This window comes from Diabrotica virgifera, chromosome 5, assembly GCF_917563875.1.
Source record: "Diabrotica virgifera virgifera chromosome 5, PGI_DIABVI_V3a".
Taxonomy (NCBI): Eukaryota; Metazoa; Arthropoda; class Insecta; order Coleoptera; family Chrysomelidae; genus Diabrotica; species Diabrotica virgifera.
This window is the reverse complement of record NC_065447.1, coordinates 198,673,626-198,745,714: the sequence shown is the minus strand read 5'-3', so window position 1 is coordinate 198,745,714 and position 72,089 is coordinate 198,673,626.

The following is a 72,089-nucleotide window of genomic DNA, read 5'->3' as shown; positions in this document are numbered from 1 at the left end:
AATTTTCAAGCAAATCGATCCATTCTGTAAAAATTGCGGAGTGAAAGGTTTCAGTTCCTGGATTAATAATTATACATTTGGAGCTCTATAACTTTTGAACGGCTTAACTTATTTTGATCAATAAACATGAGTTTGAAACGTACTGATAAGTAATATCTGATACGTCCAAGATTAAGTATGATAACTGAACGTATTACAGGAATTATTGAGCTTGAAAAACCGTTTTTCCCATAAGAAATAGATTAAATCATATTTATGAAGCCTATAACTTAAAAATTCGAATTTTCCCAAATATGAGGTATACACCGTTAGATGCATCTGGAGACCTTCTACAAATTCTCAGTTATTCGCACAATTAGTAGGTTGAAATTTTGAGTAATTTTTGAAAAACCAAAATTCTCAAAGTTTAATTTTTTAGTTTTTCGGCTATGGTAAGCAGTGTATATGTCTCAGCTTGATAGCTTTGGCACTGTTTGAAAGTTTAACCCAACCCTATTGATATGGTGTATTTGCGGTTTTCCTCTCTCTCCTTGAACCTAAGGTATATGCGCCCAAAATATGCTATTTTGTATATACCTAGCCCTCCAGCTGGCTTGCGGGTAGTCAGAAGTCAAAAATTACACCGGTTCTAAATCGGCCCTCACACCCTCTTGAAACACAGAAAAAAAAATTCAAATCTGTGTAACTTTTCCACACACATACAAACATACATACATACAAACATATCCACAAACATTTTCCCCTTTTTAAATAAAAATTGAGTCATATTTCTGAGCTCGGTTACTTTTGAATGGTATAACCGATTTTTAAAATTAGACATCCGTTAAAAAGATAATGATCAGTACTATCAGATGCTGTAAAGGTCGAACTTAAATTTTTGAAATTTTTGGGAGTTTTGGGTACGAGAACGAAAAACAGACCCTAAATGGGAAGAGCCGTAAAATCCACACCCTTGGACCAAAATGGAGAGTTGACATATGGATGGGTGAGTTTTTTTCTAAACTTTAAGATGGGATTTGGTCCAATTTTCAATTCAGTCAGATTTGGAAAATCGAAAATTTCGTGTATATATAGTGTCGCTTGTAGGTGTATTGTTGTTGGGGTTGTGCGCCACTGACGAGAACTGCCGTTCTCTGGTAATATCCATGTATTATTGATATTATTTATAATTTAAACAAAATTATAGTAAAGTCAGAATTTGGTATTAATTTTGAGAGTAAATTAAATGTAAGACCAAATACTTACGATGTCGGGATAATATCACGAGGTTTTTCCTGGTTTTCCCTTGTGATTTACTATGAGATCTCTAACGCGAGAATTTTAATGTCACCGTTACATGTAGTTGCCTTTTTAGAGACAGATCACATGCTATGACTTTTTTGTGATGGATATTCTCGAGTTGGGGTTGATTTCATGTAATCGAATGAATTATCTTTCTGTAAAGTCGTCCCAGGAACGCAACTCATAAATATTGGCAATATCATTTTAAAGTCTTCTACTTTAAAATGTATCATATGTATCTGAATTGCCGATATAAATGAGTCAAATTAAATAAATTATTAGAAGAATTTTTTACTAAGCAACAACATTTTTGTTTATGTTAGTAGTATTTTGTATTTTGAAAACGGCACCCGATTTGGGCGTCGAAACATTAATAAAAATCATCTTTTAATAATATTGTGGCTTATTTCCCATTATATATAGTTAAAATTGTAAGATATGTGAAAAGTCAAAGACTGTCATGGCTGGGACATGTTCAGCGACAAGAAGATACGAAAACAACAAAGAAGATATTACAGTGGAAGCCGGTAGGAAGGCGAAAAAAAGGAAGGCCCAGGACGAGATGGTTGTATCACGTGGAAGACGACGTCAAAACCAGGAATATAAGACAATGGAGAAGAAGGGCACAAGAGAGATCTGAATGGAAGGACATAGCCAGACAGGCAAAGACCTATCCAGAGTTACGATGCCAAAAGAAGAAGAAGAAGAATAATAATACGTTTCCGAACTTCTGCTTACAGTTATCATCGTCGGTTATACTAGACCCGAGATAGACAAAGGTGTTTACTATCTGGTATTCCTGTAACCTGTTAGTCAGTTGAATAGTCTCGAATCTGTCGACCACCATTATTTTTGTCTTAGCTCTATTGATTTTCAGACCAACTTCATTGCTTTACTCTTCGCAGGAGATCAAACATTTCTTGCTCATTTGCTGCTCTATATGTAGTGTCATTAGCAAATCTTAAAGTGGAGATTCTCCTACCAGCTACTGTTACTCTACCGGCCCATCTTTCTAAAGATATCGTCATAACGTGCTCACCATAAATGTTGAATAAGTCAGGTACGGGTATAGTTGAAATGAATAAGATATTTTTTTGAAAAATTAGGAGCTATACAAAACAATTGTTATTGTTTAAACAATTAATAAACAATTAGCGGCCAAATCCGCGAGTAGAACTTTTTACTTTAACATGTATATAAACTAACAAGAGTTTTAGAAAAATATAAGCTTGTTTGAATGTTTCCGAAACAATGCATATTTTCGTTCTAATTGCACTCCCCTATAAATGCTTATAAACTACAAAATTTCAAAAATTTAGCATTAGGATTTTTGACTATATTAATTATTTTTTTATCTTTTTTATTACGCTTTGATACTATCACTCTTCTACTTTCATTTGGCATACCTACGCAGAATTGCCCTGTACACATTATTTTCTGTCTTATGGTAATAGAAAACAAAGGTCTCTGGAATAAACAAATAGAATAACTTTTAAACTAATTAATAGATCGGTCACAAATTTTGAGGGTTTGTTAAGTACCAAACTCCCAACTTTGAGTGAAACCCTAAAATTCTAAGTTAAATTTAGTAAAAGTTATTAACAAATATGGATTTTCATCTATTTTGCATTTGCGAAGCAACAAATTGACTTTGAACGTTTAAACATCGCTATTTTGAAGCTTTTTCAATGTTCTAAAAAAACAAATTTTGTAATTTTATGTCAACTATTTAGCTTTTTAATGGGGTGCAAAAAACCGAAAAAATCGCGTTTTTTGCATCAAATTATTAATATTTAAAAAACGGACGCGAACTCTAGGCAGGAAACAGGTAGGTTTTCTTCCTATAGGTCTACAATAACTAAAAAAGGAGTCAGCTACCTGGATATTTGAGTGTCCTGAGAAAATCCTTATTTTTCTGGACTATAATAATAATTGTAAAAAACGGGTTTGGCAGTTGAAATATGGAATATGTAGTAAAACTCCTCTATTGCATCGTTCGGGTCAACGGCAGTCAGTGAGGGAAAGACACTTTCAGCATGAGTTAGGAATAATTTTTTTTCCACAGCCGTACGTTTGGAAAAATTACACAACAAATAGAGTTGTATCAATTTTTGTTAACGAGTAAATACAACATACAAGAGTACGTAATACAAAAATGTATGCAAATTTAATCATTTGGAAAAACAAGAATATCTTTACTTAAAGCTTGGTAATATTAAATGTAAACCAGCAATTCGTGTCATTTTGTAAATGTATCACTGATGCAAGCTGAGGCTTGAATTGTTCCATGCGTTCTCTGACAAAATTGTCAAAACCAAATTTACAATAAAATAAAATTGGTTTGACGACGATTTAAAACAGCCATTGTTATTATCTACTGATTTGACTTTAAAATATTAAGTAAGGCAAAATAATTCTATTTCAAAGAATAATTATCAGTAGTAATTACACGAGAGCTCTAAAATTATCGATTTGTATCCCTAGTGACACAATGACAGTTTTAATTTCACGACCCGAAGAGGAGTGAAATTATGTCAAAGTGTCACGAGGGCCAAACAAATTGATAATTTTTAAGAGCTCTAGAGTGATTCGGTAAGATTATTATTTCATGAATAAAATTGTCTTTTTAAATCATTTTAACTAATATTTTATTGATATCTTCGCCTGAATATTTGCTAAACCGGTTTCTTGGTGTTCTCTGTGACAAGTTGTAAAACATTAATTGTCATTAATTTCACTGAATGTATTTTTGCGTAGCAACGACGGGATCTGACGTAATACTCGACGACGGGAAATTATCAGTAGTAATTGCACAAGACCTCTAAAATTCTATATTAATTTTAGAGATCGAGTGCAATTTGTTGGGATTATTTCATGAATAAAACTGTTCAAAACCAAAATTTTATTGTAATTTATTTATGTAAGTACAAATTAGTACAATTAAACACACAGTTGTTATAAATATTTGACGGTTGAAAGTCATCACTTTTATAATTTGTAAAACAATAATTGTCATTAATGTCACTGAATGTATTTTTTTATAGCAACGAAGGGCACTTGACGTAATATACTTGACGACGGGAAATTATCAAAAATTATTGGGTGTAATATCACAAGAGAGTGAGAATAAATTGAAAATAATGCGACAGTTTTTCGAAAATTTGTTGTCTGGCAATAGACACGAGAGCCCACAGGGCTCGAGTGGTTATTGCCCAATGACAACAAATTTGAGTAAAAATGAAGCATTATTTTCTTATTTATTCTTACTGTCGTGTGATATTCGTAAGATTATTTTTTAATACGTATATTATGGATATTTTCTTAAATGTGACAGTTGTCAAAACTAGGAGACTGGTTACCATTAAACAGAAACAATCTACTTAAAAAAATTATATCGGTAATTTTCTACAGTTGATAATTAGGTTATTGATTATGTACTATAGAAAGGAACTACAACGTTAACGGGGTTTTATTATTTCATATGGTTAATGAATCTCTATATATGAAAAAACCGCGGAGTGCTACAATTTAAAGGGGTGCGTTTTTGAGAAATGGGTGAATTAGTCCCTGGGCACAGGTTACATTAGGGTAAGTTCTATGCACTTTTGGTACAAACACTTCTACATAAAAATTTTTCCTGGTTAAATTTCCTATCTAAATATAACTTTTTAAAGTCAAAGATACTTTTTTTTACAAAAATATATTCAAAAGAAAAAGCACAAAGAAACCCCAAAGAAAGAAATTTTGTTTTTTGTCCCATAACTTTTGTCCACGGGGATATAGGTATAGACATTGCTTCACGGAAAAAAAACTTTCATATTTTATTTTTAGAATGATGTTTGATAGAGGTCATTAGGATTTACAGTTTTCGAAATATGATTTTTCAAAGTTCGCCACTCACAGTAATTTTGGGCAATTTTCCTTGTTATTTCGCAAATATTGTTCTGTAACTTTTTTCTACGTAACTTTAGACATATGCAATGGTACATGTAAGAGGAATAGAAATCAATTATCTTTAAAATGTTCTACTGTATAATGTTGTACGACTTCTTTTAAAGATGTTATCTTTTTCAAGGCTTTATACTTTTAACGAGTTTTTATATTTTTTACGATTATTTTTAAAACTTCCCATTATTACTTTTTTTTACATATAGGTATATATTATATAATAAAACAGAAAGCTTATTCTGTTTACTTTAAAATGGTGTATTATAAAAAATTCTAGAATTATTTTTGAATAAGATATGCTTTTTCAAAATGTAATAAGTACTATCAACGATTTTTGATTTTAGGATTATTTTTTAAATTCCTCATTATAACTTTTTTATGTGATTGTGTGTTATGATTGAATTTTTTTTATAGGTAATACTTTGGATCAACTTGATTCGGCCGGGCAAACTTCAAAATATGGATTAATTCCAATATTTACTGTCAAAGCTCCTGCACCACAAGCTTTGCTTGAAAAAAATAGCATGTAAGTGTACCACAGGATGTACAAAAAACTGCGGTTGTAGGAAGATAGGAATTAGTTGTTCAATATTCTGCAAAAGGTGCATGTGCATGGGTACTAATTGTGGGAACTCTAAGATAACTGAGGCACACTGAGGTGTCAGAGGAAGATATTGAGGCTAATGCTAACGAAGAGATGGACTTTGATTTTGAAAATTTTTTAAATGTCAACGCTTAAATAATTTTAACTAAAGTGATGTTTTCTAAGACTAATGTTTATGTAATTTTTGTAAAAGAAATAATTTTAAATAATACAGGTAAAAAAATATCAAAGAATCACTCGGTTTCCATTACATATTTAAATATAGATGATACACCATTTTAAAGAACAGAAAGTAATCTCTCTTTATTGAGCAATATATAGTATATTCATGTACAAGAAAAAAAAGTTATAATGAGAAATTTCAAAAATAATCGTAAAAAATGTAAAAAATAATATTTTTTTTATATTAGGTATTATATAATATATAATATATAATATATAATATATAATATATAATATATAATATATAATATATAATATATAATATATAATATATAATATATAATATATAATATATAATATATAATACATAATATAATATTATATTATATATAATATATTATATAATATTCTTTTATTTTTGTTATATTATAAAGAATCGTTAAAAGTATTAAACCTTGAAAAACCATAATCTCTTTAAAAAAAGTCGTACAACGTTATACAGTAGACCATTTTAAAGCAATTGATTTCTATTCCTATTACGTGTACCATTGCATATACCTAAAGTTACGTACAAAAAAGTTACAGAACAATATTTGCGAAATAACAAGGAAAATTGCCCATAATTGCTGTGAGTGGCGAACTTTGAAAAATCATATTTCGAAAACTATAAATCCTAATTACCTCTACTAAACAACATTTTAAAGAAGAAATATATAGGCTTTTTTCTGTAAAGCAATGTCTAAACCTATATCCTCGTGGACAAAAGTTATGGGACAAAAAACAAAATTTCTTTTTTTTGGGTTTCTTTGTGCTTTTTCTTTTGGATATATTTTTGTAAAAAAAAGTATCACTGACTTTAAAAAGTGATATTTAGATAGTAAATTTAACCAGGAACAATTTTTATGTAGATATGTTTGTACCAAAAGTTCATAGAACTCGCCCTAATTTAACCTGTGCCCAGGGACTAATTCACCCATTTCTCAAAAACGCACCACTTTAAATGGTAGCACTCCTCGGTTTTTTCATATATAGATGTTCATTGACCATATGAAATAATAAAACCCCGTTAACGTTGTAGTTCCTTTTAGCTATCTTATTTTGAATATAATCTTCTTCTTCTTGACTGGCTTTACAACTCGGGGTGAGTCTTCGCCGCATCCACTATGGCCCTCCATCGTCTGCGATCTTGCGCTTCGATTTGCCATTGTTGTGCCCCAATCCTAGATAGATCGGTTTCAACATCATCCTTCCATCTTTTTCTGGGACGGCCCACTGATCTTCTACCGTCTGGTCTCTCGAAGAACACTGTCTTTAGCACTCTGTCTTCCTCCGATCTTACTACATGACCTGCCCATCTTATCCGATTAGCTTTTATATGTCTGACGATGTTTTCAGTACCATATAGAGTCACGAATTCAGCATTGCGACTCCTTCTCCACTCTCCTGTCAACTCATCTCTTTGAGGACCAAATATCATTCTGAGGACTTTCCTTTCAAATATCAGCAAATTTATTTATTTCTCGCTGATGTAGAGTCCATGTTTCACTCCCATATGTAACAACTTGGCGAATAATTGACATGTACAGTCTTAATTTAGATTGTCTTTTCAGCAGCTTAGATCTTAATAATGATGATAGGGAGTATAATGCTCTATTTCCCGCAGCTATTCTTGCTGAGACCTCTTTTTCTATGTGATTGTCTTCTGTGATTACTGCTCCCAGATATTTAAACTCGTTTACTACTTCAAAGTTGTGGTCATTAATAGTTACGTTCTGCCTAACTCTTGTTCTTGGATTTTTGGTCACCAGCATATATTTCGTCTTCTCTTCATTCATTCGAAGGCTCAGGTTATATGTTTCCTCCTCGAGCTGTGAAAACACCTCTCTTACATCTCTTGTAGAATGAGCGACTGCATCTAGATCATCGGCAAAGGCCAACAATAGTTTTGATCCTCGATTTGCGAATCCCCCTGTTAGTTCAGACGATATTTTACTTATTGCGTATTCTAAAGCCAAATTGAATAGCGATGGTGATAAAGGGTCTCCTTGTCTAAGCCCTGATGTTATACTAAATGGCATCGATGTTCTGTTTCCTATCTTTACCTGTGCATATGAGTCTGCCACGCACATTTGAGTGAGCTGCACTAATTTTCTGGGTATTCCCATTTCTAGCATTGCTAGCCATAGTCTGCTTCTTTTTATCGAGTCATATGCTTGCTGGAAATCTACGAAGATTTGGTGTACATCTCGGTTGAATTCCCAGTTTTTTTCTAATATAATCAATATTTGAATCAATAATCAATTTTTGAATATAATCAACAGCCTAAATTCTCAGTATAATTTAAATCTGATTGGACAGAATTAAACACGTGATCAAATATCTTACTATATGATTGGAAGTTAAAATCACTAAAAAATAATAAGTTTAATTTTTATTTCTATAGCTTTCTATTGGCCAGAATCTCCTATAAATGAAATAATCGAAAAAAATTATCGGCATTAATATCACAAGAGAGTGAGAATAAATTGACAATAATGCGACAATTTTTCGAAAATTTGTTATCTGGGAGATAGGCTATTGCCCAACGACAACAAGTTTGAGAAAAAGGAGAGCATTACTTTCTAATTTATTCTTACTGTCGTGTGACATTCGTAAGGTTATTTTTTAATACTTACATATAAAATTCAAGTCTTTGTATAAAAACATTCAGTGACATTGATCCCAATTAATGTGACACACATTTTTCAACTTGTCAAAGTGAACAGCACAGTTTAGCAAATATTTAGACAAATATGTTAATAAAATGTAAGTTAAAATTATTTATAAATACAGTTTTATTCATGAAATAATCTTACCGAAGTAAACTCGATCGCTTAAAATTGCCGATTTGTGATCTCCTCGTGCCAATTGAGCACAACCGTCGGAAAATAACTAGTTTTATATCAGTTCCAGATAAAATATTATATTTTTGTGAATTATTTGTACCATATTGTAAATTATGAAATTCTGACACAAAAAATTATATTACCATATTTTAAGGGAAAAGTTTATGATGCTCAATGTAAGTTTTTACTAATCAAAATAAATTTCGACAACATCGTTTATTTTCCTTTTAAACGACTCGCAAATATGTAACAAATTAGTTAGACCCAACGTTAAACCCGTCAGAAACATTTGATAAATTGCCTAATTTTTGAATCATGCTTGTGTGCCCATTTTTACAAAAATGACACATTTCACAACGCCACCAAAAGTGATTTAGTGTTATTAGATTTCACGGAAACAGAACACCGGAATTAGTGTAAACTACAATTTATTTATTCTTTCTTGTTTACGGGACATGAAAATCGGATTTCCTACATTTTTAAATCCATTCTCTGCACGAGAACCTCTAAATGAATTATAAATGTTTGATTAGTATAACTGTACAATTTTAAGCAATAATAACACTTTTTTTCGAAAAGTGTATATTGTTATAATCCAGCCGTACTTCATTGACTTATTTTACATCTTTCATTCATGTAACTTTCTGTCTTATTTTTTAATCTTATAGGTCTGGATCACGCCCGGAAGTCCGATGTAAAATTTCTCATCTTAAATACCATTCTTGGGTTATAATCGTTCATTCGACACCTCATTTGCCATTCTATCTGTATTAATAACGGAGGAGTTGTATTGTCATGGAACCGAAAGTATATATTTGTTCTCGTCTTGCGAAGGTGCGTCGAATAATATATCACTTGTACTATTCAGGTGACTCTAAAACAGTTCCGGTTCTAGAAATACAACTGGAAGTCATTGGACAAATTTTTCACCTTTAGTACCATCCTTGGATTAAGAGCTTTCATTTGACACCTCATTTGATATTCTATCTGGTATAATGGAGTAGTAGTTGAGTTTACGGGCAGAGAGACAGACGGACGTGGATAATTCAACGTTTTCAAATGTTTTCAAAATTGGTGGAAACAAAAATTTCTTTATCTATATTTTAGACATGAATCCATGAAACACAATACTAATATTTGCGGTCTATGTTTGATTAGCCTTATTTCAATTCTAGCCGTAAACAGCCACCTTAGTCCTGTCGCCAGGGGGGGTACAACGGCCTCGTTAATTCAGATGGACTTACCCAAGTTTTTTTTATGTATTTTGACCCGTAGAAAACGAATTTTTTGGGTAACAGTTGATCCGGATGTCGATAAGATTGTTACAGACCAAGAACTTGAGGAATCAAATAACAGCGATTTTTGGCAAAACAAAACAATATTTTGTATTTTTTGGGTCATTTTAAGCAAAAAATATTTCTACAAGTTTTTTAGTAGGATGCAGAGTTTTCGAGATAAACGCGGTTGAACTTTCAAAAAATCGAAAAACTGCAATTTTTAAACCCGAATAACTTTTGATTAAAAAATAAAATAGCAATTCTGCTAAGCGCCTTTGAAAGTTCAAGTAAAATTATGTCGGTTTTGATTATTTGCATTGCTAAAAATTTATTGTGTTATTGTTAAACAAAGCTACAAACAACTAGTGCGTGAGTGATGTTTCTATGATTTCTCATTTAAAATCGAACGAGTAGGTAGAATAGGTACTAGTGCAATCAAGACTATTTCTACGTTACATGCGTTAAAACGCATGTAAAAGCACGGGAAACCCTACGTGTTTATAGCTTTGTTAAACAATAAAAAAATAAATTTTTACCAATGCAAATAATCAAAACCGATATAATTTGACTTAAACTTTCAAATGCGGTAAGCAGACTTGCTATTTTATTTTTTAATCAAAAGTTATTCGGGTTCAAAAATTGCAGTTTTTCGATTTTTTTAAAGTTCAACCGCGTTTATCTCGAAAACTGTGCATCCTACGAAAAAACTTGTAGAAATATTTTTTACTTAAAATGGCCCAAAAAATACAAAATATTGTTTTGTTTTGCCAAAAATCGCTGTTATTTGATTCCTCAAGTTCTTGGTCTATAACAATCTTATCGACATCCGGATCAACTGTTACCCAAAAAATTCGTGTTCTACGGGTCAAAATACATAAAAAAACCTTGAGTAAGTCCATCTGAATTAACGAGGCCGTTGTACCCCCCCTGGCGACAGGACTACCTGTAATAAACTCATATATTAGGATATAATGTAGAATGCATGTCCAAATTAATTGTTTATAGTTTCACATTATTCTATGAGGCAAACCATCTGATTTTAGTTATTTTGGATTTATAATTAATGCCATTATTAATATGCCATGAGGGTGTGTAATCCATTTAGCCGAAAATTAAACTAAAATACTGCTGTCCGCTATAATATAGAGAAGTGGTGGTTATTAGTGTATAAATAATAATTTTGCAGCTACTAAAAATATACATAACCCATAAACTAAACATTGGCTCATAATTGGAGTTATTAGCAAAATTATTTCGTTAATCAATACAAACAACTCAAAAGTTTTAACAGTAATTGGATTCATTACAAAATAAACGTTAGTAAAATCCATACGCTGTTGTTATGTTTTTTTTTACCTACATAACTAGTATGGTATAACTAGATCCAAACCCAGACATCCAAAGTTAAAGTTGTCCTCCAACACCAAATTATTATATATGGTCCACATAATGTTCAGAAAAAGTCACACCATTTTGAGCGCCAAGTTTGGGGGGGAGAGGGGGGAGAAATCTGGAAATTCGTAGTTTTTCGTCAATATTTCTAAAACTATGCGGCTAAGCATGAGCAACCTTCTTTACAAAAATGTTCTACAGTAAATTTGAAACAAAAAAGGCCCTATGCTTAATCCTTCTAAAATGAATGGTTCCAAAGTTACGGAGGTAGTATAGTATAATTGGTCCAAAAAAGGCGTAACCCAGACATTAAAAGTAAAAGATTTCCTCCAACACCAAATAATTGTTCTATATGATCCAGATATTGTTCAGTAAAAAGTTACACCATTTTGAGCGACCGGTTTGGGGGGGATATGGGGGAGAAATCGGGGTAGTAGTTTTTTAGGTTTTTCGTCAATATTTCTAAAACGATGATTTAGCGCAGACAATGTTCTATACAAAAATGTTCTACATCAAATTTAAAACAAAAAAGGTGCTATACATAATTGTTATAAAATCAACAATTCCAGAGTTACGGAGGGTGAAAAGTGGAGGTTTTCGATACTTTTTATATTTTTTGGGCAATTTATAATATTTTTACTGATTGAAAGAAATTTTCTTTAACAGGATTTGCTATTTCAGTAGCCGATGGTATGTTAGTGATAATCCCTTGAAGAAACGTCAACCTAACCACCCAAAATCATCATCAATTACCCAAAAAATATAAAAAGTATCGAAAACCTCCACATTTCACCCTCCGTAACTCTGGAACCGTTGATTTTGTAACAATTATGGATAGGACCATTTTTGTTTTAAATTTTATGTAGAAGGTTTTTGTATGGAACATTATTTACGCTTAACCATAGTTTTAGAAATATTGACGAAAAATGTAAAGAAACTACTAATTTACCGACTTCCCGCATCTCCCCCCCCCCCCCCCCAAACCGGACGCTCAAAATGGTGTAACTTTTTACTGAACAATATGTGGACCATATAGAACAATTTGGTGTTGGACGATAACTTTCACTTTGGATGTCTGGGTTATGTCATTTTTTGAATCAATGCTATCATACTAAACATATACCACGAAATTATGCCACTTTTATTCAAATGATTATATCAATACGACGAAGAATACTGAAACTTGCGATAGTAACTAAGGAAGAATAGGATACACAAGAAAACAAGTAGTCCAGGGCGCATCTGTTTTGAGATGGATGTTGAGAGGTGACTCATATTTTTTTGCAGAAATTACTTGGAAATAACTCATATATTGGGAATTGAGTTATCCTGCCACTCAAAAAGGTGAAGACCATTGTTTAAATAATCAAAATGTCAAAAAACTAAAAAAATTTGATTTTTTTCTTCGTTTTTTTTTATTTTAATTTTAAAAGTATGTATTTATTTCCGAGAACAGTTGCAATGACAAAAAAAATATGTGTAATTAAATTTCCTGCCAGATAGGATTGGTCAAAAATTTTAAAAATTTTCACCCTGGTTGCAAAATAGCCATAATTGCGAAAAAATCATAAAAAAGCAAGTATTCGCATTTTACCTTTTTCGACCATTTGTTATTCACTTAGGACCTTCATATTTCACCCAGAAAAACATAATGATACAGTAAAACAATACTGTCAATTTAATGTTGTTCTGAAGCTTTTTCCTTGTGGCATTTTTATAATTAACTATTTTCTATGGGAAATAAGCCACAATTTTGTGTTCATTCATGGTTGGTTCTGAAAAGTCGCTAGTTGTTTGAGCTCCCGATAAATTTAAAAATAAAGTGGTAAGCGCAGCAAATTAATTATTTAAAATTTAAAAGACTAAGTAACACATCGTATATTATTAGTGAGTGAAAGATTTAAACAAAAACAATGGTGATTACCAGAGAAATCCGAGAAGAAATAGAACAAGCAGTAAATTCAGCTATTAGTAAGTGTATAAAAAGCGATACTCTTATCAGTGATATTTCAAAGCAAGTTTTTGAGTTAGTTATAAACACAATTGAACAGAAACTAAGAACGATTGAGGAATCAGTGGCGGAGTTGAAGCGAATATATGAATTGAAAATTGAAAACTTTGAAAACAAAATGCTGAAATTGGAAGATAAATTTACCGACGCCGATTTAGTAGAAAGCAAAATGGAAATGAAAATGGACCAGATAGACCAATTCATGCGAGCAACTAGCCTGAGAATATTTGGTATGAAAGAGAAACCTCAAGAAAATACGTCCCAAGAAATTATAAATATACTCAGCAAAAAAATGTCTATTACCCTGTCAAATAACGACATTGTGTCGTGCTATAGAATTGGTAAGATGCAACAGAATATAGTTAGAGGCATTTTCTTAAAATTAAACTATTTTACTACTAAAAAACTTATTTATAGAAAAAAAAAGTTATTGAAAAGCACTGGTATAGTTATACCTGAAGATTTAACCCCCTTAAGAGTCAAGATGCTGAACCAGGCTATAGAAAAATTTGGTTTAACAAATGTTTGGTCTGATAATGGTAAACTTCATATTACTAAGGACGGTAAAGTGATGATTGCAAGAAATAAAGACGAATTTGAAAAATTAGTTAATTAGTTATCTCTGCATATTGCTCAGGTATTTATTTTGATTCAATTAGGTTGTGGTAATTTATTGTTTTTATTTTCTTTTTATATTTTTATAAATATTTTTTTGTTCTTATCTACTTATTTCTACAAAATATGAACCAGAATGAAGTGTTCTATCTGTTCAGTATTAACTGCTTTTGTGTTGATTTTATTTTATATACTTTTCTCTCACGTACTACATAATTGCAGTAACCAGTTTAGCACTTGTAAGATAATTTTTCTTTTATTCTCTTTTTGTTATTTTGGGAGTTCAGACGTAGAAATCTGAGTAATGATTGATTATTTGGATAATTTAGATAATGATGAGATAAACACAATGGTGTTTAACAATTTTGAGGATAGCATGCAGAATAGGACTGACGGCGATAGATACTCTTTGGGCATCGTTCACTTTAATATAAGAAGTATACAAACAAATTTTCAAGAACTTCTAGTGTACATTGAAATGTCCAAAAACATTTTCGATGTTATAATTTTGTCAGAAACTAGAGAAATAACTGATCTTAGTAACTATATAATACCAGGTTTTACTATTCATTATAATGAATCATTAGCTAATAAATGTGATGGTGTTGTCGTTTATATTAGGAATAATTTAGGTGCCTCGGTAAATGTATTACCCTTCAATGAAAGTAAATTTTTAAGGGTAACGTTTTCTAGTAAAAAATTATCTAATACAATTTGCAAAATAGGTATAACGGCTTTTTATAGGCTTCCATCAACAGATATTAAACAATTTTTAGGGGATTTGGGTGAATATTTTGGAACAGTACAAAAACAAATTATTGAAATATTTGAAGGTGATATTAATATTGATTTAAAAAAAAGAGATGAAGTTTATACAAACAGTTATTTGAATATATTAAATTCTAATGGTTTTCTTTCCCTTATAAACAAGCCAACGAGAGTAACAATAAATACAAAATCAATCATTGATTATATATTTATAAAAACACAAGCTAATCTAAAACAGCAAATTAGTATTAATCCGTTCGTTTTTCACACTGACATGACTGATCACTTCACTCCAGCCGTTTTGGTAAATAATGAAACTAAAAAAAACCCTACACCTGAATCTCCAGTCATAATTAAAAACCTTAATATCGGAAAACTACAACAGCTTCTAAAAAATGAACACTGGAATGATATTTATATAAACAAAGTAGATTCACAAGTTGCATATGTTACATTTATTAATAACTTAAATAATTACATACAAACCTCTACGGAGGTAAAAAGTATGAATAAAAAAATATCAAAAATAAAACCCTGGATAACAGTGGGGCTGATATCGGCAATCAAATGACGAGATTTTCTTAAAAAGAAATTATTAAAACAATTTTCACCAGCACTTAATGCTGAATATAAAAATTATAGAAACAAACTTAATAGTCTACTAAAAAAAACCAAGAATGGCTTTTATCAAAATAAAACTCATGAAGCTGGTGGAAACACAAAAAAATGTGGAATATTATAAATGATATCTCTGGTCGGAATCAAAAATCTAAAAACATTGAACACATATTAATTGTTAATAATAATAATAATAATAATAATCCTAACCTGTAGGAGTAACCTGTGGGAGTTTTTTGTCAGTTCTTCTATCAGGCGCGGCCCCTTGCGAATGGGGGATGCTTTCTGGGTATTCGTAGCGCCAATACCCAGAGAGTAGCAGGGATACTTGCCGTGGAACAAAAACTGGCACCTGGCAGTAGGTATAAAATGCACACCCATGAGAATGGAGATAAATAATTTATGTTTAGGATCGCTGCCTGGGGATCGCCAGGGCACGTCTGGAGCCGGCGCTGGACGTGACAGCATGCGGGACGTCGGTGGCAGGGTGTTGAGGAGGCGGGCCCCTGTCATACAATCAGCTACAGCCCAACCACAACCACAACCACAAGCGAGCCAAACAACAACAAGAGCTCCACCCGCCGAAGGTGCTGCGCTGGATCATCAGCCGGCGCTCACTCAAGCGGGACGACCGAGGCAGCGCATGAAATGGACTGTGTCCATTAATGAAAACATTTTGCGCTTCTATTACAAGGTGACAAACCTCGGTCAAGAAACAATCGGCTACCGACAACAGCTGTATGCCGAATTTTGCAGGACGTACCCAGATATTCAAGTATCGGAGCAAAGAGTATCAGATCAATACCGGGTAATCATAAGGAACAACCTTATCCCAGAGACTAGACGCAATTCGATCAAAAGCGAAGTCGAACGGGAGATTAATAACCAAGGACAAGTTTTAGATCAAGTCCCTAATGAAATCCTCGATGAGCAGACTCCTGAGATTCCCGTGCCAGAAACTCAACCTGATAATACACAGCAGGAAAACAACGAGTTGCGCGATAGTCTAGCAAACGAAATGGCTCGTGCCGTACAAGAGTTTAATGGAACAAACCCACTTAGCAGACCACCGCTACCACGAATAAACTCTTGTAAGAAACTAGGTGCGCTGTTACAAATTGTGAACACTGAAGTCCTACCCAACTATGTCGTGGAAGCTCACACGTTGGAATATTTGCATATGCTAATCTACTGTGCAGCAACAGCAATTGCTAATGTAATGGGCGTTAAGATCAGAACACGACGGGTTACTAATAACGAAAGAACTGGTAACAGAATTGCACCCTGGGAAAAAAGACTGCTCGGAAAGATCGAATTATTACGTAGGGATATTGGTATAATCACAGAATACATACGAGGTGTAACAAGTAGAAAAGTCATCAGAAGAGCTGAAGATATAATGCTTACTACCGCAAGACACTCAAGATATGATCCAGAAAACAACACAGCCCATCAGTGTCTGGACACATTAAAACAAAAGCTCTCCGTTTATTCAGGACGACTAAGGAGGTACAAAGTTAGTAACAACCGCAAAAGCGACAATGCTCTTTTTGAAAGTTCTGAAAAGGCGTTCTATCGAAAACTCAATTCCACTGTAGAACGTGTCGATAAGACTTACCCAAGCCAAGAAGAAATTCATGAGTTTTGGGGAAATCAACTTTCCACGCCAGCTGCTCTTAACAACAATGCTGGATGGATAGAAGAAACGACACAGAACTGCCAACACTACATTACCACCCTCTACGAACCCTTCACTACTGAAGAAGTCTCAAATACCATCAAAGAGCTTCATAACTGGAAATCTCCTGGACCAGACGGAGTTCAGAACTTTTGGCTCAAGAAGTTTTGGAGTGTTCATGAATGCTTATCAACACTAATTAATCATGTTATTTCTAATCCGCAGGATATACCATCATTCCTAACTCAGGGAACCACTTATTTAATTCCGAAGGATCAAAATAACACCCAAGATCCAGCCAAATACCGCCCAATTACTTGTCTCCCAACTTTGTATAAATTGGTCACATCCTGTGTAGCCCGGCGTATCTACCAGCACTGTGCTCTGAACAATATCATAGAGCCTCAACAGAAAGGATGCGCTGAGGGTTCCATGGGTTGCAAAGAACAACTCATCATCGACTCAGTCATTTCTAACCAGGCATATTCCAAAAAGAGGAATCTTTTTACTGCCTTCATTGATTACAAGAAGGCCTTTGATTCAGTGCCGCACGAATGGCTTATAGATATATTGAGAATATATAAAGTCGATGATAATATAGTGACCTTTTTAGAGCATATAATTACGGAGTGGAAGACTAGAATTCACCTTCAAATACCTGGTGAAAATAACATCGAAACTGAAAATATCGCAATCAGCCGGGGCCTGTTTCAAGGAGATTCGTTGAGTCCACTGTGGTTCTGTCTAGCTATGAACCCATTATCTCAGCTATTGAACTCCACAGACGCAGGTTTTAGCATCAAAAATAACAACAATGTGGTGGCGAAGCTTAATCATTTATTGTATATGGATGATTTGAAATTAATGGCTTCCACTCGAAACCAACTCGATGAGATGCTAAAAACTGTAGAAACTTTTTCTAGTGATATTAGCATGCACTTCGGACTAGACAAGTGCCGTATTTTAAATATAGTCAGAGGAAAAGTACAGCCGGGAGGATTCGATATGCAAAATGGCCAGAACATCGAGGCCATGGGTGAAAACGATATGTATAAATATCTTGGAGTAAAGCAAGCGCGGAGAATTGACCATAAACAAATGAAAACAGAGATAACTACTGAGTTTATACGAAGGGTAAAACAGCTGCTTCGCTCACACCTTAATAGTAGAAATTTGTTTAAGGCACTAAACACCTACGCATGTTCCGCGCTTAGCTATTCATTTGGCATTGTTAAGTGGACAAAAACGGACATAGAAAATCTTCAACGAAAAGTAAGAACGCACCTCACAAAGGCACAAAAACACCATCCAAAAAGTGCAGTAGAAAGAACGACATTACCACGGAATTTAGGAGGAAGAGGACTTATGGATATAGGTGAGCAATTAGACAAACAAATTGCTAATTTAAGATCTTATTTTCAGATGCAGGCTGAAACATCTACTCTACATCGCGCTATCTGCGCAGTAGATGACACAACACCGATAAAACTGAGGGAAGCAGAACTTCGCATAAACCACCTTACTAAGGACGAAAAAGTGCGCGCCTGGATGGGTAAACCTCTGCACGGGCGACATCCCAATGAGGTCAGCCAAGATTATGTCGACAATATAGCGTCGAACTACTGGTTGACATCAGGAAAGATGTTCCCTGAAACGGAGGGTTCATTACTGGCCATTCAGGATCAGGTTATACCAACCAGAAATTACCTGAAATATATCATCAAAGACCCTCATGTACAAAACGACAGATGCCGATATGGATGTCAAGCCCAAGAAACCATCCAACATCTTACAGGGGGCTGCCAGGCATTTGCTGCAACTGAGTACAAGGAAAGGCATGACGCAGTGGGAAAAATCCTTCATCAGGAGATAGCTATCAAGCTGGGACTTCTCCAAACCGACCATCTCCCATATTATCAATACGTCCCTGAGAGTATGCTTGAGGATGGCAACTACAAGCTATACTGGGACCGCACTGTTCTCACAGACCAAACAGTGGCGCATAATAGACCAGATCTCGTATTAGTCAATAAATTAACGAGACAAACAACCCTCATTGATGTGGCGATTCCTAACAACAATAATCTACGTACTAAATTTACTGAAAAGATCGCCAAGTACAGAGATCTGGAAATTCAAATACGGAGACAATGGAGAATGCAAAGTACCCAGACGATACCGATTATTATGTCTACTACTGGAGTCATTCCGAAGACCCTCCTCGAAAGCATAAAAAAGCTGGGTCTTAATGAACATCTTTATAAGACCATGCAGAAAGCAGTACTACTCGCAACGGCCAGATGTGTACGAAAATTTTTGGGAGATACACCTGCATACCAAGTCACCTAGGGCTCGATAACATGGAAAGAGTCCCACCAGAGCTCAATCCTTTTGATACCGTAGGTATCTGGGATGAGTCAATTTTCCCCTTAGAGGGAGTGTGAGCCGTATGGCTAAATCTGGATAATAATAATAATAAGGAGCCTGTGGGAGTTTTTTGTCAGTTCTTCTATCAGGCGCGGCCCCCTGCGAATGGGGGATGCTTTCTGGGTATTCGTAGCGCCAGTACCCAGAGAGTAGCAGGAATATTTGCCGTGGAACAAAAACTGACACCTGGCAGTAGGTATAAAATGCAAACCCATTAATATGGAGAATTATGATTTATGTTTAGGATCGCTGCCTGGGGATCGCCAGGGCACGTCTGGAGCCGGCGCTGGACGTGACAGCATGCGGGACGTCGGTGGCAGGGTGTTGAGGAGGCGGGCCCCTGTCATACAAACAGCTACAGCCCAACAACAACAACAACCACAAGTGAGCCAAACAACAGCAAGAGCTCCACCCGCCGAAAGTGCTGCGCTGGAACCTCAGCCGGCGCTCACTCAAGCGGGACGACCGAGGCAGCGCATGAAATGGACTGCGTCCATTAATGAAAACATTTTGCGCTTCTACTACAAGGTGACAAACCTCGGTCAAGAAACGATCGGCTACCGACAACAGCTGTATGCCGAATTTTGCAGAGAGTACCCAGATATTCAAGTATCGGAGCAAAGAGTATCAGATCAATACCGGGTAATCATCAGAAATAATCTTATCCCAGAGGCTAGACGCGATACCATCAAAAGCGAAGTCGAACGGGAGATTAATAATCAAGGACTAATTTTAGATCAAGTCCCTAATGAAATCCCTGATCAGCAGATTCCTGAGCTTCCCATACCAGAAACTCAACCTGATAATACACCGCAGGAAAACAACGAGTTACGTGATAGCCTAGTAAACGAAATGGCTCGCGCCGTACAAGAATTTAATGGAACAAACCCACTTAGCAGACCACCGCTACCAAGAATTAACTCTTGTAAGAAACTGGGTGCGCTGTTACAAATTGTGAACACTGAAGTCCTACCCAATTACGTCGTAGAAGCTCACACATTAGAATATTTGCATATGCTCATCTACTGTGCAGCAACAGCAATTGCTAATGTAATGGGCATTAAGATCAGAACACGACGGGGTACTAATAACGGAAGAACTGGTAACAGAATTGCACCCTGGGAAAAAAGACTGCAAGGGAAGATTGAATTACTGCGTAGGGATATTGGCCAAGTCACAGAATATTTACGAGGAGTACCAAGTAGAAAAGTCATTAGGAGAGCTGAAGAAATAATGCGGAACACTGCAAGACACTCGAGATACGATCCAGACAATAACACAACTCAACAGTGTTTGGATACATTAAAACAAAAACTCTCCGTCTATTCAGGGCGACTAAGGAGGTACAAACTTAGTAACAACCGAAAAAGCGACAATGCACTTTTTGAAAATTCCGAGAAGGCGTTCTACCGAAAACTCAATTCCACCGTAGAAAATGCCGACAAGTCTTACCCAAGCCAAGAAGAAATTCATGAATTTTGGGGAAATCAACTTTCCACACCAGCTGCTTTTAACAACAATGCTAGATGGATAGAAGATACGACGCACAACTGTCACCACTACGTTACTGCTAACTACGAACCATTCACGACTGAAGAGGTCTCAAATGTCATCAAAGAGCTTCATAACTGGAAATCCCCTGGACCAGACGGAGTTCAGAACTTCTGGCTTAAAAAGTTTTGGTGTATTCATGATTGTTTATCAACATTAATTAATCATGTTATCTCTAATCCGCAGGAAATACCATCATTTCTAACTCAGGGAACTACTTATTTAATACCAAAGGATCAAAATAACACCCAAGATCCATCCAAGTACCGCCCAATTACTTGTCTTCCAACTTTGTATAAATTGGTCACATCCTGTGTAACCCGGCGTATCTACCAACACTGTGCTCTAAACAATATCATAGAGCCTCAACAGAAAGGATGCGCTAAGGGTTCCATGGGTTGCAAAGAACAACTTATCATCGACTCAGTCATTTCTAACCAGGCATTCACAAAAAAAAGGAACCTTTTTACTGCTTTTATTGACTATAAGAAGGCCTTTGATTCAGTACCGCATGAATGGCTTATAGATATATTAAGAATATACAAAGTCGATGATAACATAGTGACCTTTTTAAGGCATATAATGAGAGATTGGAAGACTAAAATTCACCTCCAAATACCCGGTGAAAACAATATCGAAACCGAAAATATCGCAATCAACCGGGGCCTGTTTCAAGGAGACTCGTTGAGTCCATTGTGGTTCTGCTTAGCTTTGAACCCCCTTTCCCAGCTATTAAACTCCACTGACTCAGGTTTTAGCATTAGAAACAATAATACTGTGGTAGCGAAGCTCAATCATCTGTTGTATATGGATGATTTGAAATTAATGGCTTCCACTCGAGAACACCTAGAACAGATGCTAAAAACTGTAGAAACATTCTCTAATGATATTAGCATGCACTTCGGACTAGACAAGTGCCGTGTTTTGAATATAGTCAGAGGAAAGGTACAGCCCGGTGGATTCGACATGCAAAATGACCAGAACATCGAGGCCATGGGCGAAAACGATATGTACAAATATCTTGGTGTAAAGCAGGCGCGGAAAATTGACCATAAGCAAATGAAAACTGAGATAACTACTGAGTTTATACGAAGGGTAAAACAGCTGCTTCGTTCACAGCTTAACAGTAAAAATTTGTTTAAGGCACTAAACACCTACGCTTGTTCCGCGCTTAGCTATTCATTTGGTATTGTTAAGTGGACAAAAACAGATATAGAAAATCTTCAGCGAAAAGTACGAACACACCTCACAAAGGCACAAAAACACCACCCTAAAAGTGCAGTAGAACGAACGACATTACCCCGGTATTTAGGAGGAAGAGGACTTATGGATATAGGTGAGCAATTAGATAAACAGATTGCTAATTTAAGAACTTATTTTCAGATGCAGGCTGAGACATCTAATCTACACCGCGCCATTTGCGCAGTAGATGACACAACACCGATCAAGCTGAGGGAACCAGAAATGCGCATAAACCACCTTACTAAGGACGAAAAACTGCGCACCTGGATGGGCAAACCTCTGCACGGGCGACATCCCAATGAGGTCAGCCAAGACTATGTCGACAATACAGCGTCGAACTATTGGTTGACATCGGGTAAGATGTTCCCTGAAACAGAAGGTTCAATACTAGCCATTCAGGATCAGGTTATACCAACTAAAAATTACCTGAAACACATCGTCAAAGACCCTCAGATCCAGAACGACAAATGCCGATATGGATGCCGAACCCAAGAAACCATCCAACATCTTACAGGGGGCTGCCAGGCATTTGCTGCAACTGAATACAAGGAACGGCATGACGCAGTGGGAAAAATCCTTCATCAAGCGATAGCTATCAAGCTGGGACTTCTCCAAACGGACCATGTCCCATACTATCAATACGTCCCCGAGAGTATGCTTGAGGATGGCAACTACAAGCTATACTGGGACCGTACTGTGCTCACAGACCAAACAGTGGCACATAATAGACCAGATCTCGTACTAGTTAATAAATTAACAAGGCAAACAACATTGATTGATGTGGCGATACCTAACAATAATAATCTACGTAGTAAATTTACTGAAAAGATCGCCAAATACAGAGATCTGGAAATTCAAATACGAAGACAATGGAGAATGCAAAGTACCCAGACGATACCTATTATTATGTCTACTACTGGAGTCATTCCGAAGAACCTCCTCGAAAACATAAAAAAGCTGGGTCTAAATGAACACCTTTATAAGACCATGCAGAAAGCTGTACTACTCGCGACGGCCAGATGTGTACGAAAATTTCTGGGAGATACTCCAGCATACCAAGTCACCTAGGGCTCGATAACACGGAAAGAGTCCCACCAGAGCTCAATCCTTTTGATACCGTAGGTATCTGGGATGAGTCAATTTTCCCCTTACAGGGAGTGTGAGCCGTATGGCTAAATCTGGGATAATAATAATAACCTGTGGGAGTTTTATGTCAGTTCTTCTATCAGGCGCGGCCCCCTGCGAATGGGGGATGCTTTCTGGGTATTCGTAGCGCCAGTACCCAGAGAGTAGCAGGAATACTTGCCGTGGAACAAAAACTGACACCTGGCAGAAGGTATAAAATGCACACCCATGAGAATGGAGACTAATAGTTTATGTTTAGGGCCGCTGCCTGGGGATCGCCAGGGCACGTCTGGAGCCGACGCTGGACGTGACAGCATGCGGGACGTCGGTGGCAGGGTGTTGAGGAGGCGGGCCCCTGTCACACAAACAGCTACAGCCCAACAACAAGAACAACAACCACAAGCGAGCCAAACAACAGCAAGAGCTCCACTCGCTGAAGATGCTGCGCCGGAACATCAGCCGGCGCTCACTCAAGCGGGACGACCGAGGCAGCGCATGAAATGGACTGTGTCCATTAACGAAAGCATTTTGCGCTTCTATTATAAGGTGACAAACCTCGGTCAAGAAACGATCGGCTACAGACAACAGCTGTATGCCGAATTTTGCAGGGAGTACCCAGATATTCAAGTATCGGAGCAAAGAGTATCAGATCAATACCGGGTAATCGTAGGAAACAACCTTATCCCAGAGACTAGACGCAATACGATCAAAAGCGAAGTCGAACGGGAGATTAATAACCAAGAGTTAGTTTTAGATCAAGTCCCTAATGAAATCATTGATGAGCAGATTCCTGAGATTCCCATACCAGAAACTCAACCTGACAATACACAGCAGGAAAACAACGAGTTGCGCGATAGTCTAGAAAACGAAATGGCTCGTGCTGTACAAGAGTTTAATGGAACAAATCCACTTAGCAGACCACCGCTACCACGAATAAACTCTTGTAAGAAACTAGGTGCCCTGTTACAAATTGTGAATACTGAAGTCCTACCCAATTATGTCGTAGAAGCCCACACATTGGAGTATCTGCATATGCTAATCTACTGTGCAGCTACAGCAATTGCCAGTGTAATGGGCGTTAAGATCAGAACACGACGGGGTACTAATAACGGAAGGACTGGTAACAGAATTGCACCCTGGGAAAAAAGACTTCTCGGAAAAATTGAATTACTGCGTAGGGATATTGGTCAAGTCACAGAATATATAAGAGGTGTAACAAGTAGAAAAGTCATTAAAAGAGCTGAAGAAATAATGCGGAGCACTGCAAGACACTCGAGATACGATCCAGAAAATAACACAGCCCAACAGTGTCTGGATACATTAAAACAAAAACTCTCCGTCTATTCAGGACGATTAAGAAGGTATAAAGTTAGTAACAGCCGAAAATGTGACAATGCACTTTTTGAGAACTCTGAGAAGGCGTTCTACCGAAAACTCAATTCCACCGTAGAAAATGTCGACAAGTCTTACCCAAGCCAAGAAGAAATTCATGAGTTTTGGGGAAATCAACTTTCCACACCAGCTGCTTTTAACAACAATGCTGGCTGGATAGAAGATACGACGCACAACTGTCACCACTACGTCACTGCTAACTACGAACCATTCACGACTGAAGAAGTCTCAAATGTCATCAAAGAGCTTCATAACTGGAAATCTCCTGGACCAGACGGAGTTCAGAACTTCTGGCTTAAAAAGTTTTGGAGTATTCATGAGTGCTTATCAACATTAATTAATCATGTTATTTCTAATCCGCAGGAATTACCATCATTTCTAACTCAGGGAACTACTTATTTAATACCCAAGGATCAAAATAACACCCAAGATCCATCCAAGTACCGCCCAATTACTTGTCTTCCAACTTTGTATAAATTGGTCACATCCTGTGTAACCCGGCGTATCTACCAACACTGTGCTCTAAACAATATCATAGAGCCTCAACAGAAAGGATGCGCTAAGGGTTCCATGGGTTGCAAAGAACAGCTTATCATCGACTCAGTCATTTCTAACCAGGCATTTACTAAAAAAATGAACCTTTTTACTGCTTTTATTGACTATAAAAAGGCCTTTGATTCAGTACCGCATGAATGGCTAATAGATATATTGACAATATACAAAGTAGATGATAACATAGTGACCTTTCTAAGGCATATAATGAGAGATTGGAAGACTAAAATTCACCTCCAAATACCTGGTGAAAACAATATCGAAACCGAAAATATCGCAATCAACCGGGGCCTATTTCAAGGAGACTCGTTGAGTCCATTGTGGTTCTGTTTAGCTTTGAACCCCCTTTCCCAGCTATTAAACTCCACTGACTCAGGTTTTAGCATTAAAAGCAATAATACTGTGGTAGCGAAGCTCAATCATCTGTTGTATATGGATGATTTGAAATTAATGGCTTCCACTCGAGAACACCTAGAAGAGATGCTAAAAACTGTAGAAACATTTTCTAATGATATTAGTATGCACTTCGGTCTAGACAAGTGCCGTGTTTTGAATATAGTCAGAGGAAAGGTACAGCCCGGTGGATTCGATATGCAAAATGGCCAGAACATCGAGGCCATGGGCGACAACGATATGTACAAATATCTTGGAGTAAAGCAGGCGCGGAAAATTGACCATAAGCAAATGAAAACTGAGATAACTACTGAGTTTATAAGAAGGGTAAAACAGCTGCTTCGTTCACAGCTTAACAGTAAAAATTTGTTTAAGGCACTAAACACCTACGCTTGTTCCGCGCTTAGCTATTCATTTGGTATTGTTAAGTGGACAAAAACGGATATAGAAAATCTTCAGCGAAAAGTACGAACACACCTCACAAAGGCACAAAAACACCACCCTAAAAGTGCAGTAGAACGAACGACATTACCCCGGTATTTAGGAGGAAGAGGACTTATGGATATAGGTGAGCAATTAGATAAACAAATTGCTAATTTAAGAACTTATTTTCAGATGCAGGCTGAGACATCTACTCTACATCGCGCTATCTGCGCAGTAGATGACACAACACCGATCAAACTGAGGGAAGCAGAACTGCGCATAAACCACCTTACTAAGGACGAAAAAGTGCGCGCCTGGATGGGTAAACCTTTGCACGGGCGACATCCCAATGAGGTCAGCCAAGATTATGTCGACAATATAGCGTCGAACTACTGGTTGACATCAGGAAAGATGTTCCCTGAAACGGAGGGTTCATTACTGGCCATTCAGGATCAGGTTATACCAACCAGAAACTACCTGAAATATATCATCAAAGACCCTCAGATTCAAAACGACAGATGCCGATATGGATGTCAAGCCCAAGAAACCATCCAACATCTTACAGGGGGCTGCCAGGCATTTGCTGCAACTGAATACAAGGAACGGCATGACGCAGTGGGAAAAATCCTTCATCAAGAGATAGCTATCAAGCTGGGACTTCTCCAAACTGACCATCTCCCGTATTATCAATACGTCCCTGAGAGTATGCTTGAGGATGGCAACTACAAGCTATACTGGGACCGCACTGTGCTCACAGACCAAACAGTGGCACATAATAGACCAGATCTCGTACTAGTTAATAAATTATCAAGACAAACAACACTAATTGATGTGGCTATACCTAACAACAATAATCTACGTAGTAAATTCACTGAAAAGATCGCCAAGTACAGAGATCTAGAAATTCAAATACGAAGGCAATGGAGAATGCAAAGTACCCAGACGATACCTATTGTTATGTCTACTACTGGAGTCATTCCGAAGAACCTCCTCGAAAGCATAAAAAGGCTGGGACTAAATGAACATCTTTACAAGACCATGCAGAAAGCTGTACTACTCGCAACGGCCAGATGTGTACGAAAATTTTTGGGAGATACACCTGCATACCAAGTCACCTAGGGCTCGATAACACGGAAAGAGTCCCACCAGAGCTCAATCCTTTTGATACCGTAGGTATCTGGGATGAGTCAATTTTCCCCTTAGAGGGAGTGTGAGCCGTATGGCTAAATCTGGATAATAATAATAGCTTTATTGCCCAACAGTTTCCCATTTACAGGACAATGATAAAAATATTACATAATTTATAACACCTATAGGTAAGATTTAAGCAGTAGTACCAAAAAAAAATAACATTAATAATACAAGTTAGACTAAAATTAATATAAATTCAAACCGAAAAAGAAAATAAATTAATAAAAAAAATAAAATAAAATAAAATAAAAAATTAGTGCTTATTTCAGACACTCAATAGCTACTTTTATAAAGTTCCTTTGAGAACATGAAAAAATGTCACAATGCTTACCAATAACATTAAAATTTCTACATATTACATTAATAGGAGCCTTACATAGAATATTTGTACGAGCTCTTGTACACCTAAATAATACATTTGTTCTTAAATTTGACCTTGGAATATTAAAATTAATGTTTTGTAATATTGAAATACAATCAATTGCATTATTAACAAGTTTGTACAAAAAAATTAAAGATGCAACTTTTCTTCTTAATTCTAAACTACACATACTAAAACGATCACACAAGTAATTATTATCTATACCTCTAGCCGGATAAAGACCATTTACTTTAAACATTAAAAATTTTAGAAATTTTCTCTGAACGCTTTCAATTGCAATGTTATGACAATCATAGAAAGGACTCCATACAATACTGGCATATTCAAGTTTAGAGCGGACGTAAGTATAATATAGCAATGTTAATGACTTTATATTATTAAATGACTTACAATTGAGAATTAAAAACCCATAAGCCTTCAACGCTTCAGAAACTTTAACACACATATGTTCCACAAAAGTGAGTTTTGTGTCAAAAATTACACCCAAATCCTTAACCATGTTCTGCCTTTCTAATATTCTATCGTGACAACTATAGTTAAATACAAATAAACTTGATTTCCTAGAAAAAGTGACTACTTTACATTTTTTTGTGTTAAGTTGTAATTTGTTGCTGTGCACCAATTTTCCAATATTTCTATATTCTGCTGAAGTTGGTTACAATCATCCAGCTCCCTAATAGTAGAAAATATTTTCAAATCGTCAGCAAAGCCCAATCTTTCGCATGAAATATTTTCAAGAAGGTCATTAATAAATAGTAGAAAGAGCAATGGACCGAGATTGGAACCTTGAGGCACACCAGACGCAGCAAGATATTTTTCTGAGACATAACCATTATATGCTACAAACTGCATCCTTCCTTGAAGATACGATTTTAACAATAAAAGAGCACTGTCAGTAAAACCAAATGTTGATAGCTTGCTAAGTAATACTTCATGATCAATTCTGTCAAAAGCCTTCGAAAAATCGGTATATATAACATCAACTTGGCCATTATCGTCAATAACTTCAGAAAGATATTGGGTAAAAAAAACCAAGTTGGTTACAGTTGATCTTTTATTAACAAAACCATGCTGATGAGATGAAATATAAAGTTTAACAGAAGATAAGATCCTATTATATAATACGATTTCGAAAACCTTTGAAAAATTAGATAAAATAGAGACAGCTCTATAGTTTTCTATTTCTGACTTCACCCCAGCCTTAAATATCGGACACACCCTTGCTTCCTTCCATAGTTCTGGATACTTCATTTGTTGTATAGATAAGTTTATAATCTTGGTTAAAGGTATGACAAATGCACCAGCGCAATCTTTAATAAGAAACGAGGGAATCTTGTTAGGGCCTGATGTCATCTTATCTTTTAACTTTCTGATAGCAGCATTTATTTCATCCTCTGTAACCGATTGAAAATTAATTGATGTCATATATGGGTTTATTGGATAATTGCAACCACCTTCATCATCAGAAACTAAATAAACACTACTGAAAAATTCCGCAAAAGCATTCACTATGGCTTGCGGATCTTTGTAATCACTTCCCTCAAAACTCATGTTTCCAGGAATTCGTGATGATTTATTTCTAGAGTGAATGTAAGACCAGAACTTAGTTTTGTCTTGAGAAATATTTGTTTGAATATCCTCCAAGTAATTGTCATATGCCACCTTGACCTGATATTTTATTAGTCGTCGTAATCTTTTAAACTCAATAAAATCGGAATGAATCTTAGATTTTTTATATTTGCGTCGGAATTTAACTTTTAGTTTTATGTTTTTTATGATCTCGGAATCAAACCAAGGTGGATATTTATGAGCATGATTTTTGTAAACCGGAATATGCTTATCAAAAACGTCATAAATTTTATTATAAAAAGTTTGTACAGCAATATCTACTTCGTCGCAGCATTCGATAAAACTCCAATCACTCTGTAGGATATTTGAATATAAGTTAACAAAATCTGCATTCCTAAAATTATAAGCTTTATCAAGTGAATTTGGAATAAACGTTACTTCTTTAGAAAATATGTTGTTAAAATTTATTAGTAGAGCCGGATGATGATCATCCTCAGCTACAAGAGGCAAATCATCGTGAGACACAGTACATTTTATATTGGATGCTATCAAATCAAGTATTTGTTCAAGTGTATTTTTTATATTATTATATTGATCCAAGATATTAGTATTAAATAAATTTAAAATTGCTGCAGTTTTTCTATCCGATATGTCATTCTCAATAAATTTAGGCGCATTAAAATCTCCCAAAATAATCACAAAATTATAATTCAAATAATCAAGTTGCTCTAAAGATTCAAAGAAAAATTCAAAATCTAATAAACTTAACTTATCAGGAATATATAATACCATTACATAAAAAACGATATACCTTATGCTGCATTTAATAACTAACATATCAATTAATGGAAACTGAAGATCAAATGGTGAAGTATCCATTACCTCGGACTTTATAAAATTTTTTATTGCAAGCAAAATGCCACCGCCTTTTGTTTTATCCACTAAATCAAATTTACGATCTTTTCGATGTACATCGTAATCATCAGTAAATAATTCATTACTGGATACTTCCTCATTTAACCAAGTTTCACTTATAGCAATTATATCAAATTCAGAAACACTAACAGCAGCCAAAAAAGTCTTCAATTTACTGTTCAATCCACGCACATTTTGATAGTAGCATAATAAATCTTCTTTACAAGTTGAAAAGCTGTTGGGATTGTTCAGTTTAAATTTTGGACTATTCTTGGCACACCATTAATATACTTTATTCGGAAGTTTTGTTGGCCGTCCGAATTTTTTACAATAAGTTCCACTTTTAATTTTTTATAATGTGTAATTTGACGCGGAGTGCGATCACTCGCAACAGAAACATTTTTATAATTTCCATTCCTAAGAACTTTTGAATTGCGAATTAATTTTAATACTTGATTTTCATCGCGTAAAACTACTTTGATCGGTCGAGTTCTTCCATCAGAAAATCGACCAACCCTAAATAGCCTCAGATTTGAAATATCAAATTGCGGATCTAAGAGATTAATAATTTTATTAACATCCAGCTTATCATTAGCGACTTCACCCTGTTGACTGTGATCTGGAACTCCACAGATGACCAAATTTTTCTTGCGTCTATTTCTGTCGTTAAGTTCCTCGATGACTTCTTCTAAATCCACCTGCTGTGTACTAGGTTGTATTTTCACATTTTCAGCTTTCAACTCTTGAATATCATTTTGAAGTGATATAATTAATTTTTTCAAATCGCTTATTTGATTGCCAATTACTCTACAACTTGAACAAGACCAATTATATCCTTTATCAGGATCACTCAGGACACGGAGTCCCTCAGATGTTATGTTAACACAAGCATGTCGATAATGTCTATTGCAGACCGAACATTGAATCATTAAGTTGGTTTTAAACGATTTATTACAACACATACAAATTTTTGAAGGCATGGTGTAATAAGAATAAAACAATAAATGAAAAAAGAGTAATACACTAGCACGCCACTGGAACCAGCGAAAAAATCCAAGTTGATTATGTATATAAACAGTAGTTCTTTTTTGGTGATTATGTTTTAATTACACGACCAACGCAAAAAAATGCATTTAATTGTTTCACTAAATTGTCGATTAATAGTCTTTGATGGCAATAATTCAAATAAAACTTAATAAGTAAATACCTTATTTCCAGCAAAAATCAATTAAAAAGCACGGGAGCACCAATTTAACGTGTGTACACTTCTAAAGCTAAACTACTACTCAATTGTTAATGACAATATAACTGTAAGTAATAACAAAGAAAAAGCAGATATGTTTAATAATTTCTTTTCTAATATTGGTGCTGATATGGCAAATAGAATACCGGTGACGGTTTCACTAAATTGTCGATTAATAGTCTTTGATGGCAATAATTCAAATAAAACTTAATAAGTAAATACCTTATTTCCAGCAAAAATCAATTAAAAAGCACGGGAGCACCAATTTAACGTGTGTACACTTCTAAAGCTTAACTACTACTCAACTGTTAATGACAATATAACTGTAAGTAATAACAAAGAAAAAGCAGATATGTTTAATAATTTCTCTTCTAATATTGGTGCTGATATGACAAATAGAATACCTGTGACAAGTATACCTGATAATTTTATTGCTAATGATAAGGTTGAATCTAGCTTATTCTTAAAACCAGTAACTGAAAATGAAGTGACAGTACTAATATCAAAGTTAAAAAATAACTGTGCTCCTGGACCAGATAAATTGTATGCTAAAACAATAAAAAATACCCATGATCTAATCTCACAGCCATTAACTCATATTATAAATTTGTGTTTTCTAAGTGGTAAAATACCACTACAATGGAAAGAATCTACAGTCACCCCCATTTTTAAATCCGAAAATTCGTATAAACTGAACAACTATAGGCCCATTTCTTTAATAAATAATTTTGCTAAAATATTTGAAATGGCCCTAAAAGAAAGGTTGCTTGAATTTTTTCATATAAATAAGGTTATTTCAGATAAGCAATTTGGTTTTGTAAAAAAATCAAGTACAGAAAAGGCTGTAGTTGACCTACTGGAGAAAGTGATAGGAGCTGTGGATGAATCATTGAAATGCTTAGTGGTTTTCCTTGATTTAGCTAAGGCGTTTGACACGGTCTCTTATAAAATTCTTTTAGATAAACTAAGTAATTATGGGGTTAGGGGAATTGCACTAAATCTAATAGCAGATTATTTGTCGGAAAGAGCTCAACGAGTAAAAATTGGCCCAGAATTGAGTTCTGAAACTATAATAAAATTCGGAGTACCACAAGGAACAGTATTAGGACCACTTTCATTTAATATTTTTCTGAACAATATTACAAGAATTAATAGTTTCAACGGCCACATTGTTTGTTATGCCGATGGCACAGCAACATTATTTGTGGGGAAAACATGGGAGAAGGTTAAAACCAGCTCTGAATTGAACCTAAAACAGCTAAACTTATGGCTAAAATTTAACAAACTGACATTAAATATTAATAAAGCAAAATATATCGCCTTTAGCCCAACAATTGTTGACCAACCTACAAATTTTCATATAAAATTGCATAACGCAAAATGTCAAGGACAAAATTGTGACTGTTCTTCAATAGAAAAAGTTTTCTCTATAAAGTATTTAGGTGTCTTCATAGATCAACATTTACGTTGAACAGACCATATAACTCATGTCAGTAAACTAATAAGGGCGCTAATGCATAAATTTTATATCTTAAAAGATATTCTACCCAGGAAAAAATTAATCATGGTTTATAACTCGCTTGCAGAATCAGTCTTAAGATATTGTATTGTAGCATGGGGTGGCGCGTTTAACAAAACTCTTAACATTTTAGAAACAGTTCAAAATACTCTATTAAAAATAATTTTTAAAAAAAGAAAACTGCATCCAACAAAAAAATTATATGATGAATCCGAGATATTTAGTGTTAAATCCCTCTACATCTACAACTGTGTTTTAAATGTTTATATAAACTCAAACAAATTTAAATTTTAAAACAACCGATTAACTCGATCAGTAAAAAATATGGATATTAGTATTCAGCAGTTCAAAAAATCAGTAACACAAAGATCCCTAATGTTCTTTGGACCTAAATTTTATAACATAATTCCTATACATATCAAACAAGAACCTAAATTATTTAAATTTAAAAAATACATAAAAACCTATCTAAGAACCCACTTAAAATTATTTTTGAACGCAATGTCTTAATGTATGAACGACAGCGTAATCAGAGTAAAATTTGGGTGTATATTGGTATTATAATTAACAAAGTATTCAGCAGCTAGAGAGGTTTACCGTCCTTCTTGTTCTGTTGCATTATCTCTTCGATAGTTAGGTATGTTACTTCTTAGTTCCAACCTTAATACTACTTTTATGTACAATTGATACAGTTTCGATTGACATAGTACAGTGCAAAACGGGCAACTCTTGCCTAGGCATGGTGGTGAGTCAGTCGACACTAATTATAATATAGGATCTAAATGTAAAATGTTGTACACACATATTTTTGAATAAATTTGAAATTTGATTTGATTTTACTAAAAAATGAATTTATTAACGTTTCGAAGCCCAAATCGGGTTTCGTTGTCAAAATACAAACTATTATTAAAATAAACAAAAATGTTGTTGCTAAGTAAAAAAATTCTTCTAATAATTTATTTAATCTGACTCATTGATATTGGCAATTCAGGCGTATATTATACATTTTAAAGTAGAAGACTTAAAAATGATATCGCCAATATTTATGACCTGCGTTCCTGGGAGGACTTTACAAAAAGATAGTTCATTCACTGTAAATTTAATTAAGATCGGTCTAAAAAGATTTTGAAAAAAAAATTGCAATCCAGCTTTCTTTATTTTCTTTCTTCTTAGCCCACTTCTATCCAACTTTGGAAATAGACCTTCCCCAAATCTTTCCATTTCCGTCTGTGCTTGGCTGCGCTTTTCCAGTTAGTTCCTGCAGAATTTACAATATCGTCCTTCCATCGCATCTGAGGTCTTCTTTTTTCCTCTTCTTCCTGTCCACGGTCTCTAGTTTTTCTCACAAAACTGGAGAGCTTTCAAACTTTTACAGGACTGAAAATGAAGCAGATAGCAAGTTAAAGTTTTTTTGCATATAGATAAACATTGTACTTTTCTTTGCGATTTATAAAATTAAAATCAGTTAATTATAATTAGTACGGCGTCACGAAATTTTTAAATAAACATTAATTTTTGGTGCTACGCGCAGGACAGCGGATACGTTTGCTCTCATTGGGCACTCCAATGACCTATCAAGAATTATCGAATAATAGCCCGATCAGGGAATACAAAATTTTACGAAAACCTCCAAAAATATAAAGAGAGGATGAAAATTTGGAAATAGGTAGTTCAAATTTTCTATTATTTTATAAGAAAAAGTTTACAATTCTACATCCCCTCCATTTTACAAAATTGGGAAATACGGGGTGAAAAATATTTTCTCGTGAGTGAAAAAATATACATTCAAAATAGGCCTGGAATTGGATCAAATCCCTAATTCAAAGCAACTTTTTTTCTATAGAGTTTTTTCACTAAGTCAATACTTTTCGAGTTATTTGCGAGTGAATATGTTCATTTTTAACAAAAAAAAAACATGTTTATGGATGGTTTTTCGCAGATAACTTAAAAAGTAAGTACTCTAGCGAAAAAAATATTCTTAGTAAAAATATAGCTTATAAAAAATTGAAAAAAAATGGTGTACGCGTGAGGTCTGCAGACCCAGTATAAGTAGAGTTGTAGCTAATGAAAAGTAGGTTTTTCTTCGTCAAATTCCAAATCGAATATTTCAATGCGAAATAACCAAAAACAGAGCATTTTTCGGGGAAAATCCATTACAACTTTTTTAAAGTGTTAAAAAAAGGTTTATTTTTGTTTTTAAAAAAAATTTCTAACATTAAAAATAAGTGAGTTACGCTCAAAATATTGTTGGTCCCTTTTATTTTTTGGTACAAAAATCGCGAAAATCACCCCCTAATTAGCTTCCCAAATAAAATTAATCGTAACCGCTTCACAAGTTAATTTACTTATGTATTGTTTATATTATTTATAAGTTTCATTGGTTCAAAGTGCTCTGTTTTGAAAAAAATTGGGTTTAAAATAAAACATTTTTTATTTTGAAAAAAAAAATGGAATTGTTCATGGAATTAACTTAAAAATTATTAGTAATACCAAAAATCTTAAAGAGTAATAAAATGTACATAAGCAAAATAACTTGTGAAGTCGTAATGATAAAATTTAATTATGATGCTAATTAGGGGGTGATTTTCGCGATTTTTTTAACAAAAAATAAAAGGGACCAACAATATTTTGAGCGTAACTCACTTACTTTTAATGTTACAAGATTTTTAAAAAACAAAAATAATCCTTTAACGCTTTAAAAAAGTTGAGATGAATTTCGCCGAAAAGTGCTCCCTTTTTGGGTTATTTCATATTGAAATATTCGATTTGGAATTTTATGAAGAAGAACCTACTTTTCAGTAGCTACAACTCTGCTTCTACTGGGTCTACAGACCTCAAAAATACACCACCATTTTTTTTTTGTTTTTTTAAGCTATATTTTTGCTAAGAATATGTTTTTCGCTGAAATACTTACTTTTTGAGTTATCTCCGAAAAACCGTTTAAAAACATGTTTTTATCTGTTAAAAATGAACATATTCACTTGCAAATAACTCGAAAAATATTGACTTAGGGAAAAAACTCTATAGAAAAAAAGTTGCTTAGAATTAGTCATTTTATCCAATTCCGGACTTATTTTGAATGTATATTTTTCACCTTCGAGAGGGGGGTATTCCCTTCTATTTTTAAAAAATGGAGGGGATGTAGAATTGTACACTTTTTCTTGGATAATAATAGACAATTTCAACTACCTATTCCCAAATTTTCATCATTCCTTTATTTTTTTTTGGGGTCAGATTGTTGTTGTTCTTTGATCGGGCTATATTGCGGCTGTGGAAAAATAAATGTGTTGATGTTAATAATTATTTTTTCTATTCTCATACTATAATATATCAATTATGATGTCACTACCTGTATCATAATGAACTTCATTATGATACAGATTTTCATTAAAATACAGATTTTTAACCAATAGAATCGCGATATGGCATTCGCGATGAAGGTGGCACACGCGCAGTGACCAATGGCGAGTCAAATACATACGCTTTGACAGTTCTCAATATGTAAACAAACCGTCAAAGTGACAAACTACTTAATTTGTTTGCGTTACAAAATTAATAAACTTGAATATATTTTTTGTTGTGGATGATCATAGAAAAAATAGTGTATACAACTTGCATTTAATTATCATTATGAAGCTCGTAATCTATAAGGCTCGTTTCTTATCCCTCATACTCGCTTCATAATGACAATAATTAAATGCTCGTTGCATAATATACTATTTAAGTTCAGGTAAATAGGGAGAAGTGTATTTTGAAGTGTGTAAATTAAATAATTCCTAGCTGAGCGCTTTCGGCTTATAAAGCCATTTTCAGAGCTATGGTCAAAAGTTTCAAAATACCACTATGAAGAGAGATGGATCCCATGTACGATTAATTGATGGAAAAAAACCTTGTCTGACTGTTGAAAAATGCTCAACTTTGCTGTTGTTTTTGAGGTCGGAAAATTTAAAAACATCTATTACAAGCACAAAGGACTTTCACACGAAAAATTAAATTACATATAACGAATACTTGATCATGGTAAGGTCAAGAAACCTTACCATCTGAAGTCTACGGTGTCAGCATGCAGAATCATTTTGCATGCTATTCTGCATGCTGACACCGTAGATTTCAGATGGTAAGGTTTTTTGACCTTATCATGATCAAATATTCGTTATATGTAATGTAGTTTTTGGTGTGAAAGTTCTTTCTGCTTATAATAGATGTTTTTAACTTTTCCGGCCTCAATAACAACAGCAAAGTTGAGCATTTTTCAACAGTCAGACAAGGTTTTTTTCCATTAACTAAAAAAACTGCATAAGAAATAGAAGCATTTTTAAATCATACATGGGATCCATCTCTCTTCATAATGGTATTTTGAACCTTTTGACCATAGCTCTGAAGATGGCTTTATAAGGCGAAAGCGCTCAGCTAGGAATTATTTAATTTACACACTTCAAAAGTACATTTCTCCCTATGTACCTGTAGTCATAAATGTGTACTAAACTATTTCAGTCTTTACATTTACTATTTAAGTTGTTTAGTTTTTAATGTTGTGAGAATATAGAAAGAAGTAAGTTTATACTTGTAGTGACTTTTTAAATAGTTTTTAAAACAACAGGTACTTGAGTGTAAATATATTAGGATTGCAATGAAAAATTATACATTCTATTTGGAAAATGTAAAATGTCCGATTTACACAATTTGATTTCCAACAAAATTTCTACCAATCTATATCTAACATATTATTATTTTTTTACTCTATATTTTGTTATATTTTAATACTTTAATTCCACAAAAATCAAACTAATTTGATTAATTCAGACAATAAACAAATATTATGATCAATACCCCAGGCTGTGAGTGAAAAAACGTGTTATATTTATTTATTCAGTAATTTTTAAAACTTCTCAGGTGGTGTAACGGACGGTGCAAGGAATAACTTCTACTAAAATGTAACCAAAAATTTTAGACGCTTTTTTATTTATGACATTTTTCATTTGCTTATTTTATAATTCTTAAAGATTTTTAATTTTGCAGCTTATGATATTCATTTTATAGAAAAAAATTTAAATAGAAAGATGTAGTAAATTGAAAAACCTACAGTTTGAGCTATGGCAAGTTTAATTTCGTTAATTTGTTGTTGCAAAACAGCCTGCGAAAGATCCAAAATGTCCGTTTTTGCAATTCCATTACTTATTGTAAAAATAAGTTTTTTTAAAATTTTTAAGGATATAAAATGAAGATGTTTCGATTCCAAACATAAAAAAAAATGTAAAGTACGATTGGTGAACATATTGCTTAGATATAATAAATTGTTTATACCGAGAGGCCAAATATCGAAGGCTATAACTTTTTGAAAACAAAAATCGTAGAGAGTTAATCCTAGATCCACTCTCCTTCTAAAGACTTATGTTTTCATATTCTGATGTAAACAAATGCGTAAAACATTTCTCAACCCCTTTATTTCGGGTTTGAAAATAAGGGGACAAATTTCGTTATAAACATTTAGAACTGAAGCTGCCCCTATACATCCTATAAGTTTCTAGACAAAAGGAAGATTCAAAACAAAATAAAAAAAATTTACGACCAACTAAAGCCGACATAATTGTTTTTGTTTTCTTACATCGTTGTGACTTTATTTATAAAAATCAAGAAATTATTTTTACAGTCATCGACTAAAGAAAGACTTATATTATCTTAATCTAAAAATTATTTTAAATAAAAATTTCACTTAATTATTAAAAATGATTTTTAAAATGAAGTGGAGCTTTTTTTTTCTTTGCGATAGTGATTTATTTTATCGGTTGTCCTTACCAACTTATAGTACATTGAATGTATATACAATAGTCGACTTTGCACTCACTACTGTGTCGACACTTACTCAACACACACACTACACATTACTCCCTTGAGTTAGTAATAAGTTATAGTATAAAAAAATCATTATGAAATTGACTGGCCAGTTGGTTCTGAAAACCAATGCCAATAAAACACAACACACACACATAGTACATTGAATCACGGTTTTTGCTCTAAATTTTAAAGAACCGCTTGGATTGAAATAAAATTTGGCAAACACATAGATAACATGTCAAAGAAGAAAATTGATATTGGGCCGATGTGTGCTTTTGACCCGTAGGTGAGTTTTACCCCTTATGGGGGTGAAAAAAATATACGTTCAAAATAGGTCTGGAAATGGATAAACTGACTAATTCTAAGCAACTTTTGTTTCATAGCATTTTTTCACTAAGTTAATACTTTTTGAATTATTTGCGAGTAAATACGATCATTCTTCAACAAAAAAAAAAGTTTTTAGGCGGTTTCTTGCAATTAACTCAAAAAGTAAGTATTTTATCGAAAAAAAAAACTTTTTAGTAATAATATAGCTCATAAAAAAGTGAAAAAAATGGTGTGCATATGAACTCTGTAGCCGCAGTAGAAGCAAAGTTGTAGCTAATGAAAAATGGGTACATATCCGTCAAATTTCAAAGTGAATATTTCAACGCGAAATAACCAAGAAGTAATGCACTTTTTTGAGAAAATTCATTACAACTTTTTTAAAGTTATTAAAAAAGCTTTATTTTTGTTTTTTACAATAGTTTCTAGCATCAAAAGTAAGCAAGTTTCGCTCAAAATAAAGTTGGCTCTCATTTATTTTGTCAAAAAACTAGAGAAAGTCACCCCCTAGTTACCATCTTAAATCAAATTAATCGTTACCGCTTTTCACAAGTTACTTTATTTATTGTATTATTTGTATGATCTGTAAGTACCACCGGTTCAAAGGGCTTATTTAAAAAAACGGTTTTAATGTTAATTGTTTTAATTTTTAATTTTGAAAAGAATGCCTTTTTCAAAATAACTTAAAATTTGGTAGCGATACCAAAAATCACAAAGAGAACAAAAATGTAGGTTTTGCTTTTCTGAATATTTTGTATTTTTTGTTTTTCTGTAATTTTTCAAAATTGATTAAGATGTGACTGTTCAAAATTTGCATACACTCGTGATTATTGACTAGCTCAAGTCCTTTCAACTACAGCCGCTTCAAAACTAAGCAGTTTGAACCGGTGAAACTCACAAATAATGTAAACAATAGATACACGAGTAAAGAAACTTGTGAAATAGTGACGATTAATTTCATTTGGGATGCTAATTAAGGGGTGATTTTCACGATTTTTTACCAAAAAACAGGGACCAACTTTATTTTGTGCGTAACTTCCTTACTTTTAATACTAGAAACTTTTTTTAAAAAACAGCAATACAGCTTGTTTAATAACTTTAAAAAATGTTTAATGAGTTTTCTCAAAATAGTGCTTAATTTTTTGGTTAATATTTATTATTACTAAGAACTCTTCTTTAACTGCGTCTAGGAATCTCATACATACACTATTTTTTTAACTTTTTATGGGCTATATTTTTGTTAAAAATATCTTTTTGATAAAAAACTTAATTTTTTAATTATTTGCAAAAAACATCCTAAAAACGTATTTTTTTTTGTTGAAAAATAAACGTATTTACTCGCAAATAACTCAAAAAGTATTAACCTAGTGAAAAAATTCTATGGAACAAGAGTTGCTTCGAATTAGTCAGTTTCCATTTCCATTTCGAGACTTATTTTGAAGATATATTTTTTTAACCCCCCCCCCCATAAGGGGTGAAATAATTTAATTAAAAATAATTTTTCTTGGGCACTCTGTATAAATAATTAAGGCATTGTAAACATTACTGAATAGAGAATTGAATAGCCTTTCAAATGAGCTAGCACACGACTCCTATTCCATATTCAAAAAGAAGGGATGGGGGAAGTGGAAGGGAGGGGGTTGACAAATGACAGATGTATGTACAGTAAAAATGTGTCACCCTTAGATCATAAATCGATTCATTAAATTCTAATAAATACTGCCAACTATCGAGGTGGACTGTTTTTTGGCCCACACTGTAGGATTTATCTACCAGTTCTATTTGTTCATTTTGTATTTCAATGTGTTTACTTGGTACTAAGTTCGTCATATATTTTGTTTTTGTTAATTCATTTTTAAGCATATTGTATGATAGGTTGTACTAAGTTCTTCCAACATTTCCTTTATTTGTCCCAAATCGTCTGCAATCAAGACTATATCGTCGGCGTAGCTTAGGTGGTGTAGCACATCTCCGTCCACATTTATTCCTTCTGTCCTTCTGTGCAACTATTCTAGAAGCATATACAGTAAGAGCCACCCTACTAGATACATGGGTAGGCACCTAATTGCTATGCTTATGGGCTAATCTGGTCCGTTCTCAGATGTGACTTTCACCCCGGCCATCTTACTGTCAAGAAACTATTCAAAATAATTGTTTTTCCATACAAAAAATACATTATAGTCCTGTCGCCAGTAGGGGTACAACGACCTCCTTAATTCAGATGGACTTACCCAAGTTTTCTTTATGTATTTTGACCCGTAGAAAACGAATTTTTTGGGTAACAGTCGATCCGGATGTCGATAAGATTGTTATAAACAAAGAACTTGAGGAATCACATAACAGCGATTTTTCGCAAAACAAAACATGTTTTTGTATTCTTTGGGTCATTCTAAGCAAAAAATTATTTAACAAATTTTTTGGTAGGATGCATAGTTTTCGGCATAAACGGGGTTGAACTTTCAAAAAATCGAAAAATTGCAATTTTTGAACACGAATAACTTTTGATTGAAAAATAAAATAGCAATTCTGCTTACCGCATTTGAAAGTTCAAGTAAAATTCTATAGGTTTTGATTATTTTCATTGCTAGAAATTAATTTTTTATTGTTAAACAAAGCTATCAACACATAGTGATTGAATGATATTTTTAATGCATTTATAATTTGAAATCGAACGAGTAGGCGCGCATACAGAATTTCTACGTACATTACGTCCATTAAAACGCATGCATTGGGCCCGGGAAACACTATGTGTTTATACCTTTATTTAACAAATAAAAACTTATTTTTTAGCAATGCAAATAATCAAAATCGATAGAATTTGACTTGAACTTTCAAATGCAGTAATCAGAATTGCTATTTTATTTTTAATCAAAAGTAATTCCGGTTCAAAAATTGCACTTTTTCGATTTTTTGAAAGTTTAACCGCGTTTATCTCGAAAACTACGCGTCCTACGAAAAAACTTGTAAGACCATTTTTTGCTGAAAATCACCCAAAAAATACAAAAAAATATTTTGTTTTGCGAAAAATCGCTTCTACGTAATTCCTCAAGTTCTTTGTTTATAACAATCTTATCGACATCCGGATCAACTGTTACCCAAAAAATTCGTGTTCTACGGGTCAAAATACATAAAAAAAAACTTGGGTGAGTCCATCTGAATTAAGGAGGCCGTTGTACCCCCCTGGCGACAGGACTATTAATAATTAATAGTATTATTACTCTGCTTTAAAATAACTATATTAAAACATCAGGAATATTAAAATACTTTAAAACTTTTACAACTTTAACAAAATGACAACTATAAACGTCAAAATTAGATCAGCTGTATTTAATATACAGTTGATCTATTATTTGTCAATTTTTTATACTCCATCTAATTTACTTACTGTTGCACGTCATCCGCGTCATAGTCCGTGACGTCACATGATACCAACACGAAATATTTAGGCGGTAGGTATGTTCTTTTTTAGAACCCTTTTGCCGAGTACACCGGAATTACAGCCACTAGACATATTTTATTATGTACGCTTAGAAATAATATTTGAAGATTTCTATTAATGTTAACTTAAAGAAATACACAATCATATGTTTCGTTTAATTTGTATCAATGGATTATAAAGCGTTTTTTTGAAGCACATTTGTTCGGAATGTACTGTAACTGTAATCGAACGAAGGTGACATTTTGGCATAAATTGGTAACATTTATTTGACATTTGCGGTATTGACACTTTAGATTTGTTTTTATTCTTTACTCTAAGTATTTAGTTTAATTATATTTATTGTTTTTATTATTTACTTTAATTATTAATTTAAGGTAAGATTATAACTTAATTCTAGTTTGCTATTTCTAATGTTTTTATTTATTTACATTGAATATTAATTTGTTTTGTTGTATAATTCAAGTTTGCAATAAGCATTTTTTATACTTTGGCAACAGTGTCAACTTAGATCTCTGGCATAGATAATGACGTGCAACGGTAAGTAAATTAGATAAACTGTATATTAATATTCAGTTTCTGGCGTTCTAAACGTCACTATCATAAAAATTAACATTGCAACAAGTAAAGGGTCCAGGACTGTACAGAGTATTATTAGATATTCTGATATTCCCATTCTAAGGAATATTATATACATACAGTGCGGTGGAATAAGTGTTGCCTCCCCCCCTGTTAACTTGTTTATTTTAAGAATGTAAGCAAAACGCTCGGACAGGTCGATTTTTAAACTAACCATAGTATATTATAGCATCAACGTTTCGAACTTTGCGCGATCCCTCTTCAGGTGACAGGCATAACTTTGATTTTTTTAAACGGTAAAGTACATTATGTGACACCTCATTTAACAGCTTTTAAAATACTGATTTCAAAAATGTATAATACTTTAATCCTTTTTGATATCGTAGGCGCAAAATTTCGGTCGAACTCTTTTTAAACGTATTTATTTTTTTCGAATTCTGAGAAAACGAATAAGTATTTTTGAAAAATTTAAACGCAGAATAAAAGATTAGGTCATTACCGAGGGCTGACAGTCCTTAAGAATAAACAAAAAGTTTCTTTTAAATGATATATTTGACATTAAAAATCACACTAAATTTTCTCTTTTTTTCACCACTGTGACTTATTAAAATAAACATTATAGGAGTTCTCAGGGACTTTAGACGATCGAGAATACTGTAATATTTCATTCTGCGTTTAAATTTTTCAAAAATATTTATTAGTTTTTTCAGGATTCGAAAAAAATGATTGCATTTAGAAAGAATTCGACCGCAATTTTGCGCGTACGCTCTCAAACAGGATTAAAATATTATACATTTTTGAAATCAGTATTTTAAGAGCTTTTAAATAAGGTGTCACATGATGTACTTTCCCATTTAAAAAAATCAAAGTTATGGCTGTCACCTGAAGAGGCATCGCGTAAAGTTCGAAACGTTGATGCTATAATATACTATGGTTAGTTTAAAAATCGACCTGTCCGAGCGTTTTGCTTATATTCTTAAAATAAACAAGTTAACATCGGGGGTAACACTTATTCCACCGCACTATATATTGTCTTTCACCTTTTCATAATATCTAATCGCACAGTGGTTCAGTTTGGAGGTTACAATAATTTATTATTATTGCGGCTACATTCGTACTTGCATTATCTTCGCCTGAAAAGTAGACAACATTGCAAGCAGTTATTTTAAAATGACCTTTATCTCTCCAGCGCGTTTCTGAGCAATTATTTAGCATGCTTATTGCAATTTAATGATGTCTCGATTGATATATTTTTGTATTATTGTGCACAATAATTGTTAAAAGAGAATGTAACAGTTTTTATTGTTTGAATACACATAAACAAAATATCTGCCAAACGAAACTATTATATTATATCCGTTTGGTAGCGCTGATTCTAGTGCAGGTATTTCGCTGACATTTTTTACTTAAATGGATTACGACCGGAATTTAGTGTAACGGACGCCAATATTTATGTCAATAACGAGTAATTTTGTTAATTGTAGTGGGAGTCATAATTTACAGAAATTGAATATTGATTGACTAGTTTGGGAGTTGCTGCTGCATTATATTTATGACGTTACTTCCTTGATCGTTATTTGGCAGCTGAAATTGAATACCCATTAGGCTCTAGGATAAGTACACCGGCATTAAATTATTGAAGCAGTGTTTGGCAGTAATTCTAAAATAGCTAACGTATAGAATTTTGTAATCATATTAATTTGTTTCAGGTCAGGATTCGTTTAACTACCATATTGTTGAATGAATGTATCGTGCATTTTTGCAATCGTGTCTCTGCGTGCCATGAAATAATAGGATAGATTTTAGAGCTGTAAGCTTTCCGCCATATTTTAGTTACATTATGCATTATAACGATTTAAATATTAATGTATTTTACTACAACTACATATCGGTTTATATGAAGGTGAATTAAAGGAACTATTGTTCCGAGAGCTGTGAGACTTTTTTGAGTAGGTATTTTAGGCAACCTGAAATTTTTCAGGAGACTCTTTCATGATAGCCTAATACAAAATGCCGGTCTGGCTGGAGGGTAGCGGTTATTTTCCCCAAAAATTCCCCCCAAAATTAAAAAAAGGGTAAATTTTGTTATTACAAAAAATATCATTGGGCCTGACTTTAAACTAAATTTAAATATTCAAATATAAAGAAAATAAACAGGCCAGGCGATTTGAGGGCGATTTTAACTCTACAAGATACTTGCATGGGCGCCCCAGGATTATTTTCAGGGGGTGCATCTGAACTTCCGATTGACGGGGTATTTTTTAATATTAAAAATAAATATTCTAAAAAAGACAGGTTTTTTTTGTGAAATTTTCCAACTGCCAGGTGATTAAACAAATTACACGTGCATATGAATGAAAAGGGCTATAGGTAATTTTTTAACAACTAACGAAAATGGATGGATACTAACAGATTTTGCCAAGGAATTAAAAAATATTAAATTTAAGCAGAGTTTTGTAAAGTTTTCAATTGAACATTAGTCTACAAATGAGATGGTGCCTTTTATTGGTAATTTATTATTAAATTTAAATTATGATTTTTGTACGAATTAGAGCCATCTTTATGTACGAGTTTGCTTGCTTTCCACGCATTAATCGGATGTGATTTTAATTCATTTTTTTAAAGGGCAAGATAAGACCTTTTAAAATAATAAAAAAAATTAATTTATCAGAAAGCATTAACGGATCTTGGAGTTGCCCACGTTACCGATACGCGCGATGAAATTTTCGAAACTTTGGAAGAACTTGTATGCGAAATTTATGGTACAAAAAATTTATAAATCTTCAACACAGCATGATTTCAAACATTCTGCCGAAATTATAAGTCTAATAATAAAAATGACCCTTTTAAGAAAATATTTAAAAAGTGTGATCCATCTACTTTGCCTCCGTGCAAAACCGAATTGAGACAACATCTGCTAAGAACTCATATCACGAGAATTTTGCGAATCGCATATTTGCAAGTCCCCAGTTCTTTAACACCTAACGGAAATGGATGGATACTAAATATGGATAAATTAGATTTTAATTGGTTTGAGGGAGATTGTTTGCCTCAATCTTATGATGCTATAGTTCATCAGCGAACCAAAGAGAATTTCAGAGATATTGCTGAAGGTATGCTTAGTTAACTCAATTTTCTGCTTCTTCGTGTGCCTCATCCTTTCATAACAATGGCGATCACCACGGCCCATTTTGTTCTGTCTGCAGCGATTCTGAAGAGTTCTATTAACGAGGATGCGCATCGTCTTCCCAGTTCTCTTTTTTCTTGCACTTTTCCTTATATAACCAATTACATCACGTTTTTTATTTCTTAGTATATGACCAAAGTAGCTCATTTTTCTTTCTTTCATAGTGTTGAGTATTTCTTTTTCCTTTTCCATCTTTCTTAATGTTTCCGTGTTTGTTACGTGTTGTGTCCATGATATTTTTTAATTTATTTTGGTAGCGCCCTCCAAGCGGCTATATGCAAAACTAAAAAGACAAACCTCTATAGCGTCGCCTCAAAGCAACAGTAGGATATGTATATATCCTACTGTTGCTCTAGTGCACCGATCAACCAGTTAAATCATATAGGACCAATGCGATGTGTATGGTGTATACGCATATACGGTGCACCCGTGCAACAGTAGGATATGTACATATCCTACTGATGCTTTGAGGCGACGATAGCCTAAAATATTGATGGAAAATTTTTCTTCAGATTTAAACAAACTTTAAGGACTAAAAAAATAAAATAAAATTTTCAATGGTCTATAAATATACAATTCTGGCATATAAGGGATTAGGCTAGAAATATAACAAATCAGTGGGCTTTAAAAAGTTTCTGTGAGTTAGAAGGTTTCTAGCTTTTCCGTTCCCAAAAAATGAATAAATATATATAGACCGGGCAGTATCGTCGCCCCCGCTAGCGCAATTATTCCGATTCGATTTTTTTGCACAAACTTACTCAAAAAGAGGTCCTTATAACATATCCACAGGGTGCCGGGCGGTGCCGTGGTCGAAAAATTAAAAAAAAAATTTTTTTAAACAAATTCACAAAAATAATTTTTTATTTCCAAAATTTTTTTTATACAATTTGGGTCATTCTGAGCAAAAAAGGTCTCCTGTCATTTTTCTCTAAAATTGACTGTTGTCGAGTTATACGCGATTAAAAATTTGAAAAATGCGAAAATGGCCATTTTCAATGCATAACTCGATCAAAAATGATTATTATGAAATTCAAAAAGGGACAAAATCAAGATTCAAATACCTTCTTCAGCGTTCTGAAGAGATTTTTGTCATTAATTTATTACAAAGCTGTTATTTTTAGTTATTAACAATTAGCGCTATAGTCTAACTGTATCGTCGCCCCCGTTAGCGGAACAATTTCGATCAGATTTTTTTGCACAAACTTACTCAAAAAGGGGTCCTCATAACATATCCACAGGGTGCCTTGCGGTGCTGTGGTCGAAAAATTTTTTAAACAATTTTTTTTAAACAAATTCACAAAAATAATTTTTTCATTTCCAACATTTTTTTTTAGATAACTAGGGTCATTCTGAGCAAAAAAGGTCTCTTGTAGTTTTTCTCTAAAATTGATTGTTGTCGAGTTAAATGCGAATAAAAATTTGAAAAATGCGAAAATGGCCATTTCAAGGCTTAATAACTCGATTAAAAATATGAATATTATGAAATTCAAAAAGTGACAAAATCAAGATTGAAATACCTTCTTCAGCGTCCTGAAGTGAATAAAATAATGCCAAAAATCTCTTCAAGACGTTGAAGAAGATATTTGAATCTTGATTTTGTCACTTTTTGAATTTCATAATAATAATTTTTAATCGAGTTATGAAGCCTTAAAAATGGCAATTTTCGCATTTTTCAATTTTTTAATCGCGTATAACTCGACAACAGTTAAGTTTAGAGAAAAATGACTAGAGACCTTTTTTACTCACAATGACCCAGATTATCTAAAAAAAATTATCAGAAATGAAAAAACTATTTTTGTGAATTTGTTTAAAAAAAAATTGTTTAAAACATTTTTCGACCACGGCACCGCCCGACACCCTGTGGATATGTTATAAAGACCTCTTTTTGAGTAAGTTTGTGCAAAAAAATCTAATCGAAATAGTTCCGCTAACGGGGGCGATGATACAGTTTGACTATACCGCTAATTTTTTATAACTAAAAATAACAGCTTTGTAATAAAATAATGACAAAAATCTCTTCAGGACGCTGAAGAACGTATTTGAATCTTGATTTTTTCACTTTTTGAATTTCATAATAATAATTTTTAATCGAGTTATGAAGCCTTGAAAATGGCCATTTTCGCATTTTTCAAATTTTTAATCGCGTATAACTCGACAACAAACAATTTTAGAGAAAAATGACAGGAGACATTTTTTCCTCAGAAGGATCCAAATTATCTAAAAAAAAATTTTTGGAAATAAAAAAATTATTTTTGTGCATTTGTTTAAAAAAAATTATTTAAAAAATTTTTCGACCACGGCACCGCCCGGCACCCTGTGGATATGTTATAAGGACCTCTTCTTAAGTAAGTTTGTGCAAAAAAATCGAATCGGAATAATTCCGCTAGCGGGGGCGACGATACTGCCCGGTCTAATAAGTAATTTAGAATAAAATGTAGCAGTAAAGTACTATTATCATACGTCCATAAATAATGCGAAAATAATATTCAGTACGAGTACGAAAAAGAGCTGACGTCTTTTTTATCAAAACGTAAATTGTGAAAAGAGCATTACAAATGATAAAGTAACGTTTTAAATTTCATATTATGCGAGTGTGTCACTCACTTTTCTCTGGTACATCAAGAAGACAGCCATTTCAATTTAATTTCCTATTCGTTTTCGTTTCATGAAAGGGAAATGATTATAAAAGGCTTTTTCAAATATAGATAAACCGCAGGGAGATATAAATATTTAATTTTCAATTTGTTTCTGGATGCTCAGGGCTTAAATTTTTGTTCAACAAATGGTTGTTTTGGTAAATATTTTAGTTGCGATTATTTGATGGATCGGCAGTTTCGTAGGTTAATGGAATATTTTCGCTTGGCTTCCAAACCATTAACGTTTAGTAAATATCGAGATTACCTGTTTTGCAAAAAAACAATTTTTAACTGAAAGGATGTGAAAATTATACATGGACCAAAAATTTTGATGTATTGTACCCTCGGAGATCCATGGAAAAATTTACACCCAAAATAACAAAATTCAGTTTGGCAACACTGTGTGAAAGTTGATAGTAACATATCCTTTTTAAGATAAGCACAACTGTAATTTAGTCCAAACAAATTAATATATTTTTTTTTGCCAACAAAAATGAGATTTTTTAACCAAATAATGTTTCAAATATGATGTGCAAAATAATTTTTAATTGGGTTCTGCTAATGGGCTTGCTTTTTGTTGTCATTAAAGTAAAAAAAAACTAAATTTCACTCATTAAATCATTATTGTCCGGTTATCGTCTTAATTATTTTAACTGTACTAATATCCGTCGAGTAATTCTGAAAGATTAATAGGCTATTAAAATATTTTATCTGTAGCGGCTTCTGGAATATCTTAATAATATCAAATTTCATTGATAAAATGCACATATCCCACCGATCTTCGCTTCGACCATACCTTTATACGAGTATAACCTCCGATTTCCGATGACTAGACTTAGGCAAATATGCAATTGCATATTTTGCATAAAACAGTGCGTCCATAAATTAACGCATAAATTCATTATTTCGTAAACCGGCGACTTTAAGGAAAAATTCCGAATCAGGTCGATTTCTATTTTTAAATTACAATTTTTTGGCATATATATCATACTAGTGACGTCATCCATCTGGGCTTGATAACGTAATCGATAAATTTTTTAAATGAGAATGGGGGTCATATGATAGCTCATTTGAAAGGGTATTTAATTCTCTATCTAGTATTACACACAATAACATATTTATTTATACAGGGTGTCCAAAAAGAATTTTTTAATTAAATTAATTGAGACAAAAAGAAAAATGTATGTAATTTATTTAATTTAAAATTCGTTTTACTTTTGTCAGAAAAGAGGAATACATGTTTATTTGACAAATAATAAATATTGCTTTTCGCTTAAATTCAATGTTAGAGCTGCCACCCACCTGCCTCTTGGAAGTTTAACATTACGCTTAAGCGAAAATCAATGTTTATTGAAGTTATACTTCTTTACGCGCGATGAGGTTGAATTTTTATATGTTAAAACCAGGTGCATACACATCACCCAGGCGCATACGCGCATTATAACTTTGTTCTGATTGGATGTTCAAATGACATGTCAAAAATTATCCAATATGGCAGCTGTAGGACAGCTGTGGTTTGAAGGAAAAGGTAAAGGTAAACAAATGTATAATATATTAGTTTTATTGTTGTGAGGACAGAAACAAAACAGTTTATAATATTGTAGTGACTTTTAAATAGTTTTTAAAAGCAACAGGTACGTAATAATTGTTAATGTATCATGCGTATAAACCTACCTGTTTGATCTGCCAAAATACATAGTATGTAATAATGTAATACTTTTATTTATATAACTTGATTACCATCAATATTCACCTAATATATTGTTTTCTTACTATATGTTTTGTTGTATTTTTTTTTTAATTCTAAAGTCCACTTTACATCAACAATAATTGAATAAGAAATTGACAACAAGTTATTCAAGGTCAAATTTGGCTTATACAAAACACAATTCTACATCCAATTTTGCCGTGAATAAAAAGAAAATAAAGAAATTTGACAAAATAAAACATATCCAATTGATCTATTTCATCAAATTCCTTCATTTTCTTTTACAAACCATACATTTTGTACTCGTCAAATTTGGCCTTGAATAACTTTGTCAATTTCTTGTTCAATTTATTGTTGATGTAAAGTGCACTTAAATCATTTCAATCTATCTATCAATCGGTTTTAAAACGTCTTGCGACGTTGTCCGATGCCTAATTTCCATGACACTCTATCATCCCATTGGCCCTCTCTAAGATCTCTTGCGCTCATCGCCTTCGTTACTCCCTCTCTCCAAGATTTCTTGGGTCTTCCTCTCTTTCTGCGGTTTGGTGGTACCCATTGCATAATTATTTTAGAGAGTCTTGAGTTATCCATCCTCTGGACGTGTCCGTACCATATCAGCTGTTTTCTTTCTATGTCTGTTGTTAGAGAGCCGTCAACCCCCATTCGCTGTCTTATCTCATCATTACGTATTCTCTCTCTGCGTGACACTCCTACTGATCTTCTAAAAGCGTCCATTTCTACTGCCTCCAGTTTTCTTCTGTTGTTTTCGGTTATCCGCCAAGTTTCTGCTCCGTACAATAGACTGCTTTTAATAAGAGATTCGTAGATATTGTGTTTTCTTCTTTTTCCTATTTCATGATTCCACAGTACGCTGTTTAGACAACCTATTGTTTTTCTGGATTGTGTTATTCTTCTCTTTATTTCTTCATCATCTTTCCCCGTTGTGTCAAAAACGATTCCTAGATATGTGTAATGTCATTTCAATTCAAAATTAAAATAATTTGATCAATTTTCAAAATATCACAAGTTTAATGACGTTCTACACCTTCGGCAAAGAATTAAGGATTTGCATGAAATTTTAGTATGTTATAGTTTACTTCAAAAAACTAAGACTTGATTTTTTAAAAAAAAGTTTTACCGTGCCGTTTAATTACTATTAAGGGTCAAAGTTAAGTTTTAACATGGGCTCTTATGGGAATTCTTAAAAAGTTAATAACTTTTGACCCAAATTTACGATTTTTAATTATTTGTGCTTAAATTAAAGGTATTTTGGTAAGGAATAACATATTAAACAATGAGGATTGTTTACCGTACCATTATTAAATAAAAGTGAAATTACTGTTTCGAAATTTAACAAAGTTGGTAGTAGTGAGATCAGCTGCACTCATAATTATATCCGAAACGTACGTATCAATCACATGACCTCGGTGGTCTAGTTGTTGAGCGTTCGGTCAGAGTTCAAAACGTCCCGGGTTCCAATCCCCTACGATTTATTTTTTTTTTAGTTGTTTTAATAAAAATTTTTTGAAAGTGGTAGATAAGAAAGAGTTTAATATTTAAATAGAATACAATTACTTCGTTAAAATTATATAATAGAAGTATAACTTCTTACTTGCGTACAAAGTACACACACATTCTTTTTTTTTTTAAATAAAACATTTTTATGTTTTCTGGCACAAATAAAATATATTTAGAATTAAAAAAAATTACATACATTCATCTTTTTGTACATCATCATTCTCTTTGCCTTATCCCTATGCGGGGTCGGCTTCCCTAATTGCATTTCTCCACACAATTCTATCTTGGGTCATATCAATGTTAATCCCCTTTACCAACATGTCCTGCCTTATCGTCTCCCCCAGGTCTTCTTTGGTCTTCCTCTCCTACTCCTTCCAGGAATCTGCACTTCAGCTATTCTTTGTATTGGGTGATTAATGTCTCGACGTTGAACATGACCAAACCATCATAACCTATGCTCTCTCATTTTGGTATCAATTGGTGCCGCACCTAGATTTCCCCTAATATACTCATTTCTAATTGTATCCTTCTTTGTCACTCCACTCATCCATCTAAGCATTCTCATTTCAGCCACATGCATTCGTTGTTCCTCTTTCTTTTTCACTGCCCAACATTCAGTTCCATACGTCATAGCCGGTCTTATGGATATTTTATAGAATTTTCCCTTTAGCTTCATTGGAATTTTTCTGTCACACAACACACCACTCGCTTCTTTCCACTTCATCTATCCAGTCCTAATTCTACTGCATGCATCTCCATTACTCTGTAATACCGATCCTAGGTACATAAAACTATTGCTTTTCGCAATCATTTCACCATCCAAAAATACCATTTTATTTGTAGTAACTCCATCTTTAAATGAACATTCCAAATATGTACTCTGTTTTTGTCCTACTAAGTTTTAAACCTTTTCCCTCCAGAGCTTCTCTCCACTGTTCCAGTTTTTGTTCTAAGTCTCTTTCACTATTTCCTATTAATACTACATCATCAGCATACATTAGGCATCATGGAATGCTACCCTGTGGTTTCGCTGTTATCTGGTCCAAAACTAATGAGAATAAATAAGGACTAAGCACCGAGCCTTGGTGCAATCCTACTTTCACCTGAAATTCATCAGTCTCTCCCACACCTGTCCTAACACTAGTCGTTACTTTCTCATACATATATCTTACAATCTTTACATATTCGCCAGGGACTCCTTTTTTATTGAGTGCCCACCAAAAAATCTCTCGAGGAACTCTATCATATTGTTGGGTTATTACTGTACTGATTTATTTATTACTGTACTGATTTATTTATGAACTATTACGCGAATTGACTTTTAATTATTATTAAATAAATAAAAGACTTACTTGAAATTGTTTAATTTATAACACTTACAATTTAACACTTAATTTTACAACAATATATCTAATTTATTTAACACTTACATACTAACTTATTTAATTCATTTGCAAATATTTATTTATCTACTTTAAAAATACAATTCAAACCCGTTCACAAAAACGTAACAATATAATATCGCGTCGAAATTAGTAACTGACTGGCCTGCGAACGAATTTCGGTTCTTTATATATACTTCGGCAGCGCTCGCTCCGAACGCCGTGGATAGGAATGGTATTGTCTCGTAACGCCGAGAAGCTTCGGGAAGAAATAGGCCAATTTGTGAGCGGACTAAATAGTGTCACAATATGCTTTCTCAAGATCAAGTAATACCATATGAGCGTTGGTCTCTTTATTCCTGTATTTTTCCATCAGTTGCCTTACTATGAAAATTGCATCTGTTGTTGATCTGCCCTGCATAAAGCCGAATTGATTATCGGATATTTCGGTTTCTTCACGTATCCGTCTATCAATTACCCTCTCCCATATTTTCATGGTGTGGCTAAGTAGTTTTATAGCCCTGTAGTTTGTACATTGTTGTATGTCTTCCTTGTTTTTGTAGACAGGTACTAATATACTGCTTCTCCATTCGTCTGGCATTTGTCCAACTTCCATAATTCTATTAAATAGACCTGTTAGCCACCTTATTCCTGTCTCTCCCAATGCTCTCCATACTTCCCCAGGAATGTCATCTGGTCCGACTGTTTTTCCTTTCTTTATTTTTTGAAGCGCTTGAGCCACTTCCTCGTTTGTTATTCTGGTAACCATTGCTGTTACTGTCTCCGTTAATTCCACAGGCTGTCTGTCAAATTCTTCATTTAATAAACTGTCAAAATACTTTCTCCATCTCTTTTTGACATCCTTTTCGTGAATTAGTATTTTATTATTTTCATCTCGGATATATCTAATCTGATTAAAATCTCTTGCTTTCTTTGCTCTCTGTTTGGCTATTTTATATATCTTTGCTTCGCCTTCCCTGGTATAAAGTTGATCGTATAGGTTTAAATACGCTTCTGCTTTAGCTTTTGCTACTGCTACTTTCGCTTCCTTTTTGGCGACCATATAGTTTTGAAGATCTATGTCCGATCTGGTTTCTTGCCATTTTTTATATAATTTTCCCTTCTCTTTTATTTTTCCTTGTACTTCATTTGACCACCACCTAGTCTCTTTATCCTCAAACTTCTTTCCTGATGTTTTTCCAAGTATTTCAATAGCCGTCTCTCTAATAATATTGGCATTTTCTCCAAATTGTGTTAGGGCTTCCTTTCATGTTCCAACATATTTTTTCTATTATTCTTTCCCTGAATTGACTTTCTTTCTCATATTTTAGCATCCACCACTTTAGTATCCATTCATCTTTTTGTACCAATTAATTTAATTTAAAAAAACATTTTTTGGACACCCGGTATAAATAATTATATTAATGTTTATATTATTGAATTACATACCCTTTCAAATGAGCTATTGCATGACCCCTATTCTCATTTAAAAAAATCATCGATTACGTCATCACGCCCAGATGGATCACGTCACTAGTATGATATGTATGCCAAAAAATTGTAATTTAAAAATAAAAATCGACCTGTTTCGGGATTTTTCCTTAAAGTCTCCGGTTTACGAAATAATGAATTTCTGCGTTACTTTATGGACGCACTGTATGCATACAAATGCAAAAATATCAATTTTTGCATATTTTTATAAAAGTGTGCGTAAAGTGCATATATTCTTGTTCTCATGATCATTTTTCAGTGCGTCATTAATTATGACGTCATATACTGTATTGGGTGTGTCCAGACTTATTTTATGTAATTATTGACGAATCTGACAGATGCCAGAATCGTACTTAGCCATAGGTGAAAAGCTTGTGGAATTAAACTAATTAGTAATTTAGTAGATTTGATTTTTACACAATATGTTAACATGTAGGTATTTTTTATAAAGGTTAATAAAATTAAAAAGTAAACAATATTGTTAATTAAATTTATAAATATGGAAACATTAAAAAATGACACAAAACTATCCATGACCTGTGTTTTTATCTTCTTCTCTAGGTGCTGTCTCCGCTTCAAAAGTTGGTAATCATCAGAGCGATCTTTATTTCTGAAACCGTGGCTCTAAATAATTCATTGTTATTATATCCAAACCAGTTCCTAAGGTTCTTCAGCCATGAGTTACGTCTCCTTACTATGGATATTTTTCTTGCATAATGACCTGGAGTATAAACTAACTTCTAACGAATTAAATTCTAAACCCAAATACAAAACTAACTTTTAACGAACTAAATTCTAAACCAAAACACAAAATAATGCACAGAAACGTTGTGAAACACAAGGGAAGTCGAATTCGAAATTTCAAAATGACAGGTACACAAAATACTGTCCTTAATAATAACAGTCACTTGATTCTGACACTTCTAAAAAATGGCCAAAATGGACGAAGTTTTCGTCAAATTTTCGTAATACGTGTATTTGATTGGCTAGAAAAAACGCGCATTCTAAATATCAACGAATCAAACGTAAGTTAGGAATAGACATCTTATGTATTGATGTGATCTTGATTATTGATATGAGATAATATTCTTATATGTCACTTAATTTAATCAATGTATTAATACTAATCTAATTAATTAACCAGATCACATATCAATATGTTTTCAATCTCAGGGCGAATTATAAATTAATTACTTACTTTCGTGGCTTCTAAATATTTCTTAATGGTTCCTAATCGGGATAGAAAAGAAAAGAGTAAAAAAAATACACATATGGGTTACAATTATAATCAAAATATTTTTTATTTTATTTAAAAGGCAATCAATGCTTAATATTTGCTATTTCTTATTATTCTTAAACATAACATTTACAAATGGGAATTTTATTTCCTTTTGGTTTTCAATTGAAAGTTTTTATTAACATTTAACTATTAGGAGTTATTAGGAACAACTCTATTCAAGTTTGATGAAGCTTTTCTGATATAATTGATTATGTTATTCAATTTTTTATGTGGAATTTAATACGAAAAACCCATACATTCATGTCCAAACAAATGAGACTGACCTTTTCCTGGTGAACTGAAAATGTCCTCACACAAAACCCGTTCCTGCTATCCTTGGCTGCGATCAAACCTCGTCCTGGCTTCCAGTAATGTACTCCTTTGAAAAACTAGCACGAATAGCTCTCGTTCCTGCTTCGGTCGTGATGCTGTGTTCTACCTTTTTCGAAACTGCTATCAGCTACCGGGACACTCTTGGCTCAAGGAGGTTCTTTTACTCTCGACCTGGCCTACTTCTCGTTCCACGATAGATACTCCACACTCACGGAACTACCGGCTTTCTCACTCTCCGTACACTACCGTCTACTACTCGACTTCACTTCTCCACAGCTCAAAACATTCTGATCTCACTTTTTCATCCATTCCCCTACTTTCTAAATATCCCTTCCAGATTCACAAATCAATCTTCCACCACCAACTCTCATTCGTAATATTCCTCAAAACCAATTTTTAATCTTTCTAAATATGCTTAATGGATTTCAAAAGAAAATATTTAATTCCCATTCTAAAATACTTTCTAACTATTTACAAATTTTAATGACCTATTCTCTCTTTCAAATGAGTCTTATTTAGCATAGGCTAATGATCGAAACCTTCCGCGAAAAACGATAATGAACTATCATCTATTTCACTGAGTTTTATTTAGCATAGGCTAATGATCCACCTTCCGAGAAGAACGATAATGGTACGCGTCATTCACTTTGTTTATCTAAGCACATTGTTCCGAGTTTCGTACGCTTATTCTAATCACTTCTTAAAATTAAATATAACAATTTGTTGTATACAGGTTGTTTTAAATTTATATGCCCGTGGTTGAGAAAATTGAAAATATTTTATATTAAATTGAATTCTGTTTATAATTATCAAAATTTAATTTTCATATCAAATAGAAATATAACAAATCCCCGCCTTGTATTCGATAAAATTTATCTGCATTTTTAAATAAATTTTCTCGAGGCAAAACCAACTCCCTGTATATTTCCTTACTTTAATCTACGTCTTATACCCCTTCTTCTTGTATTACTCTAATTAGTCCCACCTGTAGAGTAATTGTTTCCTTATTTTCAGTGTCCTCATCCTGTGTTAGAGTGTCGGCTATTATGTTGTCTTTCCCTTTTTCCCATATTAATCTTCTGTCTTTTTCCTCAGATTTTTCACATACTTTTACCGTGTATTCTGCATCCACGTTTTCATATGCCTCCTCTTCAAATGCCACTGTTTCGATCATATCTTTTTCGCTTTCATTTTTTTGCTTTATTTCTTCTTCTGCTGAGCTCGTCTCTTCTTTTGAGGAATCCCAGGTTTCCTTTGTTTCTGATACTCTCAAATTTTCTTCTTCTGGGCTCAACTCTTCTTTTGAGGAGCCACAGGTTTCATTTTCTTTTGTCTTTTTCTGACTTTTTCTCCCTTTTCTTCTTTGTCCTTGCTTCGTTGCCAAATTCATTTCCACTGTTTGTTCTTTACCTGATTCGTCCGTATTTTGTTTCTCCTGTTCCTTGTCCTGTTCTTCTTCTTTTTCTTCTGTTAGATTCATCGTATTATTTTTAAAATCTATCACTACATGTTTTTCTGCCAATTCGTCAACTCCTACTATCATGTCATGTGACATGTTTGGCATTATTACACATTGTAGTGCATACATCTTCTTACCCAGTCGTACCATTACTCGTATGCCTTCATTTATAGTTGCCAATGTCCGTTTGTTTGCGCCCACTAAATTTACCCTAGGTATTTTGTAAATTAAATTTGTTAAGTTAACTTCTTCTATTAGTTTTCTGTTGACCAATGTTATTTCAGATCCAGTGTCTATCATAATTTTAATTGGTTTCTCGTTGATAAATCCATCCACAAATTTTAAATTAACTCCATTTTTCTTTTCGTTGTTTCTTGCCAATTTAATAAACTCCTTGGGGTTACAAAAATTTCCTGTTTGATTTTTGGTTTTTAGTGAGCGCCGTCGTGAAAAAACGCCGGTTGCTCATCGTTGTTTATATTTTCGTCATAATGTCTCTCTCCGTCATATTCATCTGTCTGGGTATTATTTACTTCTCTTCTATTTTCTCTTGGTCTGTCGGATCTGTTTCGGTTTTCTCGATATCCCTGTTCATTTTGTCTACCATTATTTCTGTTTTCTTGATTTGAGCGTGTGGTGTTTCTATTCTGGTATTCTCGATTTCTGTCCTCATTCCATTGCCTATTTCTTTGTTCATAATTTCCTCTTCCGTTGTCTCTATTTTCGTTTTCCCTTCTGGGATTAAAATCTCGTCTTGTATCGTCCCTCCTATTTTCATTTCTATCTCTGTACTCCTGTGTTTCTCGGGGCCTGTAATCTTCTCGCGACCTTCTTGATTTTCTTTCTCTTAAACGCAATTCTCTTATTTGTAGGAATTGGCATAAACTATCTATGTCTTTGTAGTTTTGCAATGTGATATGGTCTTCCAGCGTTTCTTCGAAATGTCTTGCAATCAGTTCGACTAATTGTTCCGATGAGTAATTATATTGTAAATGTTTTGCGTTATAGTAAATTTGTAATGCATATGTCCTTTCTGATATACCCATCCTATCATTGTATTTCCCATTTTGCAATTCCTTGTTAATTTCCAATTGTTGGACTTTTCCCCAGAAATAATTCAAAAATTTTTGTTCAAATTCTTGCCAACTGTCAAATTCTTCTTCTTTGCAATCGAACCATAGGCTTGCTTCATATTTGAGATGGTTTCTGATAGTTTCTTTTGCTGTTTCGAAATTTCCGATGTGCTGTATTTTCTTTTTCAGGCTATTTATGAACGGCACTGGGTGTAATCTTCTTACATCCCCGCCAAACCTTATCTTCACGTCATCTGTGCTATGTATAACCATTTCTCTTCTTTCTCCGACATTTTGTTGAGTATTGATTTCTGCAATATTTCTTTCCACTTCTTCTATGTCTGCTTGAATAGCGTTTTGCAACTTGTTTTCCAAACTTTCCATTTCTTTTTTCTGGCAATTCGTTATCTCATTTATTTTGCTTTTGATTTCTTTAATCTCTGTCTCTTGTTGTTGCATGTGATCTTTAATTTTCACTTCATACTTTTCTATGCGTTCCTCCATTTTCTTGTTGTTCTCTTCTATTGCTTGTTTCATTTTTTGTTGTGTCTCATCCATTTTTTTGATCCAATTTTTGTTGTGTTTCATCCATTTTTTGTTGTGTTTCATCCATTTTTTGTTGTGTTTCATCCATTTTTTTATCCACTTTATCCATTTTTTTGATGTTTCATCCATTTTTTGATCCAATTTTTGTTGTGTTTCATCCATTTTCTTTGATGTTTCTTCGTGATTTTTATCCATTGTTCGTTTTGCTTCATCCATTTTTTGTGACTGGAGTTGCATAAGTTGTAATATCTTTTCTAATTCTGACAATTCTTTTTTTCCTGTTTCCATGATTGTTGTGTTTAAGATATCTTCTTGGTCTGAATTTTCCTCTTGATCTGAATGTTCTTTTTGTTTTTTGTTGTCTTTGCTTTGGCTTCTTGTCACAGACATTTGTTTTCAAGAAGTACTATCCCCGCCAAATGTGAAATTTTAATAGTATGTTACCCAAAACGACTTTTTCTCACCCAAATATTATAAATTGTCAATAAATATATCAAATGTAAATATCGTAAAAATAAAATATTAAATCAGTTATGCAAAATTTGTACCTAAAGAGATCTAAAATTTTATGTTATCCAATGTAAGTATCTCACTTTTTACCACAGGCATATAAATTTTCAAATACCGGCTTTACTCTTTCTATCCTTCAAATTTGCCACTAGAAATATTTTTCAATGCTTTCCACGTTGGACGACAGTTGATGTGATCTTGATTATTGATATGAGATAATATTCTTATATGTCACTTAATTTAATCAATGTATTAATACTAATCTAATTAATTAACCAGATCACATATCAATATGTTTTCAATCTCAGGGCGAATTATAAATTAATTACTTACTTTCGTGGCTTCTAAATATTTCTTAATGGTTCCTAATCGGGATAGAAAAGAAAAGAGTAAAAAAAATACACATATGGGTTACAATTATAATCAAAATATTTTTTATTTTATTTAAAAGGCAATCAATGCTTAATATTTGCTATTTCTTATTATTCTTAAACATAACATTTACAAATGGGAATCTTATTTCCTTTTGGTTTTCAATTGAAAGTTTTTATTAACATTTAACTATTAGGAGTTATTATGAACAACTCTATTCAAGTTTGATGAAGCTTTTCTGATATAATTGATTATGTTATTCAATTTTTTATGTGGAATTTAATACGAAAAACCCATACATTCATGTCCAAACAAATGAGACTGACCTTTTCCTGGTGAACTGAAAATGTCCTCACACAAAACCCGTTCCTGCTATCCTTGGCTGCGATCAAACCTCGTCCTGGCTTCCAGTAATGTACTCCTTTGAAAAACTAGCACGAATAGCTCTCGTTCCTGCTTCGGTCGTGATGCTGTGTTCTACCTTTTTCGAAACTGCTATCAGCTACCGGGACACTCTTGGCTCAAGGAGGTTCTTTTACTCTCGACCTGGCCTACTTCTCGTTCCACGATAGATACTCCACACTCACGGAACTACCGGCTTTCTCACTCTCCGTACACTACCGTCTACTACTCGACTTCACTTCTCCACAGCTCAAAACATTCTGATCTCACTTTTTCATCCATTCCCCTACTTTCTAAATATCCCTTCCAGATTCACAAATCAATCTTCCACCACCAACTCTCATTCGTAATATTCCTCAAAACCAATTTTTAATCTTTCTAAATATGCTTAATGGATTTCAAAAGAAAATATTTAATTCCCATTCTAAAATACTTTCTAACTATTTACAAATTTTAATGACCTATTCTCTCTTTCAAATGAGTCTTATTTAGCATAGGCTAATGATCGAAACCTTCCGCGAAAAACGATAATGAACTATCATCTATTTCACTGAGTTTTATTTAGCATAGGCTAATGATCGACCTTCCGAGAAGAACGATAATGGTACGCGTCATTCACTTTGTTTATCTAAGCACATTGTTCCGAGTTTCGTACGCTTATTCTAATCACTTCTTAAAATTAAATATAACAATTTGTTGTATACAGGTTGTTTTAAATTTATATGCCCGTGGTTGAGAAAATTGAAAATATTTTATATTAAATTGAATTCTGTTTATAATTATCAAAATTTAATTTTCATATCAAATAGAAATATAACAGTATATAACCATTGTAATGCTGCATTATTTTTGTGTTTAATCACGGAGCTACCGCTTTTTCCGTCTCATCAAACTTAATGCATTAGAGAGAAATCGAAAAACTGTGACGCACTGAAAAATGATCATGAGAACAAGAATAATTTGAAATTTTGGTTAAATATACCCATTTTTATATTCATATAACAAATAGATTGGATATTTAATTTTGTTTTATAATCTCTTGGTATTCAAATTTTTGGTATCGGAATGTAGTATCAAACTACTAAACGATAGCGGCCTATAGTTTTGTCAGGTTTTTTTTAGTATGAGGGTTCCAAAATCGGCAGTTTATACAGAAGGTAAAAATTTTTATTTTGAGGGTCAGCTTTGCTATCGTAAAATTAAAGGCCTCAACACGTGTCTTTGTAATTTGTGAATAATTATTGTGTTTTGAAATGCCGAAAATAAACTGTCTTTAAACTTGAATAAAACCTTCTTTCAAAGAGGTATCTGTGGATATAGATAGAGTTTATTGCTCATTTTGTGGCAATATGTACTCAGATAGAAGACATAAGTTTTTGTTAGAAAATTTTGAGCAGCATTAATTTGACAATTTATTGTTACTACAATTGCAAATAGTATTATCTATTTGTTAAAATACTTAAATATTTAATTACATAAATTTAGTTTGTAAAATGCATACATCCATGCTAATGGGGAACTTGCATAACATTTTAAATTCGAAAAAAATGCTATAAATCGCAACAGAACATAACTTCAAACATATATCAAAGAAAAAAAAGTTTTTTTGTCTTGGTTTGGCCCCTTAAAACGATTCAAATCGAGATAAAATTCAAATTATAGCAGGCAGCCCAAAACGTGCATTCATTGGTCGTTACGTCATATCATTATATTATTTGAAGTCCTCGCCTTTAATTCATTAGGTTTGGCATTCGCTTTGACACTGAATTTTATAAATATTTTGATAGTTCTTTCCTTTCCTTTAAAACTGTATCAAACTCAAATCTCAACAAACATACAGTGATGAGCGCGTTAATAACCGGCAAAATTGCACAAAAGATGGAAAACGTATTAAGTTGTGAGATAAAAAGGAATGATGGGAAATTTAGCGATATTAACCTATTAGTTTACATTATATTGATTGTTTCCCACCTTTAGACGCATCGGACGAGCTTGGCAACTACCACTGTCACAGTGAAAGTTTTAGTAGACATACTCCTCTAATACGTGTAAAGGTGGGAAACAATCAATATAATGTAAATTTATAGATTAATATCGCCAAATGTCCCAACTCTACTAGTTTTTTTTATCTCACAACTTAATACGTTATCCGTCTTTTATGCTATTTTGCCGGTTATTAGCGCGCTCATCACTGTATATTACAATGACATACGATAAATGTCATTATAAAATATAATGATGTGACGTCACAAGTGACGCGCGCTTTTTGGGTCGTGAAATGGTTAAATACACAGAAGATTTTAAATTTGAATTTCTAAGTAATTATAAATTTCTGAGGCGTGAAATTTTGTAAATCTTATTTTTAAACAAAACTGAACATTATTATGTAATAAAAAAATGTGCAAGTTCCTTATAACCTGTGAAGATATTTCATATTACTGATATAGTTAAATAATTTTGTAAACAAAAAATATTGTCATAAGTTTTTTATTACATGCATATTTTCTAGATAAACATGCATATTTTTACGTAAAGTACTACATATTTATGCGCATATTTTATACCTTTTTATTTGCATATTTTCTCAAGTCTACCGATGACATAAAATAGCAGTAGGTATATAGTCCAGGGTAATAAGGTTTTTTCCATGACACTTGAACAGCCAGGGTACTGAAGCGTTTTTTCGACTGGTAATACCTATAAGAGCAAATTGTAACTATTTCCTGCTTAGGATATGGCGGCCATTTTTATTTATAAACAATTAAGTGTCAAAAAACTGCATTTTTCATTTTTTTTTCAAATCAATGGAAAACAGGGAAACTTATGGTTTTTTAGTACAAATATCTTCGATATTATGGAAAAAGCTTTAAAATGACGTATTAAAAAGTTTGATATAATCATTTATTGTTAATATAATTGCGAAAAAAGTCGGAATTGCAAAAAAAATTATTTTCGCAATAACTGTTGTAAAAATTAGTATACATTAGTATACATTAGTATACTTTGAAATTTTTGTCAAATAAGGGTTCTTTGGCGCTTAATATGTGATAAAAATTTCAAAGCGATTCAATTAATTGTTTAAAAATTTTATTCAAATTGTTTATCCCAGAGAGCATTTTTTGCAATAAGATAAGTCAGAAGAAAATGACGTTAGAACCATTCCACATGTGTCAAATTAAAGAGCATGAGCTCTATTTTCAACTTGGTTTAAAAAAAGTGAATAAAAAATGCATTTATTAGTAATAAATAATTATGCAAAAGTATCGTAAATCTTTCCTTATAATCATTTTATTTTGGTATGTAAGAAATTATACATATTTATTACAATTTTTTATCAATTATCATATAGATAACATTACTTGGTAGTTGTGCACTTAAAACAGGATAAAAAAGTTAATTTTTTTGGAAAAAGTTCTTCAAAAATTTATAAAGAAAAATTGACGATACTTTTGCATAATTATTTATTACTAGAAAATGCATTTTTTATTAACTTTTTTAAACCATGTTGAAAATGTAGCTCATGCTCTTTCATTTGACACCTGTGGAATGGTTCTAAGGTCATTTTTTTCTGACTTATATTATTGCAAAAAAAATGCTCTCTGGGATAAACAATTTGAATAAAATTTAAACAATTGGATGGATCGTTTTGAAATTTTTATCACATATTAAGCACCAAATAACCCCTCATTTGACAAAAATTTCAAAGCTGTACTCTAATTTTTAAAACAGTTATTGAGAATTTTTTTTTCTACAATTCCGACCATTTTTCGCAATTATATTAACAATAAATGAGTATATCAAACTTTGTAATAAGTCATTTTAAATCTTTTTCCATAATTTCGAAGATATTTGTACTAAAAAATCATTAGTTTCACTGTTTTCCGTTGATTTAAAAAAAAGGGGGAATGCCATTTTTTGACAGTTAATTGTTTATAAATAAAAATGGCCGCCAGATCCTACGCAGGAAATAGTTATAATTTGTTCTTATAGGTATTACCTGTCGAAAAAACGCTACAGTACCCTGGCTGCTGAAGTGTCACGAACAGGGTATATTTTTGTCTTATTACTCTGGCCTAATATTATGTCCTGTTCGTCGACTTTAAGCAGACCTACGATACGGTACAGCGGCAACAGATGTACGAACTAATGAAAGAGATGGGCCTACCAAGTAAAATCGTCAGGCTGGTAAAAATGACTCTGGATATCACCACAAACGAAATAGCGTGGAAGGGGCCTAACAAATAATTTGAAGATCCAGATTTTTTAAGAAACGTATGTACATTTACCTCAACGGTTACATCAACCGACAAACAAATCGATTCATTCGGTTTGAACGTCCTGGCGCCATTGCAGAAAAGCCTCTCCACAGTGCTCGAGTTACCATTTGGGTTACTGTGTCTGGCCATGGGATAATTGGTCCTTATTTTCTTGAAGACGAAATAAGCAGTCAGCTACTGTCAATCAAGAGCGGTACAGACATAATATTGTGACACGTTTTGTCAGGGATTTAAAGACCTTTTGTCGTACTTGTACGTGTAATTTAAGAATCCGTAAGCAATGATTTCAACAGGATGGCGCAACAAGCCATACAGCCGAACGCTCCATAAATTTGTTCCGTGAACATTTTGGTAACAAAATCATTTCTCGTCGCACAGATTTCGAGTATCCACCTTATTCACCGGATTTAACACAACCTGATGCCATTTCGGGTGTGATGAAGAATTCCATATTTCGCTCGGAAAATCCGTCAGAAACTGTTGGAGAACATTTTCAATGGAGACTATTTTCAACATTTGGAGCAACCACTTTTCTTAAATATGTTTAATGATCTTCAGAAACGTTATGAAGCTTGTTTGCATTGCCATGGTGCACATTTTGAACATATGTATTATCAAAATTAATTCATAATATTTATTTACGAAAGAGTTCGTGAAGTATGCTTTTTACGAACGCACGCGATATTTAGAGCACGAGCGACAGCGGAGCGAGTGCTATACATCGCGTAAGTTCGGAAAAAGTACTTCACGCAGAGTTTCATACAATATTTTATCTACGATAAACAAATAAAAAACTGTAACTCTTCGTCACTGCAATTCATTTCGATTCTACAATTTTTAGAACTTTGACTTTTAAAAATTCTAACTTCTTTCAAACCACAAAACTGTCATAACTTTTGTCGTAATTTATTGCTCATTATGTCATCACCATGACAACGGAAAGTTAAGGATATCTGATTATATGAAAGTGTGTTAAAACAGTGCGAAAAAGTAAGTCCCATTTAAAATACATTGTTACTTCATGCACACTTTAAACACTTCACTCACTGCTATCTATAATGACAGTTTTCACAAACTAAAAACATACACATAATATGACATAGAGTAGATAAATATATTTTGTTACATTCGGTACGGTTTTTTTGGACGGATACTGCATAAGATAGTGTAGTTTAAGGTAAAGTTTAAGTTTTTAATTACATGAATCTCAAATGCTATTACATTGTTCCTTCGTTAAAAATATGACGCTTCTCATCTGTTATATTTCAATAGTCGCCTTTCTCGCGAGCTCCGCTTGTTATTAAATTTCGATAAAAAATCACAGGACAGCTCCGCTTAATACATGTCGCCATCAATAACTAAGGGGTTGGGGTTGTCGGCATGTCCAGGCAGAGAGCAGAATGGTGCTCTATAAATTACCTCCAATGCTGCCTTCCGGATGATGAATCACTGACAAGGCGTTGCTTCTCTGGATAGAAGGCCCTAAAGATAGCGTGAACCGCTTCGGAATCGATTCATATTATTTAGTATTGTCCTATAAAATAATGGAATGGGTTTCAAAAATGTTTCGAATGACGGCAGATTTATCAACACCAACTTCGGCTGCTCCACCTTCTTTTTACTTGTTGATTCAGAAAGGAATGTATTTATTTAAAATGAAATACTGATATTAACTGCAATTCTATAGTAACGTGATTCAAAAATACAATCTACTTCCGGTGATAGCTTTTTAAACGAAAATGACATGAAAACTGGAACTAAATATTCGAGCTCGACTTTTCAATGTGCAATTATTGATATATCACATGTACTATTTCGGCGGCTGTAAGGCGGCACTTTCTATTACACCTTTTTAACCGGAAGTGATGTAGAAACCATGTATATTATGTATTTATTGTCGCCTTGCAAGGCGCGACGAGTAATATATCGCTTGTACTACTGCAACGTTGCCAAAACATTGAACAATTTCGTCCTCTTTGTATTTTATAGGATTTAAAATTCCTATCTAAGGACAAACCCAGTATGCACAATAGCGATCTAAGTTTCTGTTGTAGAATCTAATAGCTCCTTCCTACGGTCTGCGATTCTACGGAACGCATTGTTGCTACAGCTGGAGCTGTGGTATTAATTAGTAATTACAATATTATACGATCTAGTAGCAGAAAAAATAAACCACGCCACGGGTCGATATCAGATTACAACAAAAGACTCGACGAGGAAATAGAAAAACCGATTTATTATGGAACAAGTTTCTTTTGCAACACTTTTAGAGCTTCCCAGATGGTTTTGGTAGTAGACTTTTTTAGCTGGTTTTATAAGTTTAAGCTAGGTTGCCCTGTACTTGGTAATATATTCAGTGATAGAGATGTTGGTAGTAAATTTCTTGATGTAGAGTAGAGAACGCATATTCTTGGAAGATATTCCGATACCTTTAGTAGTCCAGGGTTTGAGATGTTTTGGCTTAATTGTAATAAAAGGAAATGCTTTATTAAAGATACAGACAAGCTTATCTAAAAAATCACTAAAATTATTATCCACGTCCATAGCAGGAAAGCACCACTCAGACGTTATGCATAAATTTTGGAAATTACGAATGTTCCGGGTGGAAAAAATCCTGCCTAAACGTCGGGTTTTCGAGGAGGGTTTGCTGAAGATATTAAACTTCGTATAAACTGCTTCATGATCAGATAGTTCAGCATTAATAATTGTAGAGTGGACATCAAGTGGTGAGAAATCTGAGACAGTATAATCAATTATGGTAGATGAAGTTTTTGTAATCATTGTAGGAGAATCAACGTGCATTGTTAGACCATACGACCATAGACCATACGTTGTACATACTTTTTATTCAGAGAAAGAATTCTCTCCTGTAAGGAAGGATTTTTGCGAGTGGAGGTAATAATGTCGACGGATATCACCGCGACGTTCTCAGGCACTTTCTGAGTAAAATGAATGTCGACTCGATTCAAGTTTTCTGTTAGCCCAGATATGAAAATATCAAAAGGCACCGCTAGGAAAATATTCCAAAATGCGATTCAGAGAACCTATATGAAACGAGTCTTTGTACTCTCATACAGAGTATGGCATCAGTAAAAATAGAAAAATAGACGGTTTCGTTTTGATTTTTAAATATGTCTCCTGTCATCCCCCGATAGCGCTATTTCTAGGTCTACCTATTGTAAAGGAGCCTATGCTCGAAGACAAATTTACATCAAAATTTCCGTAGTTCTCGGTATACAATAAAACTATTTATACCGGAGTAACGTTAGAACGCCCTCTAACAGGGAATAAGTGAAATGAATGTCGACTCGGTTCAAGTTTTCTCTTAACCCAGATATGAAAATATCAAAAGGCACCGCTAGGAAAACATTCCAAAATGCGATTCAGAGAACCTATATGAAATGAGTCTTTGTACTCTCCTTCAGAGTATGGCATCAGTAAAAATAGAAAAATAGACTGTTTCATTTTGATTTAAATCTTTCTCCTGCCATCCCCCGATAGCGCTATTTCTAGGTCTACCTGTTGTTAAGGATGCTATGCAAGAAGAAAAATTTACATCAAAACTTCCGTAGTTCTCGGTATACAATAAAACTATTTATACCGGAGTAAGGTTAGAACGCCCTCTAACGGGGAATACGTGAAATAAATGTCGAGTCGATTCTGAGTAGTTTTTGAGTTTCCACGTTCTTCGGTGTCAACGGTGATGTTGTTGTATTTGGTATTAATTATTTTCATTACTCCCGGATCATCCTATTTATGTGTCTTTTGTGCTCCTCGCTATCCTAAACTACATGCATAGAGGAATTATGAAATTCTAGTTCCTTATAACTTATTAATCGTAAGGTATGCTGACATGTCATGAATAAATGAATGAAGTTTCGATTTAGCCTACCGAGTGGATATTCAAAAGTATATTATTCAAGACTTTCCTTGACCTCTTATCTCGTCTATGATAGATCTTCTCCAAGTTGGTTCTGAACGACCTCTTTTTCTTTTGCCTTGAGGATTTCGCTCTAGAGCAGACTTTGCAATACTGGAGCTATTTTTTCGGAATGTGTTACCAATCCCACCCCACTTTCTGGATTTTATATCATTTTGTACTCTCTTTTATTCGGTTAGGTGTAGCAGATCTTCGTTTCTGATTATGTTAGGCCAGAAATTAACAACAATAATATTGGTAGGCATTTATTAAAAAAGACTGGAAGCTTCTCTGTAAGGGTTTTGTCACTTTGCAGGTTTCACATCCGTATAGAACAGATATTACATTTGACTGGAATATGGTGAAGCAGCAAGATCCATTTGTTTTCTTCTCCAGTTTTGTGACGGATTACCCTTTCACAATTATCCTTGTAAAATAAAATTTGCACAAACATAACCTCACACACACGTATATTTAATTACGAATGTATTAGTTAAGATAAGTAAACTATTTTTAGTAGTAGAAAAACTATTTTCATTTCTCCCGGATTTTCATATTTTGCTCTATTTATGCCTCTTTTGTCCGCCTCGCTTTAGTACATGCATATGAATTATGAAGTCCTAGTTCCATATAACTTATTTATCGTAGGGTATGCTGATATGTCATGAATGAATGAATGAAGTTTCGATTTAGCCTACCGAGTAGATATTCAAAATTAATGTAATCATATCACATACATATTTTGAAGCAACAAAGGATCCAATTACGATACCCTATTATTTTGCAAATGAAGTGGTTTTGTTTTGTTGACAAGCGGCTGATTGAGTAAAAATTCATTTTTATAGAGAGATTTTTGTTCGATAAATTTAATTACTGGCAAATATTTTTTATGTATATACATTTTTAAGTTCGACGTGATATGCATTTGAAAATTGAGAATTTATCCAATTAAATATAGTTTTGGAATATTTGATATCTTCACAATAACAGCCATAAAATGCAAAATCAGTTTATTTTTATTTTAAACAACACGAATAAACCTAGTCTACAAATTGATCAGAATTTTTTGTTTGACCTCATGTTCTTGGAATTATTTGTAATCTAGATCTCACCTGGTGCATCCTAACTTATTTTGACATGAAATGCCCGCTTCTTTGTAGTGGCTACACAGCACAGTACTGACTCTGCTTGCCACTAACTGCTCACGATCTTCTTGTGGCTACAATGCGCAACACCATGGTACAATAAATTTCTCTTTATTTTACCGAATGGTTACCCTGAAACTTTATTGTACCATGGCGCAACACTAACTCAACCTTGCACAACTTCTCACATTACACAAGCTCGAACGGTTTTGTTCTCTTGGAATAGGGTCTCTACGTAAATCTTCATTCGAACATACCAAGGAGCACCCAAAATATTCCTTAGTATTCCGTTCTGGAGCGTTGCTAAATTTCTATAATTGCTTTTTTTTGGTACAGCCGCATGGTAGATCACAGGTCCACACCTGCTTCAATATATGTTTGTAAATCAGTATGTACTTTTTTAACTATTTATAATGGGAAATAAGCCACAATATTATTAAAAAATGATTTTTATTAACGTTTCGACGCCCAAATTGGGTGCCGTTGTCAAATTGTACTTTAAAATGTATCATATGTAACTGAATTGCCGATATAAATGAGTCAAATTAAATAAATTATTAGAAGAATTTTTTTACTAAGTAACAACATTTTTGTTTATGTAGTAGTATTTTGTATTTTGACAACGGCACCCGATTTGGGCGTCGAAACGTTAATAAAAATCATTTTTTAGTAATATTGTGGCTTATTTCCCATTATAAATAGTTAAAATTGTAAAAATGCCACAAGAAAATAGCTTCAGAACAACAGTATGTACTTTGTTTTGGATGGAAAGTTGAGAGTACCTACCTATCAGTCAGTACATATAATTTTACTTTATCTTCAACTGTACATTTTTTAAACGCTTTTATTTAGTTCAATAGATTGCGTCAAATCTTTGGATGTTAATTTGACTACTTTTTCTTCCATGCAAATGAATGAAAATTTGCAGACATATGCATTCTCGGTGACAATACACGAATAGACAACAAAAAATTTTTGTTTATGTTTATTAATTGTTTAAAAAAAAAACGATTTTAATGGAAAAACGCCTAAATTCTCTTGTTTTTTACAATGTAGAAACTTGAAACTTTTACGGATGGTAGCTAATGATATAACCTATACATAATTTCACTTTTTACGTTAATTGTTTACGTTATGCGTCATAAATAAACAATAAAGTTTTAAATTTTGAACACTCACATATTTGTTTATACAATACGATGCAAGTGAAAGGAATAAATTCGTTATTTCGTAAAAAGGCCACTTGAACCCTGGAATGCTACCTGGGGTACACTTGTACCCCAACCTTGTTTGTAAGTTACACCAATTTGCAGTAGTGGGTGTAGAAAATATGAAAATAAACTTGTGAATAATAATATAATAAAATATTTTTGTATACAAAATAAATTCTTAGCATGTTATCTTAAGATTGTTTTTGTCCTAAGTTCTTAAAACATACATATATAAATATTTTAGGTCGATTTTATTTGGGGTACCACTGTACCTCGATGTAGCAGATTGAGTTTAGAAAAT